The sequence below is a fragment of the Plecotus auritus genome, assembly GCF_963455305.1.
Source record: "Plecotus auritus genome assembly, chromosome: 11".
Taxonomy (NCBI): Eukaryota; Metazoa; Chordata; class Mammalia; order Chiroptera; family Vespertilionidae; genus Plecotus; species Plecotus auritus.
The window spans coordinates 28,937,595-29,009,683 of NC_137777.1; the positions used below are offsets into that span (position 1 = coordinate 28,937,595).

Genomic DNA, 72,089 nt, shown 5'->3' on the forward strand with positions numbered 1-72,089 from the left:
TGATATATATCATATACTTTGTAAAACAATTTGGTAGTTTCCTCAATGTCAATGTGCATCTACCATATGATTCAGCCGTTCCACTCCTATTATTTACTCAGGAGAAAGGAGAGAATGTGCATCCAAAGACGTGTGCATGAAAATTTATAGTAACTTAATCTGTACTATCCAAAAACTAGAAACAGCTTAAATGTCCTTCAACAGGTAAATGAATAAGCAAATTGTGGTAAAAATCATATAATGGAATATACTCAGCAACCAAATATGAAAGGAACTATCAATACATGGAACTAATGGATTAATCTCAAAATAATCCTACATGGAAGATTCCATACTAAAGGGGTATACACTGTGCAATCCACCTTTTATACAAGTGTAATATCTCTATATATGTGAGTTTCCATTTCCTAGACTTGTATATAAAGGGTACCACACAGCATATACTTTTCAAATTACAATAGTTGGTTTATAAATGTGCCTCTCCATGTCTCTACTTAATTTTGAATTGCTTTGGGGCAGTGAAAAAGAAATCCATATTTCTATTCCTTGTTTATTTTATTTTACTGGATATGTAAATATTGGCTGCATTATTCATTTCATAAAAGGTAATATATTACAAATTTTTATGAATAAATAATTTACCTACTGACTTTTAAATAGAACACAAACTCTATTCCATTTAATTACTATTTCAATTAAGGCTAAAATTCAAGTAAATAACACACACTGTGCTACTAGGAAATGAGAGGCTCTTATGGGCAAATTGGGGATGGGAGTTGGTCTCACTGCAACATTTTCATTCCTCAATTCATTCAAATATTGAATTCAAAACTTTTGTTTTTTTCCTCCCCCCCTCATAGGAACAACCAGATGACAATGTTGGCTGTCTTCACTGGTGCCCATAGAGACGCTCCAAGATTCCCCGACACTACGCAATCCTCAACTCACGCAGCCTGCTGATGCAAATGCCAAGTATTGTTTGTGAGACAGGGGTAGGATTGTGAATGCCACAGACCCTTCTGTGGCTTTAGAATGACTGTTTTTTTTAAGAATTGGCCTTCTCTGTGACCTGACTGCTATTTAAAGAGTGGTATGTCAGTCACCGTCAAGCGAACTTGGCATTAACATAAAGATGAAACAGCGGAGTCAGGGGGAGCATTACTGGAAACTAGGAAGCACTGTGGTGAAGTGTTCCCCACTCCAGGAGAAAGGAGCTTTCAAAGTAGGCTGTGCAATTTGCAAAGCTTGGTCGAGAATGTGCCCTTTGAGATTCTCTTTGAGCAGAATTTTATGACCTGCTGAAAACAGAACCCTGAATAATACTTGTGGTGATCTTAAGAACTTTTTTTCCCCTAATTGCATGAATCCAGTTCTTAATGCCATCAAATCCACTTATCTCTCAAGATGCCTGGGTTAGTCATATCTGAACATAGTCACAGCAGGTTGGTTCTTCTTCTAGTTTTTGGTATTTCGGACACTTAAAAATAAAGGTAATAGTAACAAGATTGAGTTGGCAGCACTGTACTGATAAAAATTAATTTGTATTTCTACAGTGTCATCTCTTTAAGGAAACAAAAATTCAAATACTGAGGCCTTCATTCATACTGATTAATATCTTACAAAGGAAAGATATTGTGCAAGCCATCTTTCTGGGAAAGATCCTAATGTACATTTAATTACTTACAGCTTATAATCAATTATGTGCCAACTGAGATACAAACACACTTCATAGAGGAAGCCTTAACATAGCAAAGACAGATGGTCAGGTAAATGCATGATTACTATGGTACATTAACAATACCATTATTTTGTAGAAATTCATATATAGAGGTTCTCAACTGTTCTCTGTTTCTAACACATCTGAAGGACAAGATACAATTTCATCAATAATAATTGATCCTGAGGACAAAATGAGGAGAGGCAGAAGTAAAGAGAACAGTGTCCACAAACATAGCAAGATATACAGGAACAACTAAGTCTCACTCATGTGGCTGGAACACATAAGACAGGACAGGAAGAAGCGGGTGTTACCTGTGTGGAGGAGACCCAGTAGGAAACAAACTGTGAAGCCCCTTGTATGCCACAGTAAAAACGTCTGTGCTTAGCGAAAGTAAAGGAGAACCACAGAAGGATTTTACATGAAGGTAAGATGATTTTTTTATTTAGAAATTTTTATTGGGTAGAGGTGCAGAGAATATTTTTAAGAAGAGCAGCTGCAGCTGGGACATGAATAAAGCTAACCATAATTGCAAAGGCATGACACCCATATAAATTTAATGCCGCCCTTGCTTCCTGTAGGCAATAGTGCTGAGAGCAATTGTGTTCTTAGTCACGACCAAACTCTTCTTTGCAGTTAAGCTGGGGAAATGTTGGGGCTTTTCCACCAGTCGTGTGTTTTTATAGAGAAAACCCTGAAAATTCCCTTTCAATAGTTTCTAGCATGTCTAAAAATAATATTATAGAATCATTTATCCACTCCATGTGTGACAGAGTTGGAGAATTCAGTTACTCCCATTTTTCTGAGAAGTGAAGGTAATAAGGAAACATCATTTATTCTAGAACTTTCAGAAGGACACTTTGCCTCCCAAGGTGTACAGAATGTGAACTCTATCAATAGAGATTCATAGTGTCTGGCTGTTCCTTGCCTGGAAAATGGGACAATAATTTATACTTTGTAAGACCATTATAAAAAGTATAAAAAAATCATTCAAAGGACACAGAATAATGCCAATTTTATAGTGGTTCTAATAAATTATAATTATTTGTATAAACTAGTCTTTAAATTCTCTAAATTATTCTTCTAAGTGGCCACGAACCACAGAAACACTGGGGATAGAGATATATGGAAGTCTGAAGAGGAAAAGGATGTGAGCAAGGAGGATTCAATTATGTTACTCACAATATTTTATAATATTTGACAGAACTTCCTGACACTCTGGAACATATGGTTTTTGAAAACATTCAGTAGCAAAAGATAGGACAGGAGGAGCTTGAACAGATAAGAGTTTGTGTAGAGAGCTGTGATGTCTGTCAGGATGGTAACTATCAGAAGAGATTAGTGGGCATCTCAGGAAGATAGCCAGGGCTGACAGCACCAACAGAGGGAAGATAAATGTCAATAAGCTTAGAAATGAAAGGTAAGATCCAATGTTATCTTATCACTAGAGTTGCTGAAAGACAGCCACAGTGTTCCTACAAAGAAGCTTCCGGAACTGAAGTAGCCAAAGGAGGTATGCGAGGAAGCCTGGGAAATCCTGTTTAGTAACAGAAGTTGAAGAAATCCACCTTAGGGATCCCCTTGGACAGATGAATTAAATGCAAGTCAGAACACGGGCTTGCAAGTTGCAGCCCAACACTAGTCATTCCCAAACCGCCAAGTTTGGCATGAGAAGCTTGAAGCTCACCTGTGCTTATACTCAGATTTTCTCCCTTTTCATATCTCAGATTTCTCTACACAAAGTCGATCTTTTCACCACCATGGGGTCAATATCTTTATATAGAAAATACACATATACTACTTCCTTGGAAACTCTGAATTTAAATTCAGGAAGAGCATTCACTCACTCATTCATCCATTCAACCAGTGGGGTAGGGTCTGTGATGGTTTCTAGGGGTAACACAATGAAAAAGACAGTCATGGTATCTATGCTTATGAGCCACTGCATTCTAGTAAGAAAGACTAATATTAAACAACTAATTACATAAACACTTAAAGATCATTATTTAATGTGGGGATACTATGAGTCTATATTATCATGCTCACTATTACTTTTTTATTTTATAATCAATGAAAAGCCATTGCATGACTGATAAAAGATAGAGCCTGCCACAATATTATAGAGGAAGGGAGAGAGAGAGAGAGATAGAAACATTGATGAAAGGGAAACATCCATCAACTGCCTCCTGCATACCGCCTACTGGGGATTGAGCCTGCAACCTGGCCATGTGATCTGACCAGGAATCAAACTGGTGACCTCTTGGTGCATGGGCTGACATTCAACCAACTGAGCCACACCGGCTGGGCAATATTTGCTTTGCTAAAAAGATCATCTGGAATATCCACATGATGATATGAGCATCTGAGGAAAATTTTAAAGTGCTGATATAGAAAGATCTCCAATATACATTGTTAAATGAAAAAGTACAGAACAGTGTAGATACTATTATATAGGAAAAAATAAAATGATGTAAAAGTTAAAAGAATAAGCTGTTCAGAACTGTTTTCAAATATTTACAAATTGAAACTCACTTTAATTGGTGGCTGCCAATGTCCTTTATTAGAATACTGTTCACCAGGGAGTCATAGGTGCTTCTGCTGCTTCCTTGGAACCATGAGCTCTCCACTACTGTCACCTCCCTTCCCCAGCCCCATCTCCTGTGCTCCAAGTATGTGTCTGGAGTTGGAGTGAAAAGGAGAATGACTTCCTCAGCAATCCTGTGACTCACTTTGGCATATGCTTTGATCCCATAAACCCTTCTTTTTCTTAATGAACAAAACCTGACCAGAAGACAAGAGCAGGATAGATGGCTCATCATGCCTCCATTCTTTCTGGTCTGTGTACCACAAACCCATGAAAACACACACACACACACACACACACACACACTCTGTTGGCCTATAGTTGAAAAATATATCTTTCATGCATATTTCACTTTCTTTCAACTACAAAGAATTTCTATTTACTCTTTTAGAAATCTATGGAACTATCCTCTCAATTTAAGAGTTGCATTTACTAATTCTATTCTAGGTAATGTATTGAATTTATAGGTTCTTCAATGATTAAGAACTTAATATTTCAATGAATAAGGGGTTTTACAAAGGAGGACAGAGCATCCTGCCTTATTTGCATTTAGAGCCTGCCACCATTCTTATATAAGCAATACATTAAAAGGTGTTTTCCCAAAGAAATATTATAGAATTAAATATCCTATGTAATAAAATCATAATATGCAAATCAACCAAACGGCAGAATGACTGGTCGCTATGGTGTGCACTGACCACCAGGGGGGCAGACACTCAATGCAGGAGCTGCCTCCTGGTGGTCAGTGCGCTCCCATAGGAGGAGCGCCACTCAACCAGAAGCTGGGCTCACGGCTGGTGAGTGCAGCAACGGTGGCGGAAGCCTCTCCTGCCCTCGAGGTAGCACTAAGGACCTCTCGGTGGATGATGCTGAGGGGATGCTGAGGGGTCCAAGACTGCGAGAGGGTGCAGGCCAGGTTGAGGGACCCCCCACGCCAACCCCAGTGCACGAATGTTGTGCACTGGGCTTCTAGAATTAGATAAAAGGTAAATATATCATTATTTTCCCCATATCACTTGCAGCTATCTGAAATTATACATACATACTAGCATATTATCTATCTACCAATCCCCCAGCTATCACTTATCTATTATTTATCATTTATCTACCAGTTCATCTCCAGTTTAGGGTTATTCTATAAATTATGTTAAATATCAATCTTCCTTTATTTCAAAATATTTTTATATCTTTCTGTGATTAGCTATTTGGTCCACAGTTTATTTTTAAGTGTAAATCTCAGTATTTGGCCATTTCCATACATTTCTGTGTTTATGATATAGTTCATTTTCACTCTGGTCAGAGGACATACTTCAATCCTCTTTACTTTATCTAGACTTTTTTATGGCCTAGGACATGATATACTTTGTTGATTCTACCATAAATAGTCAAAAACAATGTGTGTATATATAAATGTATAAGGTCAAATTGATTGATTGTGATATTTGTGTCTTTTAGACACTGATTTTATATTTATACTATTTTACAAAATTAGTGTTGTTATCTTCATGTATAATTGTGGATTTATTTAATTCTTTTTAGAAAGTACTAACAGTACTTACCTAGTATATTTTGAGTCTTTTATTAGGTACATAGCTATGAACTGACCCTTTTATCATTATATTATGTCCTTATTTATCCCTCTTTATCCCTGATAATATCCCCTATTCTGGCCTACTTTCTCTGCAACCACATCACTAGAAATATTTTTAAGTTTTTATTTTGTTGTTTCATGTTCCTTTTTCAATTATTTTACTTTTAACCTCTTTATAATTTTGTATTTAAAGTGGCTTTCCTATAGGCAGCTTGTAGTTAGTTCTTGCATTTTTATCCAAATTAATAATCTGTTTTCCTCATTGATGTGCTTAGAACAGAAGTGGGTAAGCTCTTCTACAAAAGGCCAGATCATAAATATTTTCAGGTTTTCAGGCTTTTAGGTCTCTGTCATAACTAATCAATTCTGTCAATATAGTGTACAAGCAGCCATAATCAATACCCAAATAAATGGGCATGGCTAATAGAGGCCTTGGGATGCAGTGTGTGACCCTGGTTTAGATCATAAAGATTTAATGTGATTATTATAGGGTTGGATTCAAATCTTCCCAGCTGTTTTCTATTCATTTCATCTGTTCTGTTTCTTTGATTTCTTTCTGCTTTTTTTTTTGGAATGAGTATTCTTTTATGGTTTCATTTTATATTTACAATTAGCTTATTCATCAGAACTTTTATAATTAATATGCCCCTCAGTAGAGGTTTTGGGATTTACAATAAAGGTACTTAATTAATTGTGCCAAATAATATTATACCACGTTAGCTGTATTCTAAAAACCTCAAGCAATATACATCCAAAGCATCTGTCTTATCCATTGTACTAATTTTGTATTACATTTTATTTTCCATACTAGTGACCTGGTGCATGAAATTCATGCACATTAAAAGGGGATTAATTAGAGGAAATAATTTAATATTGCTATTTGCCCTTTCTCTATAATAAAAGTGTCAGAGATGAAAGAAAATTAGTAAAATGTATATGAAAACCTTCCTTCTGTCAGAATCTGGGGCACACCATGGGACCCAGAGTCAAGTCCCTGCCCACCCACATTTGCCTCAAAATCGTGTGAGATCCAGACCCGGCCGCCCCCCGCCCCCCCACTGGGCTAGATCCAGACCTGGCCAGCCCCACCCTTGTCAAGCCCTGCTGGGCAGGGGGCGTAGCCTCAGGTCCCCTAGCCCGGTGCCAGGACGGGGGGCATGGCCTGAGGTCCCCCAGCCAAGAAGGGGGGGGCATGGCTTGAGGTCCTCCATCAAAGCCCTGCCAGGTGGGGGGCATGGCCTGAGGTCCCCCGACAAGCCCCACTAGGTGGGGGAGCACAGCCTCAAGTCCCCCGTCAAGCCCAGCCGGGTGGGGTCATGGCCCAAGGTCCCCTGTCAAGCTTCACAGGGGCGGGGGAGGGTGTATCCTCAGGTCCCTGCTGATTGCTCGTTAAGGCTCCTTATGGGAACTTGGCCTCAGCTGTGGGTGCAGCCATCTTTGTGACAGAGTGGTGGTCAATTAGCATATTCCCTCTTTATTAGATAGGATGCTACATATAGACAAATGTTATTTTCTAGAAAGCCATATTTAAGAGCAATTAAATAGAGGGAAATTATTTATCATCTTTTTATTTGTGCCATTTCCAACAAATTTTATTTCTTTGTGCAGATTTGTTACTGTCAGGTATCATTTTTTTGTAAGAATAACTTGTTTTAACATTTATTATAGTATGGACCTGCTAGTAATGATTTCCATCAACTTTTTTTAAATCTTAAAAATTATTTATTGATATTTCACATTTGAAAAATTGTTTTGCTTTTTATAAGTTTGGTTCAGCAGATATGTTCATCTCCAGAATATTAAGAATCCAATCCATCTTATTCTGACATGCATAACTTCTGATTACAAGTCTGCCCATTATTTTTATTAATTTTACATTTCAATTGCAGTTTATATTCAATATCATTTTGTATTGGTTTCAGGTGTATAGTATAGTAGTTAGGCAATCATATACTTTACAAAGTGTTCCCCCCGATATTTCCAGTACCTACCTGGTAGCATACATAGTTATTACAATATTATTGTTGTACTTTAGAACATAGGTGGGTAAACTGTTGTCACTACCTATTTGAACTTCATAATTCCTCACCTTTTCCACCTAGTCCCCCAACTATCCCCTCTGGCAACTATCAGCATGTTCTCTGCATCTATAAGTCTGTTTTAATTTTGTTTGTTTATTTTGTTCTTTAGATTCCACATACAAGTAAAATCATTCCACAAACTTGTCTTTCTCTGTCTGACTTATTTCACCTAGCATAATACCTTCTAGTTCCATCCATGTTGTTACAGATGGTACAATTTTATTCTTTTTTAAAAAAAAAATTATCTTTATTCTTGAAAGTTTTACAGGTATCTCCCTTTTTCCCCCCTTTGATTTCCTCCACCTACCCAATTCCCCCCATGCCTTCACCACACTATTGTCTGTGTTCATGGGCTATGTATATCCTATACAATAAAAGCATAATATGCAAACCAACCAAACAGCAAAATGACCAGTTGGCACCAGGCCAGCCAAGGCGGACGCCAGTGGGCACAGGGAGGAGACAGCGATGGTGGTGGGGAGGGAAGGCAGCAGCAACCAGTGGCGGCAGAGAGGTAATGGGGGGATGAGGGGAGCCATGACAGCCAGTGCTGTCCCCTGATCAGCCACCTGGTTGCCTCCCACAGAGGGAGGCTTGCAGCGGCAGTGGCGAGGTGATGGGGGTGGCACCATCTCCTGATCGCCTACCTGGTGGACTCCTGCAGAGGGAGATAAGACTGCAGCTTAGGCCCACTCCCTGGACATCCCCTGAGGGCTCCTGGACTGAGAGAGGGGGCAGGCCAGGCTAAGGGACTCCCCTTCCCGCCCCCCCCCCCCCCCAGTGCACGAATTTTCATGCACCAGGCCTCTAGTATGCATATAAACTCTTTGGTTAATCTCTCCTCACCCACCCACCCCTACCTTTCCTCTGAGATCCACAGAAAGACAAAGTATCACATGATCTCACTCACATGTGGAATCTAATGAACAAAATAGATCCAGAGACATAGAAGTATGGAACAGACTAAAGATTTCCTTCCTTTTTATGGTCGAGTAATGGAAAGTCTGCCCATTCTTATTTTAGTTCATATCTCTGTAAAAGGATCTACCATTTTCTTCTGTCTTCTAGGTTTTTCCCTTTGTCTTTTGTTTTTAGCAGATAACACAATTTATCCAGATAGTATTTTGTTTGAATTTTGGCATTTCTCCTGTTTCATGTTCCCTGAGCTTTTTAGGTCTGTGTTTGTGGTCTTTCATTACTTTTGGAAAATTCTACTATTTTCTTTTCCATTATATTTCCTTTGACCATACTCTCACTTCTCCTTCTGGATATTAATTACATATAGGTTAAACAGTTTAATATTTAGATTCAATATTATATTTTATTGCCATCTTAGTTCTATTTATAGTTCAGTTTGGGTAATTTCTATTTACACCAATCTTTAAATTCCCTGACTCTATCTTCATTAGGCTCAAGTATACTGATTGCCTATTTTTATAAACACACCACACACACACACACACACACACACACACACCTGGATAGCTGGGCCTGATTGTATCTCATCTGTTGTACAAACTTTAGTGTGGACTGAGTCAGTCAAAACAGTAATTATTCTCAGTTTGAGAATTATGGTTCTGTTGTTGCTATGGCTGTTCTCAATGCATCAACATTTTTTAATTCTTCTATTATTATTTTGTATTTAGAATGAGACATGGTTTTTCTCAATGTTGGCTCTAACTTCATTTTTAGTTCTCATCTTTGAGACTGTCTTACACAAGGTCTCCATTCACATTTTTCATGATTTCCCATTCATGGACTGCTGTTTTTGTTACTTGATACATGCTAGCTGAGATAGTGGGGTAGGGAGGCCACTATCTTGATTAGGCACTCTCTTTTTGCTTATATTAGTCAGGTCAAATCAGTGGATGGAGACCTCAGAGTTATATGAAATAGGAATTTTTAATATAAAGAATGATTAACTATGGACAAACTAGGAGATGAAAGAGAACTCAAAAGAATATCCTTGTGTTGATGGGGAGTATAAAAGAGTGAAATAAATATTGAGTGTAGGCTCTTCCCAAGGCTGAAATTGATTCATCATTGGAGTGGGTGTGATTGCAGCTCACTGGATAGTGAAGAAATCTCACAGATTATTCCCAGGCAAGAGATTTCCCACAATTGGTACCGGAGTGCTTGTAGGATGAGGTGGGTGGGCTAAAAAGTATGAACTGGAAATGGAATGTAGGAAATTCCCACTAGAATGCCAGAAAGCCACATTTAAAGGGCAGAAAACCACTTTCTAGGGTACTGAAGAAATGTGTTAGGGATCTGCCCTTGGAGGTGGTTTAGAACTTGCTGGAGAGCTAGATAGGGCACATGTTGGATTCAACAGAAAGTCCCTGGGAAGAAGTGAGCTGAGGAGGAGAGGGATATATTAATTTCTCTGGGAAGCTGGCTGGGGAGCTTGCAGAACCAGGAAACTGATCATGAGAGACACTACTATGCATGGAGAAGCCAGCTGGGCCACCCATGGAATTCCACGAGAATCTGTCCACATGGGTGGCTGCTCAACATGCCAGGAAATTGGTTGAGGAACTTGTACAACTTTCCCAGTCATTGCTCTTGGGGAGAGCCATTGGACTTGCCTGAGGGGAGTCAGGTGAGGCACCTGTGGAACTCTCCTTAGTATCTGGGAGAAAATGCTAAACAAGGAAGCCAGGCAGGGCTGAAGATCTTGTTGAGAAACTACGTGGTGCTGCTGAACTGTCCGGAAGACCATCTGGGCTATAAAACCAACAGAGAGTACTGGTGAAATTCACTGAGCTCTCCTGGTGTCATGCATACCTGCCCACCTTCACAGCAGCAGGAGGATATAAAGCACTTCAGAACCAGGATGAAAAACCCCATTCTCTTAGAGTGTCCTCCAGTGCCCTCTACTGTCAACCATTTTTTTTTTTCAGTATCACAGAGCAATTTGGTGAATTTGGAGCTAAAACGTAAGAAATTAATAAATGCTTCAGTGTATTGCATTGGGCTCAACCCTAAGAGCAGGATCCAATCAATCGCAAACCTCACCTTGTATATCTATCTCCTGGGACACTTACAGAATCAATTCAGTATCATTTATGAACTGTGTCCAAATAATTGACTACTAAGAGGGGAAAAAAGAAAGTGCTAAGGAATAATCTGCTGAGAGAATAACCCAAGAAGACAGACTTTGAATGGGAATAATTCTTTCAAAGCCTGGGATTCATATTTCATTGGAGTGTATGGGATGCTAGCACATGTTTGCTGAATTGTGTTTGGTCAGAGCTGATCTACAGTCACAGGGCTGAAGCAGGTGGATTGAAATTAGAAGCTGGGGCTGGCAAGTTAGACACCTACCCGTGGAGCAGTAGTGATCTGAGAACGGTGGACAGAGAGCCATGGATCAGGAGAGGCAGCCAGTGATTTTTCCCTCCAAAAGCATATCAGCAGGCTGAGGTGAGTGAACAGGAATCACCAGGAAGTTGGCAGGCTATCAGCTGGGTGTGCTGTTGAACTTTCAGGGAACCTGGCTGGACACCAGCTGGACTCACCAAAAAATCATTGGGAAGATGCTAGCAGAAGGGAATGTGCTGTGAAACTGGGAAGCCGTCTGGGGTCACACAGAAGGATTGAAAAAGGTGCCTTTGGGCCACCTCTCAGTGAAGACACCTGCAGAATGCCACTGACACTCACTGTGGGGAATGCCATCAGGTGTCCTCATACCAGCCCCTCCACTGGAGCACGAAGAAGCAATGCAGACCCAAACCAGGCACCAGTGTTCTTTTAAGGGGAAAAAGTGTTTTCATATCACTCAGGATGGGGAAGAATGAATGAATGGAGTTGGGAAGCCACGGATCAATGACTGGAATGTTGGAGGTCTGTGTGATTTCTTCCAGTAATGACCTGGGCCCTCACCCTGCTCTAGGCATAGGGTTTCTCCTCCCTTCTGTTAGCTGTAGTGGGTCTTCTTCTTTATCCTGAGGGTTAGAGGGGAGTAGCTGCTCATCCTCCAACTGCTTCACGATGATAGAGGGTTTTGTGCTTCCTACAGCAGCCCATCATCCTGTCCAACAGGCCTGTCTCAACGGGAGGCTTTCTCAGCTATCTAGCCTTGCCTCCAATTTTTCTTGCAGACACTCAGTGAGATACATGCAAAATAGTCTGTGAATGGATGGGGATCACCCTTGTGTCTGTTCAGCTCAAGGTTCCCATATTCTCACACTAGTCCCCAGTCAGTCATTAATATTCTGTTGACAATTTTAGCTCACTTCTTCCTACTGTCTGGAATGTCATCCAGGGGATAACAATTGTTCCAGGTGCACAAATGCTCTTGTCCAAGCCCACCTTTGGCACCTAGCTGCCCTTTGATTTGGGATTATAGATGGTTTCACTGTGACCTCAGCTCTCTGATGAATTCAAGAGGAATTGTGATGTTACAAATGTTCCGGTATAAGTTAAGTTGGAAACCATGCTCTTTCTTGTTTTTACATTGTAAGGGGAAGTAGCAAAACCTTCCCATAAATGTACAGACTTAGGCAAAAGGTTTATAGTTGTGAGTACACAAAACACAGTTTATTCTTGTATCATTATTTATTAATTATTGTATTATTTTCCATATGAACAACTGCAAACCTATTTTTGCACCACCCTATATGTTTGAAGACAACAGAAAGAATTAGCACAGATAATGCTTAAAACAAACAAAAAAACTAAACAAAACCACTAAAGCATTTCTTACTCCCCAAACTGGAAGTTTTTTTGGATCACCATCATTTGCTTCATCTGGGCATGGACTAGTTATCTAATATCCCCATTAAGATGTACTCTTTTAAGTTTAATGCAGTAGGTTCATGTTTAATACCAACAGATTTGACTAAACCAGAGCCATGAGGCTCTTATTTAAATTTCCCTTCAGGATATCTTGTTTGAATCAGGCATCTAAAGCATAACATTATATTTAATTTTTGTTTCATTTATTTATTATTAATGTCTTTGTTTATATATTTATTTATATACCCAAGTGCCTTATACTGCTTGATAATAACAATATCAAATATTGGACAAATAAGAATAAACAAAAACATGAAAAAGCATATAAAAGTACCTATTCCATCTCACAACTTAGAAGCCCAAAGAACCTTAAAATATATTTCATATGATCTTCCTCTTTTGTCTTGGTTCTCAAGTTATCTTGTGCTCAGTGCTGGGTTCTTTATATTCTCTATTCATCAAACACTTGGCAAGCAGTTTGTACTTTAAAAATGTAATAAACCTTGCTTTTCCTTTTTTTGTAATCCAATATGGTTCAAATTATTCTACAATTTACCATTGTAATAAATGGATAACCACAAATGTTTGATCTCCATTGTGTTAAATACAGTCAGATCTTCCAACATCCCTCACCTTAACTAATGTCATTTAACTGGTCCCCATCATCCATTGTTAGCTCTCTAACCAATTTCTTCCATGGTGTTCTATCTGATCTATATATAAAAAGCCTAAGCGACCAACAGACCGGCTGGTAGCTATGACATGCACTGACCACCAGGGGGCGGACACTCAACGCAGGAGCAGAAACCACAGGCATGGAAACATGGATCAGACGGATGAATCTCAGAGGGAAGAGGGAATGGGGGAGGGTGGGAAGAGATTAACCAAAGATCTTATATGCGTAATAGAGGCCCGGTACACGGATTAGTGCACCAGTGGGGTCCCTCGGCCTGGCCTGTTCCCTCTTGCAATCCGGGATCCCTCAAGGGATATTTTGGCCTGATCCCCACAGGCCACTATATATATAGTTTTAAAGTGGTGTTATTCTTGTTGCCTTCAGATTTATGTGAAAGCTGCAATTTCTAGCAATAATGTGCTCTCTCAGCCAATAATCAATATTTTCCCCAGTTTCTCCCTAATCATCTTTCTCTTCTAAATAACATGCTCTGCCTGACCCCAAATGGCAGAGCTCAGTGGTTGAGCATCCACCTATGAATCGGGAGGTCATGGCTCAATTCCCAGTCAGGGCACATGCCAGGGCTGTGGGCTCCATTTCCAGTAGGGGGTGTGCAGGAGGCATTCAATCAATGATTCTCTCTCATCATTGATGTTTCTCTCTCTCTCTCTCCCTCTCCCTTCATCTCTAAAATCACTCCCAGAGTACTACATAATCATTCCTAGGGCTCTTCATACTAGTGAGTATTTGTGCATTACTGTCATCCTTACTAGATTCTAAGCAAAGTGAGTGCAGAGACGGTGTCTAGGTGTCTAGCTTCGGTACTGCCAAATCTTTTATTTTTTTTAATATATTTTATTTATTTATTTATTTATTTATTTATTTATTTATTTATTTATTTATTTTTACAGAGAGGAAGGGAGAGGGATAGAGAGTTAGAAACATCAATGAGAGAGAAACATTGATCAGCTGCCTCCTGCACACCCCCTACTGGGTATGTGCCCCAACCAAGGTACATGCCCTTGACCAGAATCGAACCTGGGACCCTTCAGTCTGCAGGCCGACGCTCTACCCACTGAGCAAAACCGGTTAGGGCTGCCCAATCTTAAGTTACTCCAATCTGTTATGTGGAGGGTGATCAAAATTTAAAAATATGTTATAATGTTTAAAATAATAAAACAAACTGTTATCCAAATATGTTTTTGCCCTTCCTTTTCTAATTGGCTGTTTTAAAATCTATTTTTAGTATTTTAGGTCTTTTATAACCCTGTTGTTCCCTATTATTTCTTTATAGTGTGCCTTAGCATGTAATTCTCAGTTGTTCAAATTATTGTCTCAGTTCATTTTCATGGCAACAATTATGTATGGTCTATTATGGACTCTAATGGGCTATTTTTCTGACAGGTGAGTGTCACATCTGGAAATTAAATATACCCAAATATATATTTAAGTAAAAATAACTATGTTGGAACATAAGAAAGCACAAAAGAGATTTACTGAGAAAATAGAATGTTTCCATATCTGTCAATAGCTGAGAAAGTATTAAATTAATAGTGGAGGTGTATAAAAAGACACATTTTTTTTTTCCCCCAGGAAGAAGGATGTAGACTCATGTGGAAAAAGTTTTCCAAAGAACATGAGGGGAAGAGAAGTCTCGAGTCTACTTAATCTCAGGCAGCAGGAAAAGTTTCCATAAAGGTGTACAAACCAGTGTGCTCCAGGTAGAGAAAAGAAAAAGTAATGTAAGAATCAAAACCAGAGGTGTTTATGAGTTTATGACCAAAGCTAAATTTTAATAGTCAAGATATTAACAAGTTTTGAATTTTAAGGTAAGGTGTTTGATTTTAATTCTGTGGCAAAAATGCACAATAGAAAAGGACTCATTTCTGTGTGGCATAAAATACATTGAGGTTGAATAATAATGCTAGGTTCAGGCCACCAAGGAAAATGGGAGGTGTATGAAATAACAGAGCTCAAATAGAACATGTAACATATAAAGGAGAGAGTTAGAAATCTTTGTGGACTATACTGAGCTTCGGGATGACTATGGTGAGGGTAGAGAAAACAGAGCAGAGGTAGGAGAAGTTTATTTTGAGTCTGAGGAGGAAGTAGATTATATTTGCAATCTGGGTGTAATGCAGGGTGATATTGGTGACATTTTAAAAGTGAGAAGGCATTGAGCAATTGCACATCAATGAACTAAAACACAGAGTGAAGCCAAAAATAACGTGTTCAACAACATTAAGACTAAAGATTTTTTTCTTCAGTAAAATGGTACAACAAATATTTTTCAATATCTTTGATGTACATGACACTAGGCTAGGTACTAAAAATACAAATATAAGGCTTCCTGACTATAAATAGATCACTTTAGTGAAGCAAATGGACACTTATTAGAATATTTTATTTTTATATAAAGTGATACATTTCATTATATTTCTATATGGACAAATACTATGGTCTGGATGTTTGTGGCCCCCAAACCTCCAAGGTGATGGTATTAGGAGATAAGGCTTTTGGGAGCTTATTAGGTCATAAGGATGCAGTCCTTATGAATGGGATTAGTGCCATTATTTAAAAAAAAATAAAAATAAATTTAAAAAAAGCTCCAGAGAGATCCCCAGCCTTGTGAGGCTACAGAAGTCTGTGCCCCAAAAGAGGGCCCTCAGCCAACCATATTGGCACCTGCTTATTGTCTTCCCATAATAAATCAAGAGTTGGAGAAAGTATCTCCGTACTTCCAATGAATCCCCCTACTGAACTTAAATGAATGTGTTAACCAGTCTGGTTCAAAATGTTAAACTGTGTGTTTGTCTTTTAAAGCAAAGTGGAGACTTCTTACTGGAGGTGTGGGGTAGCTGATAACGGATGAATAAGCCCATATAAAGAAATAGAAAAGCTGCATAAAAATACTACAGCAACATGCTTAGAGAAAGCACAGAGTTGCTGAAAAGATGAGAAAGGGACTAAAGAGAGCAAAGGACATCAGACATGACTGAAAATAAAGATAAATCTAAACATTAAACGCTAAATCAGGTTTGATTTAGATATTGGAGTTAGCTCATTGGGACTAGAAAAACACTATGATAATATGATACCTAATAAACAGAAATAAAAGGAGGAATAAATAAATGAAAGGTTGGAGAATTCACTAAATAATAAGAATATGTAAAAATAATCAAATATTAAGAAACAAACCAAGTGTTATTTTACTTTTTTTATTTGTGTTTTATTTTTTATCACTTTTTTTTTAGAGGAAATAGAAGAGATGGGGAGAGACACACAGAGAGAAACATCAATGTGAGAGAGACACATCAACTGGTGCCTTCTGCTCCTGCCCTGACCTGGGTCGGGGATCAAGCCTGCAGCCTGCAACCAAGATACTTGCCCTTGACCAGGAAGCAAACTGGTGACTGTGTCCATGGGCTGATGCTCTAACCACTGAGTAAACTGGTGATGGTATTAAAAGTGAGCTGAAACCGGTTTGGCTCAGTGGATAGAGCGTCGGACTGCAGACTGAAGGGTCCCGGGTTCGATTCTGGTCAAGGGCATGTACCTTGGTTGTGGGCACGTCCCCAGTGGGGGGTGTGCAGGAGGCAGCTGATCAATGTTTTTCACTCATCGATGTTTCTAGTTCTCTATCCCTCTCCCTTCCTCTCTGTAAAATATCAATAAAATATATTTTTAAAAAAAGTGATACATATTTTGAACAATGTACTAGTAGGGGATTTCAAAAATACAAAAGTGTCTTATTTAGAAAATCAGTCTTATTTACAAATCATTAAAGGGTAAAAGAGAAAAATCATTTGATGATAATGATAGGTATAAAAAACAATAATAAAAATCCTCTCGCAATAAATAAATCTTAATAGAAAGGAATCCCCTCATTTGCTAAAATATCTAAATATCCTTTTTATTTTTTATAAAATATATTTTTTATTGATTTCAGAGAGGAAGGGAGAGGGAGAGAGATATATAAACATCAATGATGAGAGAGAATCATTGACCAATTGCCTCCTGCACACCCACTACTGGGGATTGAGCCCGCAACCCTTGACTGGAATCAAACCCATGACCCTTCAGTCCGCAGGCCGACGCTCTATTCACCGAGCCAAGCTGGCCAGGGCTCTAAATATATTTTAAAATAAACCTACAGCAAATATCTTACCCAACAGTAAACTAACTGTTGAATAGGAAAATGATGCTAAAATATCATGACCAACATGAAAAAATAAATTTTTAAATCAAAAGAAACAAAAAGGTATGAAGATCAGAAAGAAAGACATTAGAATCACATTGACAAATGAGTTTACTGTATACCTTAGAAATCACAAAGCTAATTTATCATCTTTTTTGTCTTTTTAACTCATAACTCATGTTGTGACCAATCAAATAAAATTTACCTACCATAAGTTTGGAAACATTTTCTCCTATAAGCTCTTCAATTTTTCCCCATTATTGAAATGGTCTTTTATTCCTTACTAATACTGTGTATGGCTTGAGGTAATTAGCCATTTTAACCACTGGTTCTCTAAGAAATTAATATCTTTTTTTTCCCTCCAGGGATATTAATTTTTTAGAGAACCAGTGGTTAAAATGAATATTCTCTAATTTTTTTCTAAAATCAGTTTTCATGTATGTACAAATATGTTTTGGATTCTATCCTACCACATTGATTCATGTCTATCATTAACACTATCATACTCTATCAGTATAGCCCTATACATCTCCTAAATATTTTCTCTTACCAATTTTTGTATTCTGAAAACTATGTTTCCATAAAAAGTTAGGATGACCTTGTAAATTTCTATAAAAATCCTCCTGTCATACTGATTGAGTTATGTTGCATCTACACAGAAATTTGTGAATTAACATCTGAAGAATATTGTCCTTTAATAAATGAACAGAATATGAGCATATCCTTATACCTAGACCTCTTTAATTTCTCTCAGCATAGTTTTGTGTGTATATACAGATACACAGGCACACACATGTACATATAGTGTATGAATATAATTTTTAATGCTACTTTAGGTGGTATTTTTGTTTTAAATTTGGAAATTAAATTTTTAAATATATAAATATATATTCTAATATTATTTCTTCATCAGTTTTAACAGTTTTGTCTTTAGAAGAGTATTCCATCTAAGTTTTAAAATTTATTGACATAGAGCTGTTCATAATGTTTTGTGAACATGTTGCTTTGCATGGGTCTTAAAAGTCAGTGACACAAAAGAAGTCTTCTTAAGTAGCAGGATATAAAATTAATATTTTATGGGTAAGATCAAATTTTAGCTCAGTGCTGGTCTAGGGACATTAATTCAGTGTCCTCATAATGAAAATAAAAGAAATTATTCATGAAACTCATATGTAGAACTTGAGCAGCTGCCAGGGACAAACGTATGTTTTGTATGTCCACCTTTAAAACTCAAATAAAACAATTTATTTTAAGAGTCCTGGGTAAAGAACTAGCCAAGACATAGACCTCCAAGATGTCATAAAGCATGATGAAATCCTTAAAAGCTGCCAGTGGTGTGCAGAAGGTCTGGCACCAATCACTTGCTCATTTGCTCTCAGATCCATTCTCCACTCTTTTTCAAAGGATAGTTCCCCAGATGCCTTCACAGCTGGCTTCTGAGTAGATCCCCCCAGTATGAATGAAATACCCATGGGAGGTTCTAGCACCAAAGTAAAAAGAAGATTTTCTTTCCAATCTTTCTGTATGTTTTGTGATTTTCCAGTAGGACTCTCTTCCCCTTTGTGGAGAAAATAAAATAGGCTGAGCTGTTGTTTTCTGGTAAAATCAACCTTTCCCTCTGTCCCTCTAACCCTATGGCCAGTAGGAGCTTCTCTCATTGTGAATCTCTGGGTTGTCTCAACAAAGCATTTCTTTTTTAGCCCTTTCAACCCATTTGACTTCCCTATGTAAAAGTCTTTCTCCTGAACTACTTTGTGTGTGCTCTGTTCTCCTGACTGCAATCTAACTGATTGAAATCAAAAAGGGCAGGTGAATGAAAAGGGTAAAGAGATTAAGCGATAGTTCAAGCACGCCATGGGCACATGTTATTAGTGGCTACTATAATGGTCTCTACAGCTCTAATGTGTAAAGAGTCACAGAAGGCCCAAGAGTAATGTCAATATGAATTTAGAGAGAAAAATCATAGCAGAGTTGGTCCTTAAGTAGAGATGCGAAATGATGTGGAGAGATTAAAAAATGATCATAGTTAATTAACTCAGCATAGTCTTTTCTTTCCTTTTATCATTCTTGGCCCATACCTAAATGTAGTATCATACGTGTGCTTCTATTTCTTTTCTCTTTGAAAATGATGCAATCCACATGAAGAAGAATTTACTTATCTCACGGTTCCAAGAAAATGGAGATCATTGCCAACGCTAACATGTGCAAGATAATCCATTGCCTTTGTTTTCTGGGGTTTGGTATCTCTCTTAATTCTTTAACTTTCAGAGAACTCTACCAACACTATGAACTTAGACTTTTATTCTAAGATGAAGCAGATGTGCAATTAAAAATAATAATAAAATCAAGAGCTAGTATTTGAGAGGAAATATATTTTGTAGACATTTGAGGAAGCTAGAGCTCAAAAATTATTAGCAGAGACCAGGGAGTTTAGTGGAAGACTGTGGGGCAATGTTTTAATAAAGTGAGAGCTGATGGTAGCACATTTCAGACAGGAAGTTTAACTCTAATTACATTAAGAAGTAATATTTTATTGTGGCTAAGAGTACCATGTTTCAAAGTGCAAGACTATATTAGAATTTCAGCTACATTATTCACTAATGCTGTGACATTGGTGAATTGCTTAGACTCTTCAATTATAGAAAATATGAAAATAATATATACCTCAAAAAAGTTGCTTTCAACCTCCAATAAATTTTTAACACTTCTGTCCACTACTCTTCTAGGCAATATAAATCCAGAAGTGAAAAACATAGATAAAGTCCCTCTTCCCAGGAGCATGCCTTCTAGAAAGAGAAGAAAGATAATATTTCCTGCCGAAACCGGTTTGGCTCAGTGGATAGAGCGTCGGCCTGTGGACTGAAGGGTCCCAGGTTCGATTCCGGTCAAGGGCATGTACCTTGGTTGCAGGCACATCCCCAGTGGGAGGTGTGCAGGAGGCAGCTGATCGATGTTTCTCTCTCATCGATGTTTCTAACTCTCTATCCCTCTCCCTTCCTCTCTGTAAAATATCAATAAAATATATTTTTAAATAAAAAAAAATAAAAATAATATTTCCATTAACACTTCAGAGGCAAATGTCATGATAAAAAATAAAGACTGCTAAGGAAATAAAGAGAAAGAAGTCTGGAGTGACATTAGATAAGATGGTTAGGAAATGCCCTTTAAAGACAAAGATTGAGGACAGGCCATTATGATATGAGTGACAACTGGTATTAGTGCCTTGAATTTCATGCCCTGGAAAGAATTCCCTGCAGGTGAACATTGGTTGTACCACTTAATGGCTATGCAGACTGAGGGAGATTCTAACTTCTTCGTATTTTCATTTCCTGTCTAAGAAATATAGATAATAACTTTATCTTCTTATCTTGTTCTGAGGATTAAATATTTGATTATGAGAATATCACTCAGAAAAGATCTGTCATAGAGTAATAGCTCACAAAGGATGTTATATAATTGAAATCATACCATATGTAACCTTTTGAACTTCCCTTTTTCTATTCAGCATAGTGTTCATGAGACCAATTCAAGTTGTCAAATATATCAATAATTTGTCCCTTTCAAGGCAGGGTGGTATTTCATTTTATGTATGTTCACAATTTTTTCTAGCTCTATTGAGGTATACTTGACAAATAAATATTGTACATATTTAAGGTATATGACATGATATTTATATAAATTGTGAAATGATTACCATAATCAAACTAATAAATGTATCCATTACCTCAGATAGTTTCTGTGTGTAAACATTTGAGACATTCTCTCATAGCAAGTTTTGAGTAAAAAATACAGTATAATCAGCTCTAGTTACCATACTCTACATGAGATTTCCAGAATTTACTCATCCCTCATAACTGAGTCTTTGAACATTTTCACCAACATTTACCATTTCCTTCACCCTCCAGCCCCAGATAACCACCAGCAGACTCTCTAGTTCTGTGAGTATGACGTTTTTAGATTTCACATATAAATGAGATCATACAGTATGTGTCTTTCAGTGTCTGGCTTATTTCACTTAGCATAATGTCCTCCAGATTTATCCATGTTGTCACAAATGACAGAATTTCCTTTCTTTTAAAGGCAAAATACATTCCATCTTGTGTGTGTTATCTAATATATACATAATATATGTTATATAAAATATCTTCTTTATCCATTCATCTGTCAACAGACACTTGGATTATCTTGATATTTTGACTATTGTGAATAATGATGCAATGAACACGGGAGTACAGATATCTCTGTGAACCACTGACTTCATTTCCTCTGGATATATATCCAGAAACAGGATTCCTGGGTCATTTTTATTTTGTTTTGTTTTTAGGAACCTCCATACTATTTTCCATAGTAGCTGCACCAACAGTGCACAAGGGTTGCCTTTCCCCACATCTTCACCAAATTTATCTTCTTGATAATAGAGTAATAAGCATGAGGTGACATCTCACTGAGGTTTTGACTTGCATTTTCCTGATGATTACTGTACAGAGTCTTTTTACCCATTCACCATTTGAAGGACATTTACATTGTTTCCAGGTTTTGACTATAAAAAACAAAGATGCTATTAAGTACTCTTGTATGAGTATTGGTGTGAAGTTTTCATTTCTCTAAAATAAATATCCAGGAGAATTTCTGAGCCAATTGTTAAGTAAGTGTATAACTTTATAAAAAGTGCCAAACTGTTTCCAGATTGGTTGTAAAAAAATGTCTGTTTTTGCATTCCCACCAGTAATGTATGAGAGATCCAGTAGCCCTGCAACCTTTTCACAACTTAGTATTGTCTATATATTTTTCACGTTTTCCATTAGGTTTGAGGAGGTATCTCCTGATGGCTTTATCTACATTTTCATAATATCTAATGATGTTAATAATTGTTAGATGCGCTTTGTGCCATTCATTTATCTTCTTTGATAAAGTGTCATCTTTGAATAATCAGCTGTTTTGCTCATGGGTTTAGAGTTTTCATCATATACTCTGGATGCAAATCTTTGGAGAGAGATACAATTGGAAAATAGTTTCTTCTAGACTGGGCTTGCATTTTTATCCTCTTTACAGAAACAACTACAGAGCAAGTGTTTTTTATTGTAATGAGATTTTGTTTGTGTATGTTTTTTTTTCTTTTTGGGGTATGCCTTTGTTATTTTGTTTAAAATGCTTTTGCCTAAGCCTAGATGAAAAATATTTTATACTAACATTTATATTGGCATGTTTCATAATACCCCAAAACAATTATAATAGTGACATCAAAGATCACGGATCACAGATTATCATAACAAAGATAATGATAATTAAAATGCCACGCTAGCACTCAGCAGCTGTGCGTCGCAGCAGGTTGCCTAGGACCAAACCAGAGAGGGTCGGACCTGCATTGCCACCATGTGCCCACCATCCAGATATCATTGCTGACATGTACACATAAGGAACTGTTTGACATTGAAACGGGGACTCAGAACTGTTGGACATTGAAATTGGGACTCAAACATTTTTTGTTATTATACATTTATTTCTAGTCTGCAGAGGCAAGATTTTTTAAAGGAAAGAAATGGGGGGAAAATAGATACAGAGGCAAAGAAGCATTGAACAGACTGTCAAACTACAGCGGGAAGGCAGGGGAGGTTGGCGGGGGTGGGGGCTGTAAGAGATCAACCGAAGGACTTGTACGCATGCATATAAGCATAACCAATGGATACAAGACACTGGGGGGAGGGGGCAGGTAAAGGCATGCACTGGGGGGTAGGGGAGGCCGGGGGGAGGTCAATGGGGGAAAAAAAAAGGAGACATATGTACTACTATTTGTAATACTTCAAACAATAAAAAAAAAAAAGCACTCTAAGAAAGTGAAAAAAAAATGTCTGAAATATTGTGAGAATTGCCAAAATGTGAAATAGAGACATGAAGTGAGCAAATGCTCTTGGGAAAATGATACTGATGAACCTGCTTCATACAGAGTTGCCACAAACCTTCAATTTGTTAGAAAAAAAAAAAAGCAATACCTCAAGAAAGCAAAACACATGGTAATTAACAATCGGCTTGCCATAGGACATAGGGGAAACAAAAAAGAGTGACAGAGCAGTTTTTAAAGTCGAGAGAGAGAAGAAAGACACCCTGGAATGGTGAAGCCAGTCTGTGCCAGTGATCCCTTGATTGCTTCTGAGCTACCATGTACCCAGCATTGTACTCGGGTGCTTGGGACCTCTCTTCCTTTCTAGCCTCCAGGGCAAGTTCTGTTCGTAAAGAGTGCGAGAGGGACACAAGAGAAAGAAGACGCGTCTCCCTCTGTGTCTGGTGCGCTTTCCTTTCTTCATATACCTCTGGCTTGTGCGATATCCAGTGGAGTTCACCCTCAATGAGTTTCGGCAGCATTCACTCAGGTCGCTTGGTAGGAGGTTCCAACGTGAGTAAGAGGATCCTCTGCTACTCCTGTGGGTGTTTTGCCAGGAAGTCACTGCCAACCCAGAGGAATTCTTGAAAATGAATTCAGTGACACACTCCATGAGTGAGTTTCCAGTAAGTTCGCTGGTAAACACTGCCAGTTTCTTGGGGAATTCACAAGCACACTCTCACAGGCAATATTTTGAGGAGTTCTGCATGTTCAATTATCTTCCTGGAAAGTTGAGCAGCACAAACTACAGTTGGCTTCCTGGTGAATCTGGAGGGGGCTCATGCGCCTTCCTATAAACTGCAACCACACAAGGCAAGGGTGGTTTTCTGTCAAATTTTGTCAGTACACCAGCAGGTGGCCTCCTGCCAGGCAGTGAGAAAACCTTTAGCCTGCCAATCTGGCTCAAGATTCTCTACCCACCAGCTTTGATCCACCAACTTTGGACCAACAGTAGCCTAGGAAACTTCCAGCGAACTTCTCTGCCATCCACTGGGCTGAAAACACATCCTCTCCAATAAGGTCTGAATCCCAACTTGGCGGAATGTCCCTATTTTAACTTGTTCCTCCTCTTTTTATAATTCTCCTGAGCCCTATGATACGCCTTAGAGTTTCATTTATTCCCTGTTAGTTTATAAATCTGTGTAGACAGTTAATAATTATTTATATCTTAGCTCCCCTGTTCAAATTATTGCGTTGTTTGTATATCTTGACTGGACCCTGACTATAGATAATAGGTAGAATCAATGGTCCTACAATAAATTCCTGAAAATAATTGTGTTGGAGATGGTTCAGTCATCTCTTTGGCTGCGTTTATTGCCAATGGGAAATGGAAAGCTGGTAATCTATGGCATGCAGCGGTATCAATTAATTAGGCTATCCTCTATTGTTGATTGTTATAAAGTGTCAACCAAAACAGGTGTCCTAAATATCTTAGTGGCTGCTTAATGTCATTGTTAGGGCAATAAGGCTGAGTACAAAGACTCCAGTGTAAGTTGGATTCTGATGAATACACTGTAGTACTTTCATAGAAAATGTAAGCTCAAGCCCATTAACTCTCAATATGAGTCACAGCCTTTAAACCAGAAATCGACCATGACAACCCTAAAATAATATTAGGTTGCATATAGCCACAGAATTGATATTGTGTGTGGGGGGGGGGGGGACACAAAATTTAATCGTGTAGTTAGTTGAATACATCTCAATTAAACGGATGGTCTTACCAAAATTCCCTTGTAAAATAAGAGCACTGGTTAGGTCAGAATGGGATCCTGAAATTTGAAATGGGGACATTTGGTGGACACATATGAAACTGATAATTTCTAACCTTCAGGTCACTTTTTTTGTTTGTTATAAAAATCAGATATATTTAATTGAAAAAAAGGGGCTTAGGTACTAATTACAATTGGAAACTACTCATTTCTCTGATGAATACACTGAGGTTCAGAGAGCTTAGCTGTCTTTTCCATGGTTATACAGAGAATTAGAAGAAAAATCCTGATATCCTGTGGTAAATAAATTATTATAAAACATTCAAGTCACTCTTAGCCTCTTCTGCCAGAGGAAGCTTGCACTGGGCATCTGAGGGGACTAGTCTTCCGTTGTTTGAAAACACTGTACTAGGGTACATGCCATAAAATAGGAATGAACATTCTCCTCAAACAACAACCAGAGCCATTCTGACTAGACCCATAACCAGAATCAAAATTCAGTATGCTTCCAGTACAACCCAGTAGAAAATCACTTACCCAGAAAAAGAATTGCAACACTTTGCTAATAAATAGCTGCTGAGACCACAAGAATATGTGGGGGGTGGATTCTAAGGCTGGAAGACCAGTGAGGACAAAATATAACACACAATTGGATCAAATTCCATTTAATCCCTGACCTTAATAGAGATTTCAAATTTTGTGAGTTGGCTCATCAGCTGGAGGTGGCTCTAAATTTTAATAGTTGATTAACCGAAACTTAAATATAATTTAATATATTGAGGTTGAGATGCCAGACCTGTTCTGGCATACTGTAAAAAAAAAAAAAAAAAGAAAAGAAAAAGAAAAAGAAAAAGAAAAAAAGGGAGGAACCAGAGGATTGGGGTAAAAATGAATGGCTGGATTCATCACCTATAAACTGCACCACCCACAACATTACATTTCACAAGAAGATGTATAAGGTCTTACATTCACTAAGGAATTTAAAAAATATGTTTTTAGTGTGTTTCAGTTGGTTGAGTGTTGTCCAATGCTCCAACAGATCACAGGATCAATTCTTGGTCAGGGCACCAACCCCCCAAAAAAACATGTTTGTTAAGGTATGTAAATGTCTAATCACAATGCTGTACACCTGCAACTACTATAACATTGCATGTCAATTAAAATTGAAAATTAAAATTTAAAATATTTGGGAATGCACAACACACTCCCTTAAAATTTTCTGTCTGCTCTGCTTTGCAGGGCATTTATGACGATAGGAGATGACACCATTGAGAGGGAGTTTCTGATTTCAATAGTTGATAGTGCTGCAGCCTAGCAGAAGCCAAGTGGTAGCACTTGATCACCAAAAATTAACTTGGCAAATTTACCGAAAGAGGAAGCAGGGACACATTGGGAATGTAATGTCTTAACTCATAGAGACCTTTGCAGAGCTGAATTAATACTGTGTCTTTTAGGAAGTACATGAGTACTTTCTTGAGTATATTTTCTTTTGTTATGTTTTTTAGTTGAAGTATAATTGACATACTGTATTATACTTGTTTCCAATGTACAACATAGTGATTCAATACTTATGTTCATTACCAAATGATCACAATAAGTCTTCTTACCTACTGTCACCAAAGTTATTAAAATATTGACTATATTCCCTATGCTGTACATTACATCCCCATGACTTACATATTTTGTAATTGGAAGTGTATAACTCTTAATCCCTTCTTATTTTGCCCATCCCCCAAACACCCTCCACTCTTGGGAACCACCAGTTTGTCCTCTATATCTCTGAGTCTATTCCTGTTTTGTTTGTTAATTTGTTTTGTGTTTTATTTTTTAAAATATATTTTTATTGATTTCAGAGAGGAAGGAAGAGGGAGAGAGAGAGAAACATCAAATGATGAATCATTGATTGGCTGCCTCCTGCACTCCCCCTACTGGGGATCAAGCCTGCAACCTGGGCATGTGCCCTTGATCAGAATCAAACCCTTCAGGGGTCCTCAAACTACGGCCTGCGGGCCACATGCGGCCCGCCGAGGACATTTATCCGGCCCACCGGGTGCCGCTGCCTGTCCTGCTTAGCAGCCGACTCGTCCCGGGCCCGCAGTGCGCATAGGAATTTGTTCATAGTTGTTTTTTTTTTAAACTATAGTCCGGCCCTCCAACAGTCTGAGGGACAGTGAACTGGCCCCCTGTTTAAAAAGTTTGAGGACCCTTGAGGCCTAGATCCTTCAATCCACAGGCTGACACTCTATCCCCTGAGCCAAACCAGCTAGATAAATTTGTTTTGTGTTTTAGATTCCATATATAAGTGAAATGATAAGGTGTTAGTTTTTCTTTGCCTGATATATTTTACTCAGCATCAAATGCTCTCAGTCAATCCATGCTGTTGCAAATGGATTTCCTTCTGTTTTACTGCTGAGTAATAGTGTGAGTGTGTGTGTGTGTGTGTGTGTGTGTGTGTATACATATATATTTATTTATCTATTAATGGACATGTAAGTTGCTTTCATACCTTGGCTATTGTAGTAATACTGCAATAAACATAGGGGTGAATGTGTCTTAGAATTATTATTTTCAAACCTAAATCTAGTGAAGTTGCTGGATTGTATGGTCATTCCATTTTTAATCTTTTTGAGAAACATCCATCCTGTTTTCCCAGTGGCTGCACCAATTTATTCTCAAACACAGTGCACAGGCTTTGCTTTTCTCCACATGCCTTGCTGTTTGTTTTGGAACACATTCCTTTGCCTCCTCATGTTGCCTGTCTCTGTGTTTTTCTATATGTATTCGGCAAAACTGAGACCTCCACCAGTCTTGAAGGAGTGGTTTTTTTGTTTTGTTTTGTTCTAGTTAGAAAATGAAGACTTTTATTCTGTACATCTCATTTCCTCTTTGGTCATTTTACTCCCACCTTGGGATATTAAGAGTTAGCTTTTTTTAAAATAAATGATTTATTGTTTAATGTATTACATATAGTACTACATATGTCTCCTTTTCCCCCCATTGACCTCTCCCTGGCCACCCCCAAGCCCCAGCACATGCCTCACGCCCCTAGTGTCTGTGTCCATTGGTTATGCTTATATGCATGCATACAAGTCCTTTGGTTGATCTCCTACCCCCGCCTCCCTCCCCTGCATTCCCACTGAAGTTTGACAGTCTGTTCGATGCTTATGGAACAGAGCAGAGAACACAGAAAGCAACCCAAGCCATTATGCTCAATTAATATTTGACAAAGGAGGCAAGAGCATACAATGGAGTCAAGACAGCCTCTTCAATAAATGATGTTGGGAAAATTGGACAAATACATGCAAAAAAATGAAACTACCTACACCATACACAAAAATAAAGTAAAAATGGATACAGGACTTAAACATAAGACAGGAAACCATAAAAATCTTAGAAAAATTCATAGGCAGCAAAATATCAGACATATGTCATAGCAATATCTTTATCAATACAGCTCCTAGGGCAATGGAAACTAAGGAGAAAATAAACAAATGGGACTACATCAAAATAAAAAGCTTCAGCACAGCAAAAGAAACCATCCACAAAACAACAAGAGCCCACCACATGAGAGAACATATTTGCCAAAGTTATATCCGATAAGGGCCTAATCTCCAAAATTTATAGGAACTCATACAACTTAACAAAAGGAAGATAAACAATCCAATCAAAAAATGGGCAAAGCATTTAAATAGACACTTTTCAAAAGAGGACATACAGAAGGCCAAGAGACATATGAAAATATGCTCAAAGTCACTAATCATCCGAGAGATGCAAATCAAAACAACGAGATACCATCTGACACCTGTCAGAATGGCTATCATCAACAAATCGACAAATGATTAGTTCTGGTGAGGATGTGGGAATGCAGACTTGCTGGTGGGAATGCAGAATGGTGCATCCACTGTGGAAAAAAGTATGGAGATTCCCCAGAAAATTAAAAATGGAATTCCCATTTGACCCAGTAATCCCACTTCTAGGAATATATCCCAAGAAATTAGAAAGAATATATGCACCCTTATGTTCATAGCAGCACAATTTACAATTTACAATAGCTAAGATTTGGAAACAACCTAAGTGCCCATCAGCATATGAGTGGATTAAAAAACTGTGGTACATCTATACAATGGAATACTCCACTGCTGTAAAAAAGGAAGTACTCTTACCATTTGCAACAGCATGGATGGACATGGAGAGCATTATGCTAAGCAAAATAAGCCAGTCAGATAAAGATAAATATCACATGATCTCACTCATTTGTGGAATATAATGAACAACATAAACTGATGAAGGAGTGGTCTTGTATGGAAGATGTTCCATGTGGCCCAGATGCACAATCCCCTTGCACTTCCACAGTCAGGAGTCTAAGGTTCTGAATATTCTGTTTCTTTCTCTCCTTCCAGCACCTCTATTATATTGGCATATTTAATAATGTCTCCCATTTCTTAGGTTGTATTCCTTTTTCTTCAGTTCTTTTTCTGATATTTGTATTAGGTAATCTATAATAATGAAAGGGTAATATGCTACTTAGATCGGACATCTTCTGGACGTCCTTCCTGATGAAGCGGGGGCTGGAAGGAAGCCAGCCTGGGTCCCGGGTGCCTGTGGGCAGCGCGAGGGAAGTTAGCACAGGTCTCAGGTGCCTGCTGGCAGCCAGAGGAAGGAAGCAGCCCGGGTCCAGGGTGCCAGAGGGAAGCCGGTGTCGGCAGCCAGGGGAAGGAAGGCCAACTCTTGACGAATTTTTGTGCATCGGGCCTCTAGTGTCTATTATAAAGTCCATATTCAAAATTTATCTTCAAATCTGTTAATTCCTTGTTCTGCAGTTTAAATTTACTTTTTGACCAACCTAGTGGCTATTTTAGCTCTTGTACTTTTCATCTCCTGGCTTCAATTTTATTCCTTTTTAATAATTTCTATCTCTTTATTATTTTCTTTTCTTGATGAATTATCATCCTCATACTTCCTTTTTCTCATTAGACCATTTGATGTTATCTCTTTCTCTGTGTACTCAGTGGCAGCATCATTTGCATTACCCACACATTCTTAAAGCTATGCCAAATGAACGAAGAGTTGGGGTAAACATGGTGTGTGTTTTTCTAGTCATGCTTACTTTTTACAATTAAATGTTGCAACCTAGATTCTCACAGCTCCACCATTATAATATATAAGCTTTGGACTTGTAGAAAATGCAATGTCATATGTATTTACTGCATTGTGTTACTTGGCCTTTGAATTTAAGTATTTGTACACTGCTGAATTAATGATTATAGTATGAGAGAAGTTAAATACACGTAATAATAGATAAATCATCCGAAGCTCACAGAGGAATTGGAAGCTACAGAGCATGGCATCACACCCTGGAATATGAGGATATTGCCACTCTACGCTGCGTTTAGTTCTGTTTGAGCAACAGCCTCTGCATGTGAGTTGTACGGACAATCCAATAAAGGGATGAAAATCTGTCCTTCTTCTTGGTGTCAGGTGGAACCATATGCTAAGAATATCTGGGCCTACATTAACTTATCTAACATGATGTGAAGGTTCTTCTGATTGATCTCTCGTAGCTAACATGTTTCAAAACTTCGATGATAGAATAAGGCTGCCTGGGTTCAAATAGCTCTTGTTCCTGACTAATGGTGTGACCTTATAAAATTTCAACTTTTAAACTGCTGTTTTATCATTTGTGAATGGATAGTAATAAGAAGAATAATGTTATAGGGCTATTTTTAAGTCGTGAAAATCACATTTTTAATCTACTACTTTATTCACTGTATTAGTCTATTTCTAGGTGAATGTTGCTCAATATAAGTATCATTGTCTAACAATGTAAGTTTTCTAAATGTGTCCATTTGTTGTTATATTCTGTTTTGTTCTTAGTTAAACATTTAATTGTGGTATTGAAATCCACAATTTGGTTTGTGGGTTCTATTATTTTTAGGGTTCCCCCCTCAACTCAGGCACATAAGAGAATTTTCTATGTTTTCTGAATTTACGTTAGTTTTAGAGTTTATTTTTGCATAATAAAATTTTAAATTCATCTTTATTGATAATATACATATCATAAAAGGCTATTTACCTTTATTTTCACCATATGATGAGCAATTTTCTCATCTCTACCAACACATATTCGGCTCCACCTTAATTGTCAATAAGATAGTCCCTTAAAGACATATGTAAAAATTATTTTAACCCTTATTTTCTTGTTTATTGATCCAATGTTTTTATTTACATATAAAAATAATTATAACTGTATTTTGCATGTGGTTTAATAAGGTTAATGTGCTACTTTTTTATTATTGATTTTCAAAATAGATCTAATACTTGCAGACTTGCACTCACCATAAATTTGAAAAATCTTTTTTGAAATTGAAAGTAATTTTAGTGTTTTTCAACACTGATGTGATCAATAGTGATGTTAGATTGTAATTAAAGAATAATATATATTTATAATTATAGACAAGTTAGTATTTTTGAGTTATTAAAAGTTATCTATATATAAAACTGTAATACATTTTTTCATTAAAATGTGCACAATTTTTAAAAACTCTTGATGTGTACACTATTTTTTAAAGCATTCACTTTTGTAAATAAATTTAATGAAAACATCATAGGATGTTCTTGGACAGTTTGACAAAAAATTATATAGCAAACATACTTGTAAATACTACCCAGTTCAAATAGAAAATGTCACACCTGAAGCAAACTTTTAGTCGCACTGCTGATCAGGTGACTCTTCCTCCATTAAGTTAAATATAATGTACTTTTAATGGAAGAGTTCTTACTTTTTCTTGTTTTTATCAAAAAACAATATAGTCGATTTCTGCCTCTCTTTTTGAGTTATATGTTATAAGAAATCATAGCATTGTCATTAATTATTTATCCTAATTGTTTTACTCAAGGTTTTTACAAGGTTCATCCACATTGTTCTAGGTCAGTGGTCGGCAAACTCATTAGTCAACAGAGCCAAATATCAACAGTACAACGATTGAAATTTCTTTTGAGAGCCAAATTTTTAAAACTTAAACTATATAGGTAGGTACATTGTTATTAACTTAATTAGGGTACAGTTAAGCTGGCCTTTGCTAAAAACTCAAGGGGCCAAAGATCCACATGTGGCTCGTGAGCCGCAGTTTGCTGACCACTGTGTTAGACCCATAGCACTGTTTTAGTTCTGAGTCTTATTTCTGTATATGTGTTCAAACAAATTTAATATTTTTCTTACTATATCAGCATGCCCACAAAATAAATGTAACTTTGAACCTTACTTACATTAAATTTTTCTTTAACTTTTTCCCTAATAATTCCTCAAAAGCTTGTTTTTCTACAAAGCTTTTAGATCTTTTTGTATATCTATTTGTATATCTATATCACTTTCTTTATGTATAAGTATTTTAATTTTTCCAAATGATGGTATTATATTATGTATAATCTGGCTCAGCATTACTGAAAATAGAAAGCCAACACACAATATTTTATAGGAAAGTAAGAAAAGCTAGTGTCACTTTGTCCATTATAACTGTTTCTAGTCATACTTTTATAAATAAATATTTAGAGGGATTTTCCTGTCAATAAACTAGAAATATTTGGCAATGTCAAAACATTTCAGAAAAATTTTATTTCTCACATTGCTGCTTCCATCCCAGACCATGGCCTTCTCAGAACTTCTTCAACATATGGGAAATTTTGGAAGATACCAAATTATGCTTGTCTTTTCAATTTTATCATTAACGGTACCTTTGACCACTCACAACTTAGTGGAAAACTTTTCTGGGGCCATTCCTGCTCACCGTTGCTATATCCATCTCCTTGACAACATCACATCTGAAAGCAAGCTTCCTGAGAACCTAACCACGGAGGCCCTCCTGAGAATTTCCATCCCGATGGGCGTAAACAATGAGCAGGAGCAATGCCTTCGGTTCCATCAAGCCCAGTGGCAACTTTTAAACTCCAGTGATTTGGCCATAAGTACTATTGAGCTCGAGACAGAAGCATGCTTGGATGGTTGGATCTATGACCAAAGTATATTTACCTCCACTATTGTAACCCAGGTATGAAATAATGCAAAAAGTCACCAATCAGTAATTTTCCATTTATAAGACTACTAAAGGCCCAATGCACAGATTCGTGCACTGGTGGGGTCCCTCAGCCTGGCCTGTGCCCTCTCGCAATCCGGGACCCCTCAGGGGATGTCAGACTGCCGGTTTTGGCCTGATCCCTGCAGGCCAAGGAGCCTGTGGGGATCGGGCAGAAGGCCGGGGAGGAGCCAGAGCCCAGGCCAGGCACCACACCACTCCTGCTCATCCCGGCCCCGCTGAGCTTGCCACTGCTGCTGCCACTTGGTAGTGCTGCCGCGGAGGCGGGAGAGGCTCACGCCCATTGGTCAGCTGAGTGGTGTTCCAGTTGTGGGAGTGCACTGACCACCAGGGGGCAGCTCCTACGTTGAGTGTCTGCCCCCTGGTGGTCAGTCCACATCATAGCCACCAGTTGACCAGTCGTTTGGTTGCTTAGGCCAGTGGTTGGCAAACTCATTAGTCAACAGAGACAAATATCAACAGTACGATGATTGAAATTTCTTTTGAGAGCAAAATTTTTTAAACTTAAACTTCTTCTAACGCCACTTCTTCAAAATAGACTCGCCCAGGCCGTGGTATTTTGTGGAAGAGCCACACTCAAGGGGCCAAAGAGCCACATGTGGCTGGTGAGCCGCAGTTTGTTGACCACAGGCTTAGGCTTTTATATATATAGATATTAAATGTTTTTATGATGTATTTAGGCTTAAGATATGTCACCCAGATAACAAAAACACTTAAATATGTAAAGGACAAGAAAAGTGGAACATGTGCTAAAGTGTTATCACTCAGGGACTGTATTAGTTTTTTAGTCTATCATAGTAGAGAAGAGTCATTTTGGGAGGCAGGCACACCAATGTTTAAGTCCCCACTTTGGCAATTACTTGCATGCGATCTTAAGCAGATAAATTAACATTTCCAAAGCAAAAAATAAAACATTACCTAATAAGGATGTCAAAATTATTAAATTTAAAACCATGCAAAAGATTTGAGAGCTCAATATGTTATTAAAAAGCTCAATAGAAGAAAATATTTAGTAAATTTTACATTAATCCTTTGGGTTAGCTATGCTTCACATTTTATGAACAGGCAACTGAATCTCAGGTAGGCAGTATAAACTGTCCCTTTGAAAACAATTGGTAAGTGGTTTTCATCAATTATATCTAACTTGGTATAACATGCAGATTCAAAATTTAAAAAAAAAACACATCATTTTTGTCAAGATAACTGAATGCTGACAAGTATTATGGAAATTAAGAAGAGTTCGTAAAGAAATTTTACTTTCCTAAGATTTTCAGAGGATATAAAAGATTATTTGTTCATCATAAATTCTACTTTTTCCCACAGTTCTAGTTTATCAATGCCATTGTTAAAATATGTTTCCAAATTTAAACTTTATCCATTAATGTTACCGAGCCTATAATTTACCTCCATTCCTTGGGGAATTCTGTTGATTTAGTGCATATACACTTGACAAAGTATTTTTCATTAGAATACTGTTTCTTTTTATTATTTCCTTTTTGTTTGATTTTTAATTTTATTTTCCAATGACAATTTATATTCATATTATTTTGTATTAGATTCAGGTGTACAGAATAGTGGTTAGACAATCATATGCTTCACAGTTTTCCTCCAAGTATTTCTAGTACCCACCTGGCACCATACACAGTTATTACAATACTATTGACTATTTTCCCTATGCTGTACCTTACACTGCCAAGAATATTTTGTAACTCCAAATGTGTACTTCTTAACCCCTTCATTTTTTCCCAGTCTCACTAACTGCCTTCCCTCTGGCAACCATCAGTCTGCTCTCAGTATCTATGAGTCTGTTTTAATTTTGCTTGTTCATTTATTTTGTTATTTAGATTCTACATATAAGTAATAATATGGTATTTGTCTTTCTCTGACTGACTTATTTCAGTTAGTGTAATACCTTACAATTCCATCCATACTGTCACAAATGTTAAGATTTCATTCTTTTTAATAGTCAAGTAATAATTCCACTTTTTTATCCACTTGTCCATCGATGGGATTTTGGGTTGATTCCATATCTTGGCTATTGTAAATAACACTGCAAAGAACACATAGGTGCATATGTTCTTTTGGATTAGTGTTTTAAAGGTTTCTTCAGATATATTTCCAGAATTGGAGTTGCTGGGTTATAAAGCAGGTCCATTTTTAATTTTTTTATTAACCTCCATAGCAGCTGCATTTGTGAGATACCAGATAACCTAACAGCAATTTTCAACCTTTTGCATCTAATAGCACACATAAAATAATTACTAAAATTTGCATCACACCAAGAAATATATTTTTGCTGACCTGACAAAAAATAGGTATAATTTTGATTCCTTCACACTGTACAGCTATTGTGGTGTTGGCTGTTGTCATTTTTTAATGACAATCTAAAGGAAAAGAGGTCAGTGCCCTGATAAATAGTCTGGTATTGCATGTTTGATTGCTGTTTACCCTATTATAACCTCCTTTTCTTTCTTCTTAAAGAAGTCCCTTTATGTTTTTGTTTTGTTTTGTAATACTGGTTTAGTCATAATAAACTCCTTTAGCTCTTTCTTGTCTGGGAAGCTCTATAATTCTCCTTCAATTTTAAATGATAGCCTTTCTGTGCAGGGTAGTCTTGGTTGTAGGTCCTTGCTTTTCATTACTTTGAATATTTTATGTCAATCCCTTTGAATGTTTCTGTTGAGAAATCAATTGGCAGTCTTATACAAGCTCCTTGTAGGTAACTATCTTTCTTTTGCTGTTTTAAATATTCTCTTTGTCTTTAACCTTTTCCATTTTAATTATGGTATGTCTTGGTGTGGGCCTCTTTGGGTTCATCTTGTTTTGGACTCTGTGCTTCATGTACTTGTGTGTCTTTTTCCTTCACCATAATAGGAAAGTATTCAATTATTATTCTCCTCATAGGTTCTCAATCCCATGTTCTCTCTCTTCTCTTTCTGGAACTCCTGTGATGCAGAAGTTGTTACATTTGATGCTGTTTCAGAGGTCCTTTGAACTAACTTCCTTCCTTTCTTCCTACCTTTCTTTCTTTTTCTCTTTCTTTTTCTTCCTTCCTTCCTTCCTTATTTATTTTGCTGCTCTGACTGGGCATTTTCTGTTTCCTTATCTTCCAAATCACTGATTCAATCATTTGCTTCATGTCATATGCTATTGATTTCTTTTAGTGTAGTATTCATTTCAGCTATTGTATTCTTCATTTTTGACTGGTTCTTTTTTAGGATTTTTATGTCCTCTTTTATGCTTGCTATCTCTTTGTTTATGTCCTTACTGAATTTATCCGTTCTTATCCCAAGTTCCTTGAGCATTCTTATAACCATTGTTTTGAACTCTGTAGCTAGTACATGGTTTGCCTCCATTTCATTTAGTTCTTTTTCTGGAGATTTCTCCTGTTCTTTCATTTGGGACATCTTTCTTTGTCTCCCAATTTTGGCAACCCTTTTGTGTCTTCACCTTTCCTACCAATCTTGATGTGTCTTCTTTAAATCTGTGGTTTTAAGCCTTCTATTAAGCTAGCATTCAGTTGACTATTCAGATGATTGTCCTAAAATTTAGTTGTAATTCTGATTTGGTCCTAGGAGGAGATGTGTGTGGCTTCCACCTACTCCACTGCCACCTTGGATCTACTAATTATTTCTTTCATCTTTTCATTCAAAATTTCAGATTTCTAGTATAAGAAATAAATGAAACTTCTTGAAATATAAAATAATCTATTGTAAATATCCATTTGAATGCCTCAAAAACACCTTGATCTAATGTATTTTCCCACTAGAATTTGCTGCTCAATGTTGCACATCTCAAAAATGTAAACTTTAAACATTACTTATTCAGATCACATATCTGGGGCCATAATTCATTTTTTCTTCCCTTCATCTTTTTGATCAAAATTTTAATCTTATTATAAAACTTACATGAGTGTCTAAATTGATATTTCCACTTCTAATGCTATCAAACCAGTCAAAATCACTTTATTTTTACTCCCCTATATTCTCCAGTGATATGTTTTAAACACTACCACAAATTTTTTTTTCCTAAACAGAAATCCAATCATGCTATAGTACTTAAACATATCAATTATTTGTCTTAGTCATTATCTGTATTCCAGTAAATAATTTGAATGATCTGAAATATAAGATCTCTCCATTTTAATATCATCTTACAATTATTTGCTCTCCAGAAATTCTCCCTGTAATTACTGGCAACTCTTATGAATGGAATGAAATCCAATGGCATAAAATAGAGTTGAATCCTTTTTGCCTAATGAACACTTATGATGCTCACCCTTTCCCCACAATCTTTCCATCCTTTTCATATTGGCATCAAGTTTTAGATTACACTTTTCCACAAAAACAATTCCTGTCCTTTCAGATTATTTTAGTTCCTCCATTAACATATCACTTTAATATTTCACTTTTATTCTCATCTCCATTAATCTTAGTATGTGTTCCATATCTCTTTGCCCTCCATAGTTTCTCAAATCTTTAACAAAGCATGTATTAGCTCCTCATAGCACTTAGAACAAAATGAGCATTTATGAAATGTACTTATACTATATTATAAAGTACTTTGCAACTTCTAAATATATTTGAAGCATACATCTCCCATTTTTCAAGTACAGATCATCAAAATGATTTGTTATCTCATACTAAATAATTTTATAACTTGCACATTCAGTTTCATATTGTTTGTGACATTTCATCTATCTCATTCTCTTTTTTTCAGTGGAATTTAGTATGTAAATCAAAGTCACTCAAATTATGGTCACAGTCCATATATATGGCAGGATACATGTTGGGATCTCCTCTAGGTGGCTATATTTCTGACAAGTAAGTCTCATATTTTGATTCATAAGTGACCCAAGATATATAATGCATATATTCTCTAAGATTACAACATTTAAGGCTGAAGACCTAGAAAGTGACAAAAGCAGCCTTATTAAGAAAGTAGATATTCTACATAGTTGCAGCCTGGATATAGGCTAAATGCCAAATAGTGTTGAATAAGTCCATCATTTGAAAGGGAAGGCTTCAGATTTAGTTTGGGTTGCTTTTGAATCAAATTCTAGGATGATTTATGTGCAACGTTTTATTTGGGATGGGATCGAAGGAGGCATGAAGAGGTAAGTGGGGAAAGGAAGGAAAGTGACATAATACAGGCAGTCCTCGGGTTACGTCGGACTCGACATATGTCGTTTCGTGGTTACATCGCCATCTCCCATTTATTTATAAAAAAAAAATTCTGTCATTTCAGCGTATGTACATATGTGCTTTATGTTTTTCATTATTTACTGTATTTACCGTAAGTAAAGGTCAGGAATTGTTATCTTTCTTTTAAATTTTTGTTACTGTTTCACGTCATTACTGCTGTGTATGAGCTCCATGTGAATGACGTAGGTGCTTATGTAGGTGGGTTCCGACTTACAGCGAAAATCGCGTTACATCACCCTGTCACGCCATAGGAACGGATCTCCGACGTAACCCGAGGACCTGCTGTATTACTGAGCAGGTTACCATATGGCAGTGGTCGGCAAACCGCGGCTCGTGAGCCACATGTGGCTCTTTGGCCCCTTGAGTGTGGCTCTTCCACAAAATACCACGGCCTGGGCGAGTCTATTTTGAAGAAATGGTGTTAGAAGAAGTTTACGTTTAAAAAATTTGGCTCTCAAAAGAAATTTCAATCGTTGTACTGTTGATATTTGGCTCTGTTGACTAATGAGTTTGCCGACCACGGCCATATGGGAACCTGAGGATCAATCGCTTTGTGGTCTTCTGGGAAATGGTTAGCATGCCTCAGAGTAGTGCCACCTATAAAGTAAAGAAGATCATATACAGCATATCCTGGCACTTAGAATCTTCCCTGTGCCAAACAACTTCATTACTGTGGTCAGAGAAAGCTCTTTGGCATCGGAAACAGCTGCTTGGCCTCAGAAGACATTTAAAGGTATGAGAACATTGAGTAATAACGTGATTGGCAAGGCACCAGTATCATCTGCTACAGTATCACAAAGACTATGACGGTTACGTTTAGCTAATAATTCAAGAAGTAAAATTAATGGTGTAATGCTAAAAATAACAAAGAGGTTTTAGAGGGAGATTCACTGCAAATAAAGTAGAAAATAAATTAGTTGGATCAAGTGCGTAGAGGAAAATTTTGTACAAAAATCAAGATTTTGAAATGATTTTAACTCCACCATGTTAAGGAATTTAGATAGTACGTTTATACAGCAAAACATACTTGAGTTACTGGCATTTTTTAGACATAATAGAAATGTTTAGAAAAACACTGTGCAAATAACTGGTTAGTCAGAACGTGATAAATGAATATATATGATACCCTTATAAGTAAAAAAATAGAGGATTTATGGAGGATGGTGAAGGAGATATTATGACCTGATAGTTATTCAGAAGGTAGGGGAAACTTTATGAATTAGATTTGTTTGAGAAGAGTCAATCCAATGAACCATCACTAAAAACTATTATTTTCCATACATAACTAAAGACTGACATTTCTATGATGTGTAAAAACTATTCTGATGACACAGAACTTATTCTTTCGGGAAAGGGTCTATTTATTAGAATTTCTCCATACAATGGGATACCTATCATGAGGAAAAAAAAGAGCACAGAAGAGCCATCATCTTCCAAGCTGGACATTCTCAGAATAATTCATACAATTATACAATGGTATATAGACTTTTATTTTTTAGATTATTTGCTCATTTTACTCGTTTCCTCTTAGATTTGGCCGGAAACCTGCGTTGTTGGCTTCTTCCCTGTTGTCTGCACTACTGGGCACTGGTTCCATTTTTGCCCCAACCTTCCCAATTTACTGTACAATTCGATTTCTTTTGTCAATGTCAATGGGAACCATATACGCCACTAGTCTTGCACTCCGTAAGTTTGACTTTTTTTTGTCTTCTCTTACCTAATTTTGTCATGTTTCTAGCACACTTTATAAGACTTATGTCAATGCATTTTCTTTAAGTTATAGAATGGCTGCCATCTAATGTCACACCCATGATCATAACAATAAGGTCTCTGGCTCTAAGCGCTGGACAGACGGTACTGGCTGGACTGGCTTATGTCTTCCGAGACTGGCGCATGCTACAATTGTCCATTTCTGTGCCTTACTTTGTCTTTTTCCTATCCGTATGGTATGTAGACTTTTGTTTGTTTCCCTTGTGAAGATTGGGCATGAAAGCTTTTAAATAAATATGGACTGCTGGTCACTCTGCATTTCCTTATGGGAATAAGAAAAAAAATGCAGAAGAGGACTCAATAGATAAATCTTAGAAGTTCAAGGAATACATTAAATTAATTAATGTAAGCAATTAACACTATAAATTTTCTTAGGTTCACACACACATTACTATCAATGTCAAGGAAATAATTAATAGGGAGTATGTTTGTTAGAGAAAAACAAAACTAGAATTAATTGATGACAATAATATGGAGAAATTAAAGCTTGCAAGAGATATGATGGAACCCCATTAAGGTTGAGGTAGGGGGATCTTTACTGTCTGAAGCTGGCAGTAGTTCCTGTGATTTAAAAAAAAAATGGGGACAATAGCTTATGGGGCATCAGAGACATCTGTCTCTTTTTAAAAAAAAAAAAATCCAAAAATCAGAAATGCTGTTTTTAAATCTAAAAGTAATATAAATATAAAATATCGAAGATAAAATTTAAAAAATAAATTAAGTTAAATGCTGAGAAAGAAAAATAACCTGAGTTCCTTCCAAATTGGAGAGGCATCATGTTCTCATAATCCCACTACAACTGAATGGAATCTAGGTCTCTTTGAAGTCTTATTTTGGATTGACCTCCTCTCCCATTTCAATGTCTCTGCCTTACTTCATAAAGGTGGACATCAGAGTCTGCCCGTTGGTTGATTATATCTGGCAAGCTGGAAAAAGCACTCAAAGTAATGAAGAAAGTAGCCCATATAAATGGGAAGAAAGATGTTGACGAGATTCTGAATATTGAGGTAAGGAAAAAAGTAATAGGAATGTCTTAAAATGTTTTCTTTATCAAGGCAAACTCAATATAAATAAACTGTACCACAACAATGAAAGCAAAAACAAACAAACCACAGTAACCAAAAATGAACGTAAATATAGACAAAGATATTGAGTTTTTTTTTTTTTTTGACCAAGCAATTAATCCTCTTAGAAAAGAGCAACAAAAAAGTCACTGCTGGAGATAGCCTGGGCTGATAGGATATTGTATGTGACAAGAAGATAATGTTATATAGACTTATGAAAAATGAAAGCATGGAAGTTATTCATGAGTTCAGAAAAGCTCCCTTAGAAATTAGATGATATAAGTGGTATTACCCCAATACCTTTCATTATTCCCTGTTAGATTTTAGAGGACCTGTCCTCTCAAATATCTTTGTGCACTATGGTTTTGATTTAAAGGGACAAATTAGAAAAACCTAGCCCAATGGCAAAGGTACTAAAGATTCTTTACTAAAGGAAAAGCTCTATTAATCACTTTTCAACATGGATTGATAACTGAATAACTGATTACAAGGCTAGCAGTCTATGATGATTGAATAATATGATTCTAAATAGTAATAGCCTATATTTCAGTATCATAGTGAATACATTAAATGCAGAGTGTAACTCAAATGGGTAAGCCATAGGCATTCTTCATGAGAAGGATTACGTGTTGTTGTTTTCACAATTAGACTTGATTCCAACACATAAAGTTATTGTAGCACAAAAAGTAAAAACTTGAAGAAGTCCACTGTTTTCTTCCTTCTCCTCATAGTAGTACTGATGTATGACACTTTCTGGATATTTAAAGAAAAATAGATTACAGAGACCTGAAAGATTGCGGCTAGCAGGATGAAGGTGAGTGAGGGGATGAAAGGAGAGTGTGTGCATGTGTGTAGTGTCTATGTATGAGTGAGTGAGGGACAGTTAAATCTGGCAGGAGCAGCAGGGGCTGGCAGACCAGGCTCTCTTGGACAGGGAGAGACTACCACCACTGCAGGCACTCCCTGGACTCTGGGACTTGGAAACAGAGCCCACACCATCTTGAAGGGGAGAGCAACCTCTTCTAGGAACTCATCAGCACCACCACCCAGACAGGCCTTGGATACTGACCGCGACCTGGCAGCCACTCCAGCCAAAATCCTGCTGCCCCACCCACAGACCCGTGGACCCTGGGACCTCCACCTCCAAAAGGGCACAGCTCCCGCAGCAGTAAGTGCAACCTCCCCGCTCCCCAGCAGCAGACCTCCGACACCACAGTTGAATGTGTCCAGCACGCAGGCCTCCTGGGCACACCACTCCAACGGCAACTCTTGGGTTACACTGTGAGCCCCTGTTGGGTACGATTTTGTACAGACAAGGGTGCACTGCCCCTCAGTAGACATTCTGAATTCCCTCCTCCTGAATAACTTCCAAAAGACACCCAGCTATACTTCAGCGCCAGGGCCCCTCAGAGTGCAACAGAGCTCTGCGCCAGCAAACACACAGCCACAGTCATGTGTTTCCAGTGCAAAGGCCCCCTGAGCCCATCGATCCACAGGGCACTCTTGGGAGCTGTTGTGAGCCCACACTGGGTGCAATCTTGGACAAACAGAGATGCACTCCCCCAGCAGTAGAAATTCTGAATTCACTCATCCTGGATACCTGCCCACAGACACCTCGATTGCATGGCTTCAGTGCCAGGGCCCTTCAGAGTACATCAGTGCACCATGTTGGCAAATGCACCGTGGATGCCCCTGTGAGCCACCACTGGGAGTGTGTGTATCCAACCACTGATGCAACAGCAAAAAACTGAGTCTTCCCACACCACAGCTGCAGGACTCTGGACACTACAGTTGTGTGTTTTTCCAGCATGCCCACCGCTCCATGGGCAGCTCTTAGGCACTGCTGTGAACCCCCGCTGGGTGCACACTTACACAAACAGGGGCGCACTGCTGGGCTGTAGAAACTCTGAATTCCCTCTCCCAGGATATCTGCCCACAGACACCTCGATCATGTGTCTTCAGCACCAGCACCCTTCAGAGTGTGTCAGTACACCCTACTGGCAAATGCACTGTGGGTGCCCCTGTGAGCTGCCACTGGGGGCACACATGATTTCAACCAAGGGTGCAAGACAGCAAAAATTTCTACTGCTGGGGGAGTGTGTCTCTGTTTGTCCAAGATTGCACCCATTGGGGGCTCACAGCAGCTCCCAAAAGTGTCCTGTGGATCGATGGGCTCAGGGGGCCTTTGCACTGGAAACACACGACTGTGGCTGGGTGTTTGCTGGTGCAGAGCTCTGTTGCACTCTGAGGGGCCCTGAGGCAGAAGCAAAACCTGAGTCTTCCCACCCCACAGCTATAGAACTCTGGACACCACAGTCATGTCTCTCCAGACCATAGGCCTCCTGAGCCCCACCACCCCAACAGACGGTTCCTGGGTGCCACTGTGCATCCCTGCTGGGCACACATGATTTCAACCAAGGGCGCAAGACAGCAAAAATTGGGACACCCCCCTCCACGGCTGCTCACTTCTAGACACTGCAGTTGTGCCTTTCCAGCTCACAGGCCTACATCAAATAGCTCAAGTAGGGAGCTATGCTAGATTACTAAGCCCAGGAGACATAAGAGATCACACCAGTAGCACTATTCCCAAAAAAACCTGGGTAGCAAAGCAATCGGATCTACAATTAAAACATTACAGCAAAACATGGGAAGACAAAAAAGTAATCCCCAACGGAAAGAAAAAGAGGAATCACCAGAAATGGAGTTAAATGAAACTGAGGCAAGTAACATGTCAGAGAAAGAATTCAGAATAATGGTTTTAAGAATGCTCAAACATCTGGATGACAAATACACACAACTCAGGAGAATTATAAGGAGCTGAATGAGAATGTTGCCAACATGAAAAGGAACCAAGAGGAAATGAAGAACAACATAGCTGCAATAAAGAACACAATGTAAAGCTTAAAGAGTAGACTAGAAAAGGCTGAGGACCGCATCAGCAAATTAGAAGACAGGGTAGGAAAAAAACACCAAAATCACAGCAGCAACTGGAAAGAAAATTTAAAAAGCAAGAGGAGAGCCTAAGGGAGCTTTGGGACAACACAAAACAAAACAACATTCACATAATAGGGGTACCAGAATGAGAGGAAGAGAAACAAGGAATAGAAAACCTGTTTGAAGAAATAATGACAGAAAACCTCCCTGATATTGGCAAGAAAAAAACTATGCAAGTCCAAGAAGCACATAGGGTCCCAAACAAGATGAACCCCAAAAGACTGACACATCATAATTAAATTGGCAATCACCAATGGCAAAGTAATAATCTTAAAGGCTTCCAGAGAGAGACAGAAAGTTACCTACAAGGGATCTCCTATGAGAATTTCAACTGATTTCTCAACAGAAACACACCAGGCCAGAAGGGAATGGGATGAAACATACAAAGTGATACAAAGCAAGGGACTGAATCCAAGAATACTATACCCAGCAAGGCTATCATTCAAAATTGAAGGTGGAATCAGGAGCTTCACAGACAAAAAAAGGGCTAAGAGAGTTTATTACCACCAAGCCAGCAATGCAAGAAATACTAAAGGATCTGCTGTAAAAAGAAGAAACAGAAAGGCAAGAAGAAACATAAACATTAAGAATAAAAATGATGACAAACAAGTACTTATCAATAATAACATTAAATGTAAATGGATTAAATGCTCCAATCAAAAGACATAGGCTAGCTAAATGGATAAAAAAACATGACCCATATATTTGCTGTCTGCAAGAAACCCACCTCAGAACAAAGGATTCACACAGACTGAGAGTGAAGGGATGGAAAAAAATTTTTCAGACAAATAGAAATGAGAAAAAAGCTGGGATTGTGATACTTATATCTGATAAAATAGATCTCAAAGTAAAGGCCATAACAAGAGATGAGGAAGGCCACTGCATAATACTAAAGGGAGCAATTCAACAAGAAGATATAACCCTGGTAAACATATATGCATCCAATACAGGAGCACCCAAATACATAAAACAACTTTTGGAAGATATCAAGGGATAGATCTATAGCAATACAGTCATAGTAGGGGACTTTAATACCCCATTGACACCACTGGATAAATCCTCTAAACAAAAAATCAGCAGAGAAACAGAAATCCTAAATTACTCACTAGATCAGATGGACTTAATTGACATCTTCAGAATATTTCACCGCAAAGCTACCGAATATACATTCTTCTCCAGTGCACATGGGACATTTTCAAAGATAGACCACATCTTAGGACACAGGCAAAGTCTCTTTAAATTCAAGAGGATAAAAATCATAACAAGCATCTTTTCAGATCACAATGGCATAAAACTAGAAATCAACTACAATAAAAACAATGAAAAAAGATCAAACACTTGGAGGCTACATAGCAGGCTATTAAAAAATGATTGGGTTACTAAGAGATCAAAGAAGAAATAAAAAGCATCCTGGAAACAAATGACAATGAAAACACAACAATCCAAAATCTATGGGACACAATAAAAGCAGTCCTGAGAGGGAAGTTCATAGCTCTACAGGCCTACCTCAACAAAACAAAACAAAACAAAACAAAACAAAACAAAAAAACAACAAGAAAAACTGGTAATAAATTATCTAACCTTGCAACTTAAAGAATTAGAAAGAGAGCAACAAGAAAATCCCACAGTATCCAGAAGGAAGGAAATTATAAAGATCAGAGCAAAAATGAAGAACATAGAGATAAAAAAAAAAAAGATCAATAAAATCAAGAGCTGGTTCTTTGAAAGGATAAACAAGATTGATGAACCTGCCGAAACCAGTTTGGCTCAGTGGATAGTGCGTCGGCCTGTGGACTGAAGGGTCCCGGGTTCAATTCCAGTCAAGGGCATGTACCTTGGTTGCGGGCACATCCCCAGTGGGAGGTGTGCAGGAGGCAGCTGATCGATGTTTCTCTCTCATCAATGTTTCTAGCTCTCTATCCCTCTCCCTTCCTCTCTGTAAAATATCAATAAAATATATTAAAAAAAAATTGATGAACCTCTAGCCAGGCTCACCAAGAAACAAAGAGAGAGGACCCAAATAAAATCAGAAATGAAAGAGGTGAAGTAACAGCAGACCCCACTGATATACAAAGGATTGTAAAAAAAAGACTACGAACAACTCTACTCCAACAAACTAGACAACCTCGATGAAATGGACACATTCCTAGAAAAATATAAGCTTCCAAAACTCAATCAGGAAGAATCAAAAAACCTGAATAGGCCAATAACTACTGATGAAATTGAAACAGTAATCAAAAAGATTCCAGAATCAAAAAGCCCTAGACCAGATAGCTTCACAGGGAAGTTTTACCAAACATTCAAAGAAGAACTAAAAGCATTCCTTCTCAGACTATTCCAAAATATTCAAGAAGAAGGCACCCTTCCAAGCTCTTTCTTTGAAGCCAACATTACCCTAATCCCAAAACCAGATAAAGACACGACAAAGAAAGAGAATTACAGGCCAATATCCCTGATGAACATAGATGCTAAAATCCTCAACAAAATTCTAGCAAACCAGATCCAGCATTACATTAGAAAGATCATGCACCATGACCAAGTGGGATTTATTCCAGGGATGCAAGTCTGGTACAATATCCACAACTCAATAAACGTGATACAACACATAAACAAACTGAGAGAGAAAAAAATCACAATCAACTGATGCAGAAAAGGCATTTGACAAAGTCCAACACCCTTTTCTGATAAAAACACTCAGCAAAGTGGCAATAGAAGGATCACACCTCAACATAATAAAAGACTTATATGACAGACCTACAGCCAACATCATACTCAATGGGCAAAAATTAAAACCATTTCCCTTAAGAACAGGAACAAGACAGGGATGCCTGCTTTCACCACTCCTGTTCAACATAGTACTGGAAGTGCTAGCCAAAGCAATCAGACAAGAAGAAATAAAAGGCATTCAAATTGGAAAAGAAGAAGTAAAATTGTCATTATTTTCAGATGACATGATACTGTACATAGAAAACCCTAAAGACTCCATCAAAAATTGTTAGACTTAATAAATGAATTTGGCAATGTAGCAGGCTACAAAATTAACGCCAAGAAATCTATGGCATTTTTATACACCAATAGTGAACTTACAGAAAGAGATATTAAAAAAAAAACAATCAATTTACCATTGCACAAAAAAAATTAAGATACCTAGGAATAAACTTAACTATCAAGGTAAAAGACCTCTACTCAGAAAACTACAGGATGTTGAAAAGAGAGATAGAGGAAGACATAAACATGGAAGAACATACCGTGTTCATGGATTGCTAGAATTAACATCATTAAAATGTCTATACTACCCAAAGCAATCTATAGATTCAATGCACTCCCCATTAAAATACCAAGAGCACATTTCACAGATCTAGAAAGAACACTCCAAAAATTTATCTAGAATAAAAAAAGACCCCAAATAGCTGCAGCAATTGTGAGAAAGAAGAACAAAGCAGGAGGGATCTCAATACCAGATATCAACATGTATTACAAAGCCACTGTTCTCAAAACAGCCTGGAACTGGCACAAGAACAGACATACAGACCAATGGAATAGAATAGAGAACCCAAAAATCAACCCAAACACTATGCTCAATTAATATTTGACAAAGAAGGCAAGAACATACAATGGAGTCAAGATAGTATCTTCAATAAATGGTGCTGGGAAATTTGGTCAGACACATGCAAAAAAAATGAAACAGACCACCAACTTACACCATACCCAAAAATAAACTGAAAATGGATAAAGGACTTAAACGTAAGATGGGAAACAATAAAATATTAGAGAAATCCACAGGCAGCAAAATCCCAGATATATACAGAAGCAATATATTCACCGACACAGCTCCTAGGGCAATATAAACTAAAGAGAAAATAAACAAATGGGACTACATAAAAATAAAAAGCTTCTTCACAGCAAAAGAAACCATCAACAAAACAACAAGAAAACCCACTGCATGGGAGAACATATTTGCCAATGTTATCTCCGATAAGGGTTTAATCTCCAACATTTACAGGGAACTCATACAACTTAACAAAAGGAAGACAAACAACCCAATCAAAAAATGGGCAACAGACCTAAATAATTTTTGAAAGAAGACAGAAGGAAGGCCAAGAGACATATGAAAACCTGCTCAAAGTCACTAATCATCAGAGAGATGCAAATCAAAACGACAATGAGGTACCATCTCACACCTGTCAGAAGGGCTATCATCAACAAAGCAACAAACTACAAGTGCTGGCGAGAATGCAGAGAAAAAGGAACCCCCGTGCACTGCTGGTGGGAATGCACACTGGTGCAGTCACTGTGGAGAACAGTAGTTTCCTCAAAAACTAAAAATGGAACTCCCATTTGACCCAGTGATCCCACTTCTAGGAATACATTCCAAGAAACTAGAAACACCAATCAGAAAGGATATATGCACCCCTATGTTCATAGCAGCACAATTTACAATAGCTAAGATTTGTAATCAGCCTAAGTGCCCATCAGCAGAAGAGTGGATTAAAAAACTTTGGCACATCTACACAACACTAAGCTGCTGTAAAAAGGAAGGAACTCCTACCATTTGCAACAGCATGGATGGAGCTGGAGAGCATTATGCTTAGTGAAATAAGTCTGTCAGAGAAAGATAAATATCACATAATCTCACTCATTTGTAGATTAAATGAACAATATAAACCAATGAACAAAAACAGATCTAGAGACAGAGAAGCATCGATCAGATGCTCAAACCTCAGAGGGAAGGTAGGGGAGGGTAGGGGTAAGGGGGAGAGATCAACCAAAGGACTTGTATGCAGGCATATAAGCATAAGTGATGGATGCAGACAACAGAGGGTGAGGGTGAGGGTGAGGGCAGGATTAGGGGGGTGGAGGGACAATGGGGGAATAAGAACACATTTGTAATACCTTAATCAATAAAGAAAAAAAATAAGTCAGACCCCCCTGCCCCCGCAAAAAAATAGATTAAAACTGCATCAATGAACTAAGACTTGGAAGTATTCCTAATTCATAAAGAAATAGCCCTGGAATATACACATATGACTAGTTCTGCTGAAAGACTCACAAATACATGAAATACTATAACACACAGTGATAAAATGATATTAACAGGAGCTATTTAAAGTTGTATAAGGTTCAACATGCTTTGTTACTTAACCTCATTCAGTCTTACTCCTACCCCCTTAGAGCAGAAGTAATATTAATAATTGCTTAACTTTCACATTGGATTTGTACATTTTCAAGTGACATAAAAAGTTCAAAATAATTTATAATGTATAAGATGGCAATGCACAATTTCAAGTGTAAGAACACATTTCTTTAGCAAAGAAATTATACTTCTTTTGTTCTCGAGTAGGATTATAAAATCATGTGGAGGAGAATATAAACTATATCATGAAGACTTCCTGCGATCCCCCCTTTTTTTTCTTTTCCAATTAATGCTTTTCAATATGTTTCAAATTCCTTTCACTTTGAAGGTTTTACAATCTGCAATGAGAGAAGAACTCGCTTTCCTCAAACGTAGTTCCAAGAAAATAAAGGTCATGGAAAGTCCCATCGTGTGCAAGACAATCTTCCTGCTGTATTTCCTGAGGTTTGTCTTTTCTCTTCATTTTGTGACTTTTAGATAACAATTTCTAGAACCATGCCTTCTGCCTAGTGTATTGGTCAGATCAAGAAACTCAGTTTCCTTTGGGAGGTAAAGCAGAAATATATGTAATTTAAAACGTAAAAAATAAAATCAGAGGGTTAGTGTTTGAAAGGATGTGTGTTTTGTAGAGTTTTGTGGGAAAATAAAGTTCCAGAAACCTTGGTGTAGAAGTCTGATCATAAGATTCTAATACAGAGTAGTTGACAGCTCAGTTCAAGTGAGAAGACCAACTTCATTTACATTGGAATCCACATTCCATTTCCTAGGGGATCCCAGTACTGTATTTTAAGTCACAGGACTATGCTCACCTTCTTGCTAAAATACTCACTACCTTTGACTTTTATAGTATCTATAATTTTCATAAGCATGTGTATCCACAATGAAAATACAATAAATATTCAAAATGTAGGTATTTTTAAGTGTCCATTCATTTTTTATTCTCTTTTACAGATTTTGTTCAATTTTCTTCGTTTATGGAGTGTTGACTGATTTAAAAAATTTAGGGAGCAATATGTTCTTGTCTCAGGCTCTCCTTGGAGCTGTGGACTTCCCATCAAAATGTCTTTCTTTCCTTGCAATAAAGTTCCTTAAACGGCGGCCTTCAATCGCTTCTGTCCTTTTCTTGGGTGGATTTTGTATCTTAATCAATATATTCGTGCCCAAAGGTGAGAATGGAAGTTTCCAGAAAAATGTTTGTTGAATGTTGATAGTGTTATCTAAAAAGTGTGTTTGTGTTTAATGTACTGACCCAATTCATGTGTGGACAATAACTTCATTGCAGCATGGTGGCATGGTCTAGGTATGTTAACATCAAGGTAATAATAATAAAACATCAGAGTTTAATATATATTTGTATTTAATTTTAGAAATATCTATATATAAATATTATTTGATACTATATAAACTATATTATGTAAATAGGCTACAATATAGAATAAATTAGATCATAAATATAGTTGTAGATTATACTAGTAAATATAGTTGATATAAAGTACAATTTCTTTTTTTTTTTTATCCTCACCTGAGATGAGGTATTTTCCCATTGAGTTTTAGTCAGAGTAGAAGAGAGAGGGAAAGACAAGAGAGAAATATTGATGTGAGAGAAACACATTGATTGTTTGTTTCCTGCATGAACCCTGACCAGGGCCCAGGCTGGGAAAGAGCCTGCAACCTGGATACGTGCCCTTGACTGTAATCAAACTTGGGACCCTTCGGTCCACAGGCCAATGCTCTATTCACTGAGCCAAACTGGCTAGGGTGAATTGATTTATTTATATAAATTGATGTATTATAAACTGTAATTGAATTATATATCTGAATTGATACATTACATAATTAACATTAATTTAATTAATATGTCTATTATATATTCAAACATAAATCTTACATTTATTTATCTTCAACAAACATTTATTTATTATTCTCAACATCACAGATTTTTTATAGGGCTGGATCCTGATAAAAATAATGAATAAAATATGTTTTCTGCTATGGAAAAACTTACTTTGTGGAAATGTTTAAAAGCATCTTTAGCCTGGCTGGTTTGGCTCAATGGATACACCATCAGACTGCCGACTGAATGGTCCCGGGTTTGATTCTGGTCAAGGACAAGTGCCCAGGTTGCAGGCTCAATCCCCAGTTGGGGGCATGCAGGAGGCAGCCAATCAATGATTCTCTCTCATCATTGATGTTTCTATCTCTCTCTCCCTCCCTGAAATCAATACATTTAAAAAATAATAATACTGTAAAAAAAAAAAAAAGCATCATTAAATGTATTGGCCAATGACAAAAGGAGATTTTTTTTCTGGGTTATTATGGAAACACTGGTCTTGTTTTCCCACCAGTGACATAGTAGAGATCCCATGTGGAAAAGAGAAGACAAATCAGCACAGCATATGGAATGGTCAGCATATGAGAGAATGTGAGGACCAGTCAAGCAGGAGCTCTAGTTTTCCCACTTGGCAGTTGGTAGAATTTTTATTCCATTCACTGAAATTTAAAGACAAGAGAAGCAGGCTAGGGGAATGGATGCCTTTGGGTTATACAATTTATCATCCCAACTGAAGCACACTTGAGTGTGAAAAGGAAATACAATTAATAATTATGCAAGTTCAAAAGGAGTAAATTAAAACGGTCCTGGTCAAATTGAAATGTGTAAAGGATAAGAAAGGATTCCAGTAACAGTAACAAGCAGCAGTGAAATAGGTAATTGAAGTTAATAGTTTGGAGAATATATTCGAGTTTCCTAGAAAATAACAATGAAAATTATTTTTAAAGTAAGATCAGAATCCATGTTCAAGATGCATGTGTGTGTGTGTGTATAGGAGCTTTTTCTTTAAGACTAGAAAATTATATACATATATAATATACATTATATACTATACAAAATATGATGTATGACATATGGCATATGATATATAAAGTATTTTTATTTATATATGTACATAATTTTCTACATATGTTCTAAATGATGAGAAATTTAGCAGTTGGAACAGAGACATTATAAACAATATCAAAATCTTTAATAATTCAAGAAGAAATACAATCAAGAGCACAATGGAGCCAAAACTGGTTTGGCTCAGTGGATAGAGCGTCAGCCTGCGGACTGAAGGGTCCCAGGTTCGATTTCGGTCAAGGGCATGTGGCTTGGTTGTGGGCACATCCCCAGTGGGAGGTGTGCAGGAGGCAGCCGATTGATGTTTCTCTCTCATCGATGTTTCTGACTATCTATCACTCTTCCTTCCTCTCTGTAAAAAATCAATAAAATATATTTTTAAAAAAAAAGAGCACAATGGAAGGGCTGGTATTGAAGATCAAGGATAATAATGGAAGAAAGCATTTTCTTATTTTTTTTCTGATAACAAAATGGTGAATTATATACCTGGTGGAAGGGAAATTAGTGTGTCTTTTGGTGTTTAGAATCTGGTTAAGTATTTAAATTTTAACCGAGATAAATGGAAACTCAGGTTTCAGGCTCTTGAGAGGAAATATTTAAACACTTTGCATGTAACACAAGGATTTATTTCATGTTAATATCTTTGAGTTTACAGAAGTCCCCATTACATTTTTGTCGTTCAGGAAAACCTACAGTCATTGGACTTTTTTGAAATCTAACCTAATTTTCTCAATGGTTTGAGAACTCAAATATATTATCAATTAAGTATAGAAACCACTCACCTTTTAATCCCTTATCTTTGCAAATACAAATGGCACTAAAAGACATATGGTACTTTCAGAAGCATCACACTTAACTGAGGTTCCCTGGGAGAAATTCTTGTATCTCTTATGTCTATCCAAAGTCAAACAGAATTCTCATTCCTTAGAAGCCCTTCAATTACATTCATATTATATGCAAATTCATTAGTAGCAGTTTATCTGGAGTTCTAGAGAGAATTTTAAAGTGGCTTCAAATTCTGACTCCAAGAATATAATATTGGAAAATGAAGCAATATAACAATCTCAGAACAAGGGAAAATTATAATCTCATAACTGTAGAAAAGACTGAAAAATATCACATATTTCCTATCCCACATATGTTGTTTTTCTAATCATCATCATTAACTTTGTCATCCTCATTCTGGACTGAACAAAATAATTATATATACCAGTTTAACAATGATGTAAAATATTAGACTCTTACTAAAAATCAATAAAAATATTCTTATTTATGTTACATATACTCATTAAAAGGTGGGCCATTACAAATAATCAACAGTAGATGAGGTTATAAGTGCCAGGTAATTTATGTGCTTCATCATATTGACTTAGGCACTCTAATGATATTCACTTAACCTCACAGACATGCCTTTCATACGCCTTGGACTTGCAATGTTGGGAAAAGGATTTGTGGCAGTATCCTTCAGCATTGGTATGATCTATAATCATGAACTCATACCCACAGGGCTCAGGTAAGCCACTGAACTCTCCTTACTAAGACTGAAATTGAGAGTTTCCTAGAATTAGCTAGATACTTAAGTCAAAATGAAGTCTGTACTCAAAGGAACGTCAACTAATTTCCATGGTGATTTAAAATCCACCCTTGGGCCCTGACCATTGTGTTCAGTGGTTAGAGCATCAGTCTGAGCACTGAAGGGTCTTGGGTTTGATTCCCGGTCAAGGGCACGTACTTGGGTTGCAGGTTGATCCCCAGCCAGTCGGGGCTCTTGCAGGAGGCAACCAGTTGATGTGTCTCTCTCATATATATATATATATATATATATATATATATATATATACACACATACATACATATCTCCTTCCTTCCCTTCCATTCTCTCTAAAAAGCAATGGGGGAAAAAATATCCTCGGCTAAGGGTTAAAAAAAAAAAAAGTAAAAACCACCCTTGGCAAACTGTTGGTTACCCAAGGTTAGTCTAGAATATTTTCTCAAAATTCTGATATTTTTAAAAGTAATCATAACTACTTGTCCCCAGAGATTTTCCATTGAATCCCTCTCATCTCCACAAACACATTCATAAAAAAACCTACTAAGCTTTCTTGCCAGGCTATGATCTTATTCACTAGATGATTTCAATCCCACCCTGCCTTTGTCTTACACAGCTAAATTTTTCCATTAATGTTCAATCCCATAGACACAGTTAAATACTTTTGAATTTTGGCTCTGAATTTAAACTATAACATGATTTAAACTGAATCATTACTAGAAAACTATATCTGGTCATTGTAACATCCTAATCACTAAAAAGGTTTCACAATATATCATAAACCAGAGCAATGCAAGTTTTATGGGATTTCAGACTCAATGTCATACTCAATCACCATGTAAAACCTCTACCCATTTTTTGTTTGTTATTCCTCACTGGAGGATAATTTTTCCACTGATTTTTAGAGAGAGTGGATTGGAGCGGGGAGGAGAGACAGAGAGAAAGAGAGAAACATTGATGTATGACAGACACAACCTGCAACCCAGGTATGTGCCCTTAAGTGGGAATTGAACCCGTAATCCTTTGTTGCATGGGCCGATGCTCCAACTACTGAGAAACACAGGCCAGGACCCTACCCATTTTTTTATTGTTAGAGATCTATCTAATCTTTTTAAAAGTGAATGTGAATACACTAAATATTTAATGGACTCTGTATGAAACTCATGATAATCTCTTAACAGAATTGATAATTCATAGATAAAAGGAATAATATTCTCTTGAGATAACAAATATTCCAAAGTGGAAGCATTTCAAAATCATTGACAAAGACAGGGTCACAAAGTAATTTATCTGTAGTATAAAAGGCACATAATTATATATGTGATATAACTAACATTTTAGTGTACCTACTCTCAAAAGGCATATAGTTCATTAAATAAAACACATTTCTATACAAAAAGAGGAGGAGAAGGAAGAAAAAAAGGAAAAGAAGAAATGGAGAGGACTAGAGAGCAAGAGGAGGAAGAGGAACAAACAGAAGAGAATAAGAAGATTTAAGAAATTTCTATGAACTAGACATAAATATGGGCCCTTGACAATAAGTCCATTAACACATAAAACAGGGCTTTCCTCCATAGACCTATTTTATTAGTAGTCAGTGACAATAAATAAGAAAATATAAATAACAAAGAAATGCCACCTTTACATACATGGTCTAAAGGAAATTAACAGTGTTTTTCATTAGACCAAGAATGAGGGATGGGTGAATCCGCAAGAGGGGTTAGAGTAGGCCTCATTCTTTCTGGATAAACATTCAAACTGTGATCCAAAAGCTGCATGTAAAGTTAGCTAAAATAAACAAACAAACAAACTTCTACCACATGTTGTCTAGAAACTCAAAGGCCAGTGTAATTGAAATTTAACATTTAAGGGGAGAAACACTATCATGAGCACCAAAGTTGGCAACATGGTAATGACCACAGTAAGGCATTTAGATTTCATTTTCAGGCCCAGGAGAATCCCTGAAGCACTATAAAGTAGAAAACAAAAGTAATTGCAAATTATAACTATTTATCTTGTCTTTACTTACAAGATACCATACACATACTTTAAACCAACAGAACCCAGTGAGAGAAATATGACCTTGTGTTCAAGTTATCAAGAAAGGCTTAACAAACAAGTCTCCAAGAGAAGACAAAGATTTATTTAAACAATGTTTTCTTATTCTCAAGGTCCAGAGTAGAGGGTGGAATTATATTCATGTCTGGTCTGGCTGCATCTCTGAGCACTCTAGTATTAATCACAAGGCAGTATTTTGAACCCTTGCCAACGATTCTGTATGGAACTTCCCCCATCATGGCTGCCATCTGTGTCTACTTCCTACCAGAGACTTTAAACCTTCCACTTCCAGACACCATACAGGATGTAGAAAGAAGGTAAGAAATAGGGAATACTTTGTTTGTTAGCTTTTCTTTTATAAATCAGTTTTTTTTAATCATATGATGAACTGGAAAAGAATAAAATAACATTTTCAACATAGTTGAAAAATCCCAGTATAAGCGATGATATGGTGAATATTGATTTCAGTAGTCAAATATTTGACATTGAACCTGGTTGGCCCTGTGACTCATCATAACCATTTGAATGTGCTAGAAGTGAAGTTGTACTAGCTCTAGGTCTGAACCTTAAAGAAGCTGAGAGCTGGATTTTCAGTCAGAATTCCTGGAAATTTGCCCTAGCCAGTTTGGCTCCATGGATAAAGCGAAGGGTCCTGGTTTCGATTCTGGTCAGGGGTGCATACCTCAGTTGCAGGCTCCTCTTCATCCAGGGCCCTGGTTGGGGCTCATGCAGGAGGCAACCAATCGATGTGCTTCTCTCACATTGATATTTCTCTCTGTCTTTCCAACTCTTTTCCTTCCACTCTCTCTAAAAATAAATGGAAAAATATCCTTGGGTGAGAATTTAAAAAAGAATTCCTGAAAATTTAACACAGGGGTTTTGGCTCCAGAATCTCTTCTGGTAATGGCATTATTTTTTTCCTCCAAAAATAGGACCCCAAGGCAAGGAATCATGACACTGTTCTTGGGAGTACATCTGTGCAACTTACTTGGGTTTTTTTTTCAGCTTCTCAGCACTTATCAGTGTGAGATGATGATGAGGATGGTTTATAACTGCCCAATGAAGTACAAATAAGTTGTATTGTTACTTATTTTCCACCATATCCAACACTTACAATGAATTCTGCCATCCCTGTTTCTTTCATTTCAGACACAAAAACTATAAGAAAACAAGTACCAAGGAAGAAGAGAGCAATGACCTCCAGGACACCACAGAGTGTTAATACTGTCCTTGGACTGCGTCCATGAAATCAAGAGCTTGTTCACATTCATCCTCCTTAGAGCAAACACTGAGATATGTCCTTATTATTTCAATTCATGACCCACTCTTTGTGGCTTGGAAGAGCATTTAGGATTTCCTCAAGTGCACATGAGGAAAACCTCTGGATTTAAAACCAGGGAACACTAGCTCCAATTCATGGGCAGTAACTTACTAATCATTAAACACTAAGCAAGTGTGTGTCTCCTCAAGGCTTGTTGCTTCCCTTGAAGTGGGATATTGAGATCTGCCCTTGTTACCTTACAAGGTTATTGTAAGGTTATTCACCTTACAAGACAGTGTGAATAAAGCATATAAAATAATTTCAAAATATAAAAATTAGAAAATGTTACTGTAAAGAATAAAATGTTTCAGTCACCTCAAACTGTTTGTTTTTGACATTTTGTTTGAGAGTTTTTGTTTTTTATAGAACCATCTACTATTTCTTGTCATGCAAACCAAATTTCATATATTAGCTACATTTCCCTGTCTGCAAATCAAAATTTATTTCTGAAAGCACTAAATGAGCACCATTTATGTGTAAGTATTATATCTGACACAAAGAGAAAAATACCAAACACAACATCTGTCTTCAATTTCCATTCAATATTTCTTATATAAAATAAATTCTGAATAATTTATACAAAAAATGATTGAATTTGCATTCTTAGACTATGAATTGAAGACTATTTGGTTCTTGATGAGCAACCAAAAATAGTAATAAAATACAGTCATTTTAAATTTGCTATATGACTATTTACTATTACTACATATTGTAGCTTGTAAATAAAAATAAGGTAGGACTATCGTCAGTGGAGGAAAAGTTAAAGAAAAAGTGGTAAGAAGAAGAGCATATGAAAGGCTAAAAAATTTTAGTAAATACAAAAGTATATATTTTTTATCTTTAAAAAGCTCACTGAAATATAATTGTTTGGAGCCACAAGAGTAATAATTTGTTTTGGTGTTTATAATAAACTAGGAGCCCAGTGCATGATTCGAAATCGCGTGGGACCGCCCACCCTCAAGTCACCAGTCCGGCCCTGCCTCGCTCCCCGGGCCCCGCAGCAGCCACAGCCACTGCTGATCAGGCCCTCCCCCAGCGCAGGCGTGCAGAGGCCCCTGCCGCCCCACCCCCAACACTGCACGCGCAACCTCCTCCTGTCCGGTCAACCCGTTACGGTGTCCCAGTTAATTAAGATATTTCTCTATTATATATAGATATATAGATATTAGATATAGATATATACAGAAGTAAGTTATATGCAACAACAGTAAAGTGGACACACAGAGAGAAAAATATAGGGATATAAAATTCCTATATATAAGTGATATAATATTATTTGAAAGTTAGCTATGAAAAGTTTAAATGCATATTTTAAACCACTAAGAAAACACTAAAATAACATAAAAATATATAAAGACATCAACTATGGTGGAGATAAAAAGGAAATTATAAAATAAATACCCAAATAATAAAAAAGAAAGCAAGAAAAATTAAAGAAAAACAAATAAACAAATGAGACAAATAGAAAATAAACAGGAAGATGGTAGATTTAAACCAAATCATACTGATTATCTATATATATAAAAGCCTAAGTGACCGTTACAATGGGACAACCGGAACGACTGGTCACTATGATGCGCACTGACCACCTGGGGGCAGACGCTAAATGCAAGAGCTACCTGCAGGCCCTGATCGCTGATGGGGCCTGCCAGCCAACCACCTGGTCCCTCCCCCTGGCCAGCAGGCCCCAATTGCCTTATCAGGGCCAGCCCCAGTGCTGGGACGGGGAACCGGGGGTGGGTGGTGGCAGACGCAGCCCCTTTCCTAGGGGGGCTGAGGGCCAGCTCCTTCCTTGGGGCCGGCAGCCAACCTCCCAGGTCCCTCCCCCTGTTTCTCCCCCGGCTGGCAGGCCCTGATTGCCTGCCACCCACCACCTCTGTGGCAATTGGCTCCTACCCCTGGACAGCAGGCCCTGATCGCCCGATCAGGGACTGCCAGCCAACCTCACGGTCCCTCCCCGCAGCCAGCAAATCCCAATTGCCCTATCAGGGCCAGGCCCCAGGCTAGGACTGGAACCAGGGGGTGATTAGTGGTGGACACAGGCGGTGAGGGAAGGGGGAGGTGGGGAGGTGAAGAACCTAATTGGCCCTGATCGCCAACCAGGCCTAGAGACCCCACCCATGCACGAATTTGGTGCCTCTAATTAAATATAAATGGTAGACTCAAATTATAAAACAGAATTTAAAAGATCCAAATATATGTATATATGGTATATAAAATTATACTGTAAAATTATAATAATAATAATGTTAAAAAGGCAATTATTAATGTAAGTATACTTCAAATAAATAATTATAACAGATATAAAAAGATAATTCCACAATAATAAAGAAATCAATTCATTAAGAAAGCATAATAACCCTAAGTATAAAGAGAAAACCAAATTTCAAAAATAAAATCTGATAGAAAAGATAAATATGTAGTTACATTATAATTGTATATATCACATTTTACTGTTTAAATGGTTGAACAAAGAGAAAGAATACCAGTACAATTAAAACTTGATAAGCATTATGACCAACTTAAGCCAATTAACTTTTATAGAAGACTCCACTCTACAACTGCCCAATAAACATATTTATCAAGGACACATTAATATCCACCAAACTGAACATATCTGGGACATGAACAAATTACACTAAATTAAAAGCATACTGAACTCATACTGACTAGGTCCTCTGACCACAATGAAATTTCATTAAAAACACACAACGAAACTAATAATAATAACAAAAACATTTGTGAACTGTTTCTACATGCCTGTATGTTGATTTCAAATATTCTAAATAATCTGAGTAGGAGCAATACATTAAAAATTTTTAAATGTATTGAACTGAATGATAATGAAAATAGAACATAAGTTTATGAGATTCACCTGAAGTAAACTTAGAGTGAAATGTACAGCTTTAAAAGCTCTTATTGCTTACTAGAGGCCCAGTGCATGAAATTCATGCATGAATCGGGGGCGGGGGGGGTCCCCTCAGCCCAGCCTGGACCTTCTCCAATCTGGGACCCCTCATGGGATGTCCGACTGACGGTTTCGGCCCGATCCCAGGGGTCGAGCCAAAACCGGCAGTCAGACATGCCTCTCACAATCCAGGACCACTGGCTCAAAACTGCTCACCTGCCTTCCTGCCTGATCACCCCTAACTGCCCCCCCCCTCCAGCCAGCCTGATCACCCCTAACCACCTCTGCCTGCCAGCCTAATCGCCCCAAACTGCTCCCCCTGCCGGCCTCGTCACCCCCAACTGCCTTCCTGCTGGCCTGGTTGCCCCTCACTGCCCCCCTCTGCCAGCCTTGTCACCCCTCACTGCCCCTCTCTGCCAGCCTGGTCACCCCTCATTACCCCCCGCCCTGCCGGCCTGGTCACCCCATGCAGCCTGCTGGTCAGTCGTTTGGTCATCCCTCGCTAACCCCCCTGCCAGCCTGGTTGCCCCACAGAGCCTGCTGTTTACTGCAAGGGCGTCGTGACCAATTTACATATTACCCTTTTATTAGTATAGATCAAGTGGTCGGCAAACTCATTAGTCAACAGAGCCAAATATCAACAGTACAACAATTGAAATTTCTTTTGAGAGCCAAATTTTTTAAACTTAAACTTCTTCTAACGCCAATTCTTCAAAATAGACTCGCCCAGGCCATGGTATTTTGTGGAAGAGCCACACTCAAGGGGCCAAAGAGCTGCATGTGGCTTGCGAGCCACAGTTTGCCAACCACTGGTATAGATAATAAAGAATTATATAAAGCTATGTTTTCACCTTATTGGATTTGAAAAAAAAAAGATAAATAAAACCAAAGTGAATAGAATCAAAGGAAAAAATAAAGGAAAGCAATCAATTAAATAGAAAATGAATAAGCAATAAGTAATAATTTAAAATTAATTACCTAAATTTCAGCCCTAAGAGGCTAGTAAAGAACAATGAACCCATAGTAATATATAGAAGAAAATGATAATAAGTGCATAAAACAATGAAATAGAAAGACAGACAATCAATAAAACTATAATCTTGTTTAAGATTAATAAAAACCTATAAGTAGGTAGGTAAGTAAAAAGAGAGGGAGAGAGGAAGGGAAAGAGGAGACACAAATACTTTCTAAAAGGCCATAAACTTTGAAGAAGAGAAACACCATCAGTCTACGAAATATAATTGGGATCAGAGTATTAATGGAATACAATATATGTAATGTAGCTATTATATGTATGCAAAATAAAATAGTACAATGTAGCAATATTAAGAACATTGAAGTGCTACTCTTTCTCATTAATGGGCCTGCCTCTTTAAAAAGAGAATGATGTCATTAAGAGTATTTGAAGTATAGACATTGGCCTAAATTATGTGCAGAAATACATAAAAACTCAGCTAAATACAATGTGGCCAAGTGGTGGTAACTTTAGTAGCCATATATCATTAGGAATAGACAGAAAGCTAAGCTATAATTATATTAGTCATCTTTAAAAGTCATGATTTTAAAGCTGGAGAATAAGGCCATAATATAGTGATTTAGGTCCATTGACAAAATAAGTAGATCATCCACAGGTATAAAATAGAAAAAAAGAATTCTTATATATTGGATAGAAAAGAAAAGTCAGGTATTGATTTCCTAATATCATGTCATCAAGACTGGGGTGTCCAAAACCTTTAAAAAAAAGACAAATACAAAAATATATTTAAGTAACGTGTGAGTAAAGGACTGGGTTTTAGTGGCAAGGCTATCTATCTAATAATAGAGGAATATGCAAATTGTCCGGGACGCCATCACAGTAACAGTAACCAGCAGGCTGCCTGGAGTGGCAAGGCCGGCAGGGGGGTTAGTAAGGGATGACCAAATGAGTCAACATCAGGCTGCATGGGGTGACCAGGCCAGCAGGGGTTTAGTGAGGGACAACCAAGTGACTGAACAGCAGGCTGCATGGGGCAACCAGGCTGGCAGGGGAGGCAGTTGAGGGCAACCAGGCCAGTGGGAGAGGGGCAATTGGGGGTGACCAGGCCAGCAGGGGGGGCAGTTTGGGGCAACCAGGCTGGCAGGGAGGGGCAGTCAGGGGAGATCAGGCTGGCAGGGGGGCAGTTAGGGGCAATCAGGCAGGTGAGCAGTTAGGAGCCAGCAGTCCTGGATTGGAGAGGGTGCAGGCTGGGCTGAGGGGACCCCCTCCCCCCATGCATGAATTTCATGCACCAGGCCTCTAGTGACAGATAATAATAAAATGAGATAAATAATTAGCTGAAATAGGTATCAGGATAAATAGATTGTTAAAGGCAATCTAAAAATTCTTAGATAACTAGAGAAATGTAGCATACAAAGTAATTACATACTTCATAGATAAAGAATATTATGTGACGATACAGTATCTCCTAGAGATAGATTAACTGAATTGGTTAAAGCTATGGCTAAAAGAAATGATCCATGTATAGAAAATCTCAAATGGATTCAGATGAATGACATTATTTTAAATACTACCTCTATTTAAAAATAATAAAATATTGATACCATTTTCTGCCAATAAATTTCACAACTTAGTCTAAATGAAAATTTTCTGTCAAAGACAGAAACTATTACAGTTAACATAAAAACAGATAACTAGAATATAATCCTATACCTATTAAAGAAACTTTATCTCTAATAAAATACCATTTTACACAGAAATATCCAGCACAAGACAAAATGGCTTTGATGAAGAAATCTAAATTAAAAAAAAGCACACAAAAACAATAGCAAAAATCTGACTAAATAATATAAAATCTTCCAGAAAAAAAATGAAGAGGACAAACTCACATTATAAGACTATGATTAACCTCATACCCAAACTATATAACATTAACAAAGAAAATATACACAGAATTTTACACTTCTTTTGATAAAATATATCTATCAAATGCTACTGTGAATAGAATTGTTTACTTCCTGTTTTAAAAAATATGTTTGTATTGATTTCAGAGAGAGGAAGGAAGAGGGAGAGAGGGATAGGAATATCAATGATGAGAGAGAATAATTTATAGGCTGCCTCCTGAATGCCTCCTGATCGAGCTGAAACCCAGGCATGTGCCTTAATGGGAATTGAACCATAACCTCCTGGTTCATAGGTTGATGCTCAACCACTGAGCCACACCAGCTAGGCTGGAATTGTTTTCTTAATTTCATTTTTGGAATATTCGTTGCTAAAATATAGAAATACAACTGATCTTTGAATATTGATCTTGTTAAAAAATAGAAAAAAAATACACCTTATGAACACAGGTGCAAAAATCATATCATAGAGGGGAAAGCAAATTGAAACCTTCTGCCCTGTATTAGTTTGCTAGGGCTGCAAAAAAGTTCTTCCCTAAACTCAAAATGTACCTAATACATGTGTTAGTTGATTTGATGGGGGGAATTTTTCACAATGTATTTGTATGTTGGTAAATCATCACAGTGTACATTTTAAATATCTTAAAATTTTAACTGGCAACTAGAGGCCCAGTGCACAAAATTCGTGAACCGGGGGTGGGGGTGGGGGAAGGTGGAGAGGGTGCAGGCTGGGCTGAGGGACAATCTGGGACCCCTCGAGGGATGTCCGACTGCCTGTTTAGGCCCGATCCAGGTAGGATCGGGCCTAAACAGGCAGTCAGACATCCCTCTCACAATCCAGGACTGCTGGCTCCCAACTGCTTGCCTGCTTGCCTTCCTGATTGCCCCTAACCGCTTCTGCCTACCAGCCTGATCACCCCCCTAATCACTCCCCTGACAGCCTGATTGATGCCTAACTGCTCCTCTGCCAGCCTGACTGCACCTAACTGCCCTCCCCTGCAAGCCTGGTCACCCCTAACTGCCCTCCCTTGCAGGCCTGGTCCCTCCCAAATGCCCTCCCCTGATGGCCATCTTTTGGCGGCCATCTTGTATCTTGGAGTGATGGTCAATTTGCATATTACTCTTGTATTAGATAGGATAGAGGCCTGGTGCACAGCTGGGGGCCCGCTGGTTTGCCCTGAAGGGTGTCCCGGATCAGGGTGGGGGTTCCCTTGGAGCGTGGGGTGGCCTGGGCGAGGGGCCAGTGGTGGTTTGCAGGCCAGCCATGCCCCCTGGCGACCCAAGCAGAGGCCCTGGGATCTGGGATTTATTTATCTTCTATAATTGAAACTTTGTAGCCTTAAGCAGAGCCAAGCCTCCTGCTCGCTCCATGGCCGCAGCCATTTTTGTTGGGATTTATTTATCTTCTATAATTGAAACTTTGTAGTGTAGGCCTGGGCCGGCCCGGGGCATCAGGGAAGCTTGGCTTCTTCCATTGCCGGGGAAACCCAAGCCTCCTGCTTGCTGTAGCTCCGTGGCTGCAGCCATCTTGGTTGGGTTAATTTGCATAACTTGCTCCTGATTGGCTGATGGGCGTGGGTTGTGGGTATAGTGGAGGTACGGTCAATTTGCATATTGCTCTTTTATTAGAAAGGAGGATTTACTTAAACAAAACTGGAAAAACAGTGTTCTTAAAGCAAGTCTGCCTCATTCATTAACACAGCATAAGTAGGCACATCAAATTACTATCTTTGTGTCTCAGGAAGCCTGGTTTTAAAAGGTTCTACCACCAATAAAGACTATTTCAATACCACTAAACTGGTATTGAAATAATCAAAATTTGTATCTATAAAATTTGACCTGCAACATTAGTAAAAGCACAACTCCATGGCTGCCTGCCTGTCTGCTGTATATTTGGCTCTTACTTAATTTTCACAAACTACGTTTTCACAAACTATTTTCGTTCCCCAGTCTTTTGTCCACTTTTGTTGCCTTGACTTGTCCATTTCCATTGTTCTGACCTGTAACTTCACCTTTCTGCTTAAATTCACCACTTCTTTCATCCAGCTACTCTCTTAGGCACTCGCTACTCTAAACTCTCATGTTTGACAACACAATTCCTCCTCCTCCTCTATTTCCAGTGTCACTCATAGACATTCTGTTTAGCCTGGGCTGGCACTCTCAGCTTCTGATGTTTTGTACTTGGATCACTAGCAACAGTATACAGCATTCCAGTGTACAGAGGTAAGTGAATTGGAATGCAGGATAATGGGAACCTGTGTGTACAGTAGGATGAGGAAACGGCCTTTTGTAAATAGAAGGCACTTTTAAGGATATGAGTTCTTCCGTGAGAAAAGCAAAAGGATTCTGAAGAAGCAATATGGATCATTTCTCAACTTTGTTCCACAGTTCTATAGTGAAATGTTGGTTCAAAAAATAGCCACTAGACATTGAGGAAAAGCAGAAAATGTATGATTGTTATGTTTACAAGGATAGGGATCAAAGAGCTGGTGTCTCAGCCGTGGCATCATTCTCCCCTTTTCATCGTTACCCTTCACTCCATGTCCTTTCCCTATTCTGTATTCTGAACGTATCTCGTAAACTTGCTTGATGCCCAATTTGATCATTCCCACCTGATCATATTTTACAAAGCCTTATTTGAAGAGCAGCAAACAAATAATTTGTTTCTTCACCACCTTTTATGTGCCAGTCAGTCTAAGTCATTTCCAGGCACAATCTCATTTAATATTTCAATAATCCTCTAAGGGAGATCATTCTTATGTCTACTTTATAATTCATGAAACTGATGCACAAAGAGAAAAAGCAACTTTTTCCAGGTCACACAAGTATGCACAATGATAGACATCTTCCTTCAAGCCCCTAAATTTTTGAAGCTATCTCCCCTTTTCCTTCCTTCTTCCCTCTCGGCTTCTGTTCTGTCATCCTTTATTTCAAATTATTTCCTTTAGAAATATTTTCTTAACTTACTGACCCACCTCCCCCATCCCTTACCCCTTTAAACTCTGATTCACAAACATCTCTTTATTTTTAACCTCATTTACTTATTCAGTAAAGGAGTTTGTGCTCAAACATTGTTTGAAAGATGTCTTAATTGCTTAGGTGCTCTTAAAGAAGATTGATATTTGATAAAATTCTAAAGGCAGTATTTTACTGAATGAAAGAACAATCTGTCACATGACTTTTATCTATGGCTATGAGTGGCACTAAGGAGTCTGGAGGGCTGTAGTTAGGATTTAATATGTTAAAAATATGGGGGTGTGGTGGGGGGGTAAGGACACATATGTAATACCGTAATCAATAAAGAAATTTAAAAATATATATACATGTAAGAAATGGTTGCTGTTATTTATTATAAAGAAAACTATTTTCCCCCAGAATCCCATTGTTATATGCCATAAAGCAAAATATCTCTCAAGAAAAGTTTCACTGGTACTTAGTATTAATATTCATTTGTTTACTTATCTACTCAACCTATGTACTTTTTCTTATTAGTGCCAGTGATCTTTTCTTGTGTTTGTATAGAGAACCACATGCCAAGCTGCAGAGTTAATTGACAGAAGAGTCAAATAATCAATAAACACAGTTTTAAAAAATCCAAACCATTATTTGACAGCAGTTGGCTGACTGATTTTCCCCGTAATGTTTAAGCTCCTGAGAACTAAGACACTTCATAGAATTGGGAACCACAGATTTCATAGAGTTGAGATGAAGCCTTTAGATAGCCTAGATTTTTAATTACATGAGCCCCAAGGAGATCCACTGAGATATTCCAGGGATTGCTCCTGAGGTGACAGCTGTGACAAGCAGCCACCATGTTGAACAAAGCAGTTCCACTTTATTCTTTTTTATTGACGTTCCCTTAATATTTCACTTTAAGAAAGCATAGCACAGCCTTAACAAAGTTTGAAAAATCAGTGCTTGTCATTCTCTTTCAATTTATAAATGAGATAACAGAAAGAAATGTAATATCGTTTCTAATGTCACATACCTAATTATAATAAGTGACAAAGTTTTACTCTTACTCCCTGGTGTAGGATCTTCTTACTATTCCACACCAACAGCTCCATTAACACAGCTCCAGATTTTTCCATGTAGGGTAGTGAAAGGGCGGGGAGAGACCGACTCCATGTTCCCTTTGTTCCATGTCCTCCATCTCGTGGAGTCAGGTTCCCGCCCTAGAACCTCTCCAAGAGCCCAACCACACTTTTGAATTAGCCAATAGAAATGCAAGAGGAAAGTAAGCTGCGCCCTGCCCCCATGTGCAACCTGACCCCGACCAATCAGCGGAGGCCACACTACCTCACCCCTCCTACCTCTCCCAGGCCCCCTATAAATCAGCGCGTTTGGGGTCTGGGGCTCTCTCTCTCTCTCCACCTCGCCACTACGCTGGTGTGTGTGTGTGGGAGGGGGGGGGACTGAGCTCGAGCTAGCTCGATTAAAGGCTCTTTGCTTTTGCATCGGACTCGGCTCCCTGGTGGTCTTTGGGGATCACGAAATCTGGGCATTAACAGTAGCTACTGAGTGGTGCATGGCAATAGTGACAGAATCCCTAAACTGAGCCTTTAGACATGTATAGCATCCAGGCCTTTAAACAGAAAGAGTTGAAATCTATAATCAGGAACCAAATACAAGAAGAAGAAAGTTCCAATGAACAACAGAGAAGATCAGAGACTGGGCTTAAGAATTTCTGTCTATGCCGAAACCGGTTTGGCTCAGTGGATAGAGCGTCGGCCTGTGGACTGAAAGGTCCCGGGTTCGATTCCGGTCAAGGGCATGTACCTTGGTTGTGGGCACATCCCCAGTGGGAGGTGTGCAGGAGGCAGCTGATCAATGTTTCTCTCTCATCAATGTTTCTAGCTCTCTATTCCTCTCCCTTCCTCTCTGTGAAATATCAATAAAATATTAAAAAAAAAAGAATTTCTGTCTAAACAAGCAGAACTAAAGAAACATAAAACAATGGTGGAAGATGAAAAGAGAAAGTGATTCAAGAGACAGAGCCAAGCTTAATTTCAAGAGAGTCATTTTGTGATATGATGAAATGATAAGATTCAAAATCCAATAAGGAACCTGGAATTAGTACCCAAAATCCAACCACCAAAAAAAAAAAAAAAAAAAAATAGTGGGGGAAGACAGTGTGGAAAGGAAATCATAATAATGAACAATGCAACACCAGCAACACAGCGATGTTTCACCTGAGCTCTCAATCAAAGTCAGTTTCTCTCTGCTTATTTTATTTAAAAACCCAAAGAGACAGAGCTTATTCTTCTGTTAGGTTGAAAGCCAGAGAGAGAGGATTCACCCCTGGTTTGCCAGGTGGTCAGTCCTAGGGTAGAGATCTGGCTTGTGATGGATATGAAAATGAGTCATTATAGTAGGTAATGTCCTGATTCCAATAAGAGCAGAGAAATCCATGGAGAATAATAAGTGCCTTCATTAAATCAAAACATAGTAGTTTTGATTTCTACAACTTGGCTCCAATAAATGATTTTCTTACTTATGCTGAGACAGGTCAGTGATCTCAGTGTCAATTATGAAAGGCTGAGAAGCCAATTAAATGCTCACAGCTCAGGGCCACCTTAGGCAATAGCAGCTTATCTATTTTTGACCAAGGACAGTGAATAGCAGAGAATATATGCCCACTATGGACGAGAAATGTAATTTACCTGTAGCTAAATTTTATTCTGCAACAATTTGGCAAGGTCATAATCTTAAGGTGGACTAATTTCCTCAATTTTGCTTGGCTTTGATTGCCTTCTCAAAATTCAGACACATAATATCAAACAGATGGCTTGAACCAGTGAATAAATAGTTCATAAAAGAGTTTTGTGTACTTCATTGTTCTGGATTATGGCTAAACACAGCAATCAAGCTCTGCTGAAACCTGGATAAAATTGCTAGTTTCACTTTGTTTGAGTTCCAGATGATCTGGAAGAAATAAAACTTCTCCAGGAGCAAGTGTTCTTGGAATCCCTTCTTTACATAATTTGTCCAAGAAATCAATTTAACCTCTCTGAAGTTTTCCAAGCTATAGCTTTAAAAAAAAGACCTAGGAAAATCATGTCTTTATTATTATTCATCCATAGAAAATATGCTAATTATTAGACACCATGAATGTTCAATGGAGAGAATTATTATGATAGAGTGGGAAGTAAAGGCATAAAAACTATGGAAGGTTGTGTGGACAATACAAATGCAGAGCTCAAATCAATGAAAACATACAATGAGCACCTACCAGTCCAAGTTCAGTCTTCCCAGATGGCAATTAGACCACATTCAAGTAACCTTCAGTAAAGGATTATACTTTATTATCTCTCAACTCTGAGAACTAGATTCTGTATTTAAATTATCAATCATGTTTTGTTTTTTCTTATGTCTAATGGACTGAAGAGGTTCTTTACCAGGTTTTATGAGAACCACAGAGGACTGAGACACAAACCTATACTATATACTAAGCTATCTGAAACAGACCAGTTGTAAGATATTAGGGAAATGGGATGACAGTGGCAACCAGGAAAGTGAATGTTCCATCTAAAGCCAGATGCTACTCACCTCCAGTCAATGATGTCATGCATGCTTTGTCAGACCTTCTGGTTTTTCAAGAGAAACTTGATTGACTACCCCTTAGTTTTAAGTAAAGTTGCCCAATATGCAATCTGGTTATCTGAAACCTAGGACATATGACCCCCAAATCACTGAGTGAGCTCTGCGAAGAGCACTGAACCAAGGAGTATCCAAATCTAAAGGAACCTGAGTAGTTACCTGCTAATACAGGAACTCAACTGTGATGCAACATCCCTACCTAACAAGTAAATTGATTGCTCAACCATTGCTTTTATACCCCCGAGGAAATTTACCATTGGTTATATTAAAAGCTTAGGTTTATACTCAAGATATACCCATGGAGACAACATGGACCTCTATAAAGATTTCTATTCTGCTCAGACCTAATGAGGTGAAAACAGAAATTGATGGATTCTGCATTTGTGTGCTCCATGGAAAGATCTTTCTACCTGAAAAATGGTCACTAAGGGAGTTTACATTGAAAGCCATAATAAATAAGCTATAGTTTATATAGTACACAACATTAGGTAGGTAATAAGTACTAATATTTATTTAATGCAATGTGGTAGCTTGCATTGTATCCCAAAGAACTAACATGAACTTCATAGTGAATTTCTCTGTTCCCTAAATGACATCACCCTTTCTCATTTCCAAAACAGAAACAGCTTTTAGGTAATGTGTCTCTGTTTTATGGAACTGATAGATAAAAATAGATCTCAAAAAATTGATTTGTGTTCTTTGATGTCCAACTATTTTATATCATTATACACTATTCACAGACTTAAGCATACATTATTATAATAACATAAGCATCTCAGCGGGGGGGGAAAATGGAATGAGCTGATAAACCAAACTGGACTTATTCATTAATGTCCTAAGCGGGGTCATAGTATGACCCACTGAGTCATTAAGGTCTTTAGGATCATAATGATCATTATGATCACTTTTGACATAATCATCAGAAGAATTCAGGTTTTCTGATCACATTCATACTACATGCAAAACAGTTTCAACCAATTTAACTGGTTCTTCTCAAAATCAAAATTGCTTTTTTTTAAAAAAAACTACCTTGCCTCTTGATTATGAATGGGTCATCTAAGACTCTGTTAACTCCCTGCTAGCTGGAAGTCAGAGGACTCACTTCTCAGCGACAAACCCAATCAGAAAATACAGGCCAGAGATGAAAGGATCTATATAAATATATTGGCCTCCTGAGATTCCCATCCTTGATGCACAATGGAAAACCAACTAGGTTTTACATTGTAGAATATAGAGTCAAAATAATGAATTGCCACCATATAGACAATACTGGTAGTTATGATGGACAGAGGAAAAATGAAAGGGGTATATGCATGTCCATTACCAAACCAAAAGAAATCTGAGTGTCTACCACATGCCTAACACTGTGTCAAATGGCTTAGAGAACAAAAGAAATATGTAAGCTATTTGTACAGGCCAGATCTACATTCATCAAATTATAAAGAAAAAGATGTAGTTTAGAGAGAAATGAACAAATATGCAGCGGTCACAGATATGATAGTTGGGAGAATTCAAATAACAAAAACTTAAGAGAGTTAAAACAATAATTTTAAAATAGCCACCACTTACTGAGCATTTACTACATGCCATGTACTGTTCTATATAATTTAAAACCATTATTCAATTTAATTTTTGTAATAAACCATTTATAAGGTTATTCCTATTCCCAGTTTGCAAGTGAGCATCCCCAAGTTTTCATCACTAATATGTGATAAAGTCAAGATATATAATTGTTCGACTTGTCTCAAAAGACAATACCTTTAAGTATTATAATATTTAGAATTAGATAGTACATTAAAAGAAGTTACAAAATAGAGGAATACATGTAAAATGGAATTCTGACATTATGTATGCTGCATTTGTAATCACATATGTGACTTGTCATCACATATTATGGTTAGATGGCAAGATCAATGATTGCCTTAGATTTCTCTCATCTCCAAAGCACCAAAAAGCTCCTCTATCAAGAATCTTGGGGACACTAGTTCTAAGAAATTTTAAAATGTGTGTATGTAGTGTTTCCCAACATTGAGAGTCTCAACGCATATATCCATGGTAACCCCTATAGCTCTGTCCCAAGCCCCAGGGACAACAAAACCTCAAAACATCTCTGGGTCATTCCTACTGTCAAGTTAGCATATTTTTACTCACAACTGATTCAATACTAAAGAATTTTTACTGGGATTTATTTGCAGCTTTAACCATCTTGTACAAGAGGAGGAAAGAGGAGAAAGAAGTCTCCTTGATCTTCTGCAGTATTCTACTGATCCATATAAAGTATTTCTGTCTGGGAGAGCTATCCATTATTTACATTTTCTTCTATCCAAGCCCTGAATTCTTATTGTCCTATTCACCTTGCTCTGGTGAAAGACCTTCATCTGCTTATCTCACAGATGTAAAGACCCAAAAGTTGTCAGAGTTGCCACTCATTATTCAAATGTTAGATTATT

At 37.7% G+C, this 72,089-nt stretch overlaps 1 protein-coding gene across 1 annotated transcript; it reads left to right on the top strand.

The window, feature by feature from the left end:
- Positions 1-32,817: 32,817 nt before the first annotated feature.
- On the top strand, positions 32,818-57,155 carry LOC308236654 (solute carrier family 22 member 22-like; the record flags this gene model as incomplete). Its single annotated transcript, XM_080646542.1, has 10 exons — positions 32,818-33,219; positions 37,984-38,087; positions 40,000-40,154; positions 40,246-40,414; positions 41,122-41,245; positions 49,759-49,874; positions 50,382-50,596; positions 53,731-53,839; positions 56,047-56,250; positions 57,083-57,155. The coding sequence occupies 10 exons, from the start codon at positions 32,818-32,820 to the stop codon at positions 57,153-57,155; spliced, it is 1,671 nt and encodes a 556-aa protein (XP_080502668.1).
- Positions 57,156-72,089: the final 14,934 nt, after the last annotated feature.